Raw genomic sequence first — 71,366 nt, 5'->3', positions numbered from 1 at the left:
CTCTCTCTCTCTCTCTCTCTCTCTCTCTCTCTCTCTCTCTCTCTCTCTCTCTCTCTCTCTCTCTCTCTCTCTCGCCGCTTGTGTGACAGGAATGGATACAGGCAAGAGTAGCGCCATTGAGCAGCATTACGTAGCAGAATACGGCGGCTGGTGATGGGCTGCAGGAGGGACGCGGAGGCACATTGTTCTCCGCGCTGAAGACTGCACGACAAGACGAGAATAATGCTTCCTTACCATCACTGGGGAAATTACCTAACATGCGACACCATTCCCTCAGCCACCCTCACCGCGCGGGCCCTCTCTTTCTCTCTCTTTTTCTTTCTCTTTCTCTCTGATGATCTTTCACTCTCCATCTTCCTCGCACCGTCATTTCCACTTTCAAATTAGCACCGCTGGCTTTTGTCGGAGAGCTTTGCTGATGTTGGAGGAACAAAAAAAAAGAGAAAGAGGAGGAGGAGGAATAATTTGAGATTGATAAAATACGTTAGAATGAACACTTCGTTTTATAAATATTTGTAGAATTACGTATTACGGTTGTTGCTACTACTACTACTACTACTACTACTACTACTACTACTACTCCAACAACAACAATAGCAATAACGATAATGATACCAATAATAACAATTGCTGCCACTAACACTTTCCTTTAGATTTGCATAAAACACCACTTCCGCGCTGCTCATCACTGCGTCATCCCTTTCACCGTGCCCGTCTTTCCTTCCTCCCTCCCTCTCTCTCTCTCTCTCTCTCTCTCTCTCTCTCTCTCTCTCTCTCTCTCTCTGCCTCGTTAGCGCCTCTGAACAGTACCATTATCGTTATGCAAGTGCCAGAAACGTGCAATTATGAGTAATGAAAGAAGCATCGATTGCATGACTTACGTACTGAGTGTGATGAGAGGAATATGAGTGTCTCTCTCTCTCTCTCTCTCTCTCTCTCTCTCTCTCTCTCTCTCTCTCTCTCTCTCTCTCTCTCTCTCTCTCTCTCTCATACTTTCTACGCTACAATTATCATATGTTTCTTCATGAACATAAATGAAAATAATTTTTTTTTATTCAATTTGTCTTGGGATTTTATAATTGACAAGAAACTTTTCTTTTTCATTCGTATTTATAAACTGTGCAAGCTTTTATCCCTGTTTCTTTACTGTATAAAACATATTATTCATAGGTTAGCGTTTTTTTTGTTTTTCGTCAATTCTGTATATCCTTTACACGTTTACATCCATCCATGCATACATACACTACCTGAAAAAGTGTGTGTGTGTGTGTGTGTGTGTGTGTGTGTGTGTGTGTGAAATCTCACTTCAAGAATGTGTACCTGTTTTGGACTTGTTGTTCAGAGAGAGAGAGAGAGAGAGAGAGAGAGAGAGAGAGAGAGAGAGAGAGAGAGAGAGAGAGAGAGAGAGAGAGAGAGAGAGAGAGAAGGGGGGAGGGGGAAGAAAGTTGCTGCAGTTAGGACAGAGTGCTTCCAAGACTGGTTTGTTGAAAGGGAGGACCAAAAATACACGTCTATTCTCCTTGCGGCGCGCCAGTGTGTGTGTTACATGACTCAGGGGAAAGCTACCAGGAAGTCGACGGAGGATGAGAGGTGGATGGCGCTGACGGTGATGGTGATGGTGGTGGTGAATGTGCAACCTACTGACTGACTGACTGAGTGACTAATTTGTTTGACCGACTGACTGACTACATGGTTGAATTTACTTACTGGATGATTGCTTGGCTGACTGACTGACTGACTGAGTAACTGGCTGAGTGAGCGAGTGGCTGACTGACTGGGTGAATGACTAACTGACTGACTGGGTGAATTATTGACTGGCTGACTGAGTTGAGTGACTGATACATATTGACTGACTGGACTGACTGATACAGTTTGACTTAACTCATTTACGTAATGAGTGTGTGAGTGGTTGAATTGGTTTATTTCTGATAATACTGTATAGCTGAATGAACTAAATAATTGGCTGGTTGACTGGATAACTGATTAGATAACTGGGCTGACTTAATTTATTTAATGACTGACTGACTTGTTAACTGACTGATCGACTAACTGAACTGTATGTTAGACAGACAGACAGACAGACTGGTTAACTAAACCTCAGGTCGGAATGAATAATTAGATTGACTAAATAACCTTTATGAATTCAATAACTGACTTAATGACTGACTGATAACATTTAATGGCTAACTTTCCACGATGACTTGCGATGAAGCTAGAGTATCGTATTAATATAATGCTTCGTTCATGCATGACTCTTGTTTTCATTAATCTGCCGGTGCTTCGATTCGTTCAGCTGCATCTGGCGTGGAAGGGTCGCGGGAACGAGTATTTTGAGCAAGGTTTTGAGTCATTGGGTCTGTTCCTTAGTCCGACGCAATGGTTTTGACGCGCAGACAATGAAGCAAAACAGCCCCTAAAGCTTGCAACGTTTTCTACAAGGCACCAAGCGTTGTGCAGATGTGTCAGTATTTAGTGCTTTGAATAGAATCTAAGAAAAAAGAACGGTTTACGTTTGAGTGCCTGCAGATTCACTTTCTCAGATGAAGGAGCCGTCCTTGTGTTGTAAACGTAATGCGGCATCCACGTTAACGTAAGAATTATAATTGATAGCTTGTAAAATACTAATGTCTTCACTAAGTGTCACCATTGTGTGTGTGTGTGTGTGTGTGTGTGTGTGTGTGTGTGTGTTGCTAGATCACTCTGTAGAAAGTGTCGCCCTCTCGCTGCGTCCCCCCCAAATTGACCCAGGCCACAGACCCGTCCTGGAGTAGCTGGTCTGCTCTCACTCCGCCCCGCCGCCCCAGGGGGTAGGAGAGTGACCGGCTCTCCCCCCGACCGACGCGTGTTTGCCTTTCTCCTCTCTTTTTCTAGTCCGGTTGGCTGTTTTTGTTGCCCTCAAATTCCACAACCTTTCCCTGTCGTTCCCAGCTGGCCGACACCTTCCTCGCTCCTCCTTTCTCTCACCCATTTAACTCCCGTTCCAGTTTTTTTTTCTTTTTTTTTTGTCATTTCATTCATCTCTCTTATCTTCCTCTTTCCTCATTTGTCACTGATCCCTTTCTGTCGTCGCCCTACGTGTTTCTTAATCTTCGTCCGCCCCTTCCGTGTGTCTGGTCTCCTACATCTCCCTGCCACTGACGGTCCACACACGGTCTCCCCCGAAAGATCAGTCTCGCGAGGTGTTCGACGACTTATGCTGCGTGGAGGGAAAGTGCGGCGGACGGAGGCCAGAGGGAGAGGGGGGGGGAGTGAATAGCCAGATAAATGATGTGCGACAGGAGTGACTTGTAAGGAATGAAGAAAGGTTTCAGTGGGTAGACGAATGAGATGTAAAGGTTGTTAACGACTGACAGAAGGACGGGAAGAATGAATGAATGGGTTGATTAGTGACGGAAGGAAGAATGGGAGGAGGGAAGAAAGGGAGAAAGAAAGGAGGAAAGGAATAAGTAGATGAAATGGGAGGTAAATTCACGTAACAGGTGCAAAGATTGGCAACAAATGACAGAAGGGAGGAGGAAAAGAATAGAATAATAGAGAGAGAGAGAGAGAGAGAGAGAGAGAGAGAGAGAGAGAGAGAGAGAGAGAGAGAGAGAGAGAGAGAGAGAGAGAGAGAGAAAATGACGGGAGGAGTGAACATAATGAATAAGAAATTGAAAGTGTGTGTACAGACGTATGAGACAGAAAGACATACATATAGAAAGACAACATATGGCGTATAAGACCAACGTGGATGCAAGCACGCGCGCGCATACACACACACACACACACACACACACACACACACACACACACACACACACACACACACACACCCGCATCACACAAGCAGACGGATCCACATAGACAGACAGACAGGCACACAGACACACAGACAGATAGATCGATAAACAAGCAGAGATAAACAGGTAGGCAGGATGACCAACGAACAGACAGATGGATAGAAAGACAGACAAACAGACAGATGGATGGAGAGAGAGACAGACGGACAGATGGATAGAGACAGGCAGGCAAACCAACAAACAAACGAAAACTGACAACACACACACACACACACACACACACACGAAAAAAAGTTGTGTGGAGAAGTGAGTAGGAAGCGAGGGGGCCTTCTTATCATTAGCAGCAAGAGGGGAGCAGAATCCCCCTTTTGCTTTCATGCAGGAAGCACTTCTCCACCTCGCTCTCTCTTTGCATCCCAGCTCCGTTATCTCTGTCTGTGTTTATCTACCTGCGCTCGTGAATCTGTGTCAATCCACGTACCGGTCTGTTTATCTGCCCGTCTCTTCATCCGTCAGTGTTTTTAGTTATCTGTTCCTCTGTTTGCTTTTCTGTCTGTTGTCAATAATCCGTATAATTGTACCGGTCTATCTTTATCTACCAGTCTTTCCATTCGTCCATATGTTGCTTCTGTGTGCTTGCTTGCCTGTCTTTCTGTCTCCGTCTGTCATGCCATCGAGACACGTGATGCTTGTGATGGTTTTGTAATGGACAGTCGCCTTGGAAGAAATCGTGGCTAAATCAAACGCAGCCGTCAGATAGACACGCTAGACACGGCTATTCCAGATTATAGGTAGATTTTTATTAGTGATGAAACAAGCTAACAAACTGTTGATTCCCCACCATAACCGTTCACGGCCCGCACTTCCTCCTAAGCAGCGGAGATTTGCACGCAGCCTGAAGGAGTCATCCAAGCCTGCCATGCTGGTGACTCGGAACTACCGTAACAAGACCTCTGTTTTGAAAAGCTTTTGCCTCTCATTAGGTATGTTATTGAATACAACCGCATTTTCACGATGTCTGTTATTAGTGGTGCAGAATCAGTGTTAAAATTATCACAAAATTCATAGAAAGACCCTTAAAAACTCCCAATATCTCCCGCTATAATTTGTTGCAATTAGTGAAGATAAGAAGCCGAAACATTTGGGAATGGTGTCCTAAGAATACTCTGACCACGCGTAGGCAGGGTCAGGATGCGCTCACCGTCAGGAACGCCTTCATGGCCGGCGTGTGTCCGCGTCTGCCTGGCCCTCTGTGGGTGACACGCGCCTCACTCCCCGCCCTGTCACCAGCCTTCAGAATCGTAGCGTTACAGCCCCTCCTCGAACCACCGCCGCAAGACAACTACTGAGCTCTCGCGGCTCGCTCGCCTTCTTTATATAACCTTCGTTGGTCTGCGGCGTCTAGTGATGGTGCGGTTGCTGGTTAGCCGGTTAAGCTTTCCGCGTGCCGGTTTTGGTTTGCTTGTTCTTATATTGGTGTTGACACACTGATGCTGTGGGTTGATCCAAGGCTGCACCGGGGGCGAGGAGGGGCAGGGTACGGCAAGGCAAGGAACACTTGGAGCAGGGTGGGGATGGATGCCGCGTGGGGCGCGACGGTGTCCAGGCAGTCCATTGAGCGAAAGCGATCTCCTTTCTCTCTCTCTCTCTCTCTCTCTCTCTCTCTCTCTCTCTCTCTCTCTTTCTCTCTCTCTCTCTCTCTCTCGACACACACACACACACACACACACAGAGAGAGAGAGAGAGAGAGAGAGAGAGAGAGAGAGAGAGAGAGAGAGAGAGAGAGAGAGAGAGAGAGAGAGAGAGAGAGAGAGAGAGAGAGAGAGAATCATATTTATAGGACACACTGAGTTATGAATCATTAATTATTATCTCCAGTTGACCAGTCATAACACAAACGCACATGCGCGTGCACAATCAATAGTATTTCCCTCCTAGATTAGACTTACCTTTAGGATTAATGTTAAGTTTTTCCCCATCCCCTATGTACATTTTCAGTTTGTCAACTGCCTAAATAATAAACCGTTTATTATTATTATTATTATTATTATTATTATTATTACACACACACACACACACACACACACACACACACACACACACACACACAACCGTGACGACAGACAGACAAACAGACAGGGAGGCAAGCAGACAAGGAGATAGATAGATAGAATGATAAGATATCTTATCGACTACAACAACACATATATAAACTTAGTGAGAAAGTAGAAAGGCTTATAGACAGACAAACAACAAACAAACAGGCAGAGAGGCAAGCAAGCAGACAAAAAGAAAGATATGCAGACTGGCAGGCAAGCAAACAGACAGGTAAATAGATTTGAAGATGGATAAGCAAACAGACAAACAGACAAACATAAATAGATAGACAGACAAATAAGTTGAAAGGCAGATAAAATAGACAAATAGACAGACAGACAGACAAACAAACAGACAGACAGAGAGACAGATGGACGAACAAATAGGGAAACCGACGTACAAGCAGATAGACAACTAGGCAAAGAGACAGACAGGCAGAAAGACAGACAGACAGACAGATATACACGCAGGCAGACGGACAGACAAACAGATAGACAGATAGACATATATACCCAGACAGAAAGAGACAGACAGACATTTAGTAGGCAGCCAGGTAGTGAGACGCAGACACACAGACAGACAGATAGACAGACAGACAGACAGACAGACAGACATATAGACTTGCCAGCAGACAGATAGGCAGGTAGACAGACAGACAGGCAGGCAGACAGGCCGACTGAAGAGCAGACAGACAGACATGCAGGCAACCAGGTAGTGAGAGAGGCAGAACCAGGCAGACAGACAGACTGACAGATGGAGAGACAGACAGACAGACAGACAGACGGACAGACAAACACACATAGAGACACATAAACAGACAGCCAAACGGACTGACAGAGAAGCAGACGTGCAGCAAAAAACATAGGTTAATTAAATTCATCTTGTGAATCATTACATGGAGATAGTGGTGGAGGAAGATGAAGAAGAAGAGGAGGAGGAAACCGTAAGGAAGAGGATATGGAAATAGGAAAGATGAGGAAGAAGAGGAAGTGGAGATAAAGTAGGGAAAAACAAGGAAATGAGTAATGAGAGATGAATGGAGCAGCGGGAAATATTTGGAGAAAGTGGCGGCTTTGGCGAGGCGCGGAGGAGGAAGGATGAACATAGTGAAGAGGAGGTGAGCGATTATATTGACAAAACCATAAGTGTCTGTAATGAGAGGAACAATAATTATGACACTTCCACCACCACTACTGATACTTCTACTACTACTACTACTACTACTACTACTACTATTACTACTACTACTACTACTATGACTCTAGAACTACCAGTGATAATGCTGATAAAAAGAAGAAAAAGGAAAGATCTAGAAATTAGTTATAAAAGTTAATGAATTGAGGGGCAGGTGATAGAGAGAAAGTGAAAAGAGGAGGAGGAGGAGGAGGAGGAGGAGGAGGAGGAGGAGGAGGAAGTGCATATCTGCATTCCTTTTCTCGACCACTCCCGCTCAAAATGAGACAGCATGCTGCGGGAGGAGGAGGAGGAGGAGGAGGAGGAGGAGGAGGAGGAGGAGGAGGAGGAGGAGGAGGAGGAGGAGGAGGAGGAGGAGGAAGAAGAGGCAGAAGGAAGAAGAGGCAGAAGGAGGAAGAGGCCAGAGGCAGGAGGAGGAAGAGGCAGGAGGAGGAAGAGGCAGAAGGAGGAGGAGGAGGAGGAGGAGGAGGAGGAGGAGGAGGAGGAGGAGGAGGAGGAGAAGGAGAAGGAGAAGGAGAGAGAGAGAGAGAGAGAGAGAGAGAGAGAGAGAGAGAGAGAGAGAGAGAGAGAGAGAGAGAGAGAGAGAGAGAGAGAGAGAGAGAGAGAGAGAGAGATGCAGACAGACGTACAGACATACAGGGAAATATACGAAAATATTCATCATAAATATTCAAATACGATGCATAAGTACCAAGTTATGAGTAGTAGTAGTAATAGTAGAGTAGTAGTAGTAATGGAGACGATAGAAGTAGTTGATGTTCTTTTTCTTATTTTTCAATAATACATTTTCTTATTTTCAGTAATCCATTATAAGTTTCACATTTTTACAAGTGTGCGTGCGAGTGTGCGCGTGTGAACGCGCGCACTTGAACGTGTATGCTCTTGTGTATCACAAGCATTCCCTTCACACACCGTCCGCATGCTTCACACACACACACACACACACACACACACACACACACACACACCGTTACATCACCACCACCGCGACAAAACCACAAAGTTACAAGCAGGTATCAGGTGCGAGACTTGATTAGCAAGACACCGCCTCACCGTGACAGACTTCCACCCTGAGAACCACGCAGTGTTTGTCCGGGATGGTCGTGTCTGAACAGGTAAGAGGCTTTGAGGAAGTAACTTTTCAGAGTGGATATGATAGGGCAGACAACAGCAAGGATAAGGCAGGGAATGAAAGGATAGTGCTGGGGAAGAGGGGACAACGGTGGGTTACGAGTATAACAGGGAGGGACATGAGAAAGCATCTTAGGGCAGTTTGTGGTAAGGCCTGTCCACATCATGAAACATTGTTTGGAAAACAATGTTTGCAAACTGTTTAAAAACGATTGTTCACGTGTATTTCTTTCCCATCCAGAATGGGAAACATTCCTCTCTCTCTCTCTCTCTCTCTCTCTCTCTCTCTCTCTCTCTCTCTCTCTCTCTCTCTCTCTCTCTCTCTCTCTCTCTCTCTCTCTCTCTCTCTCTCTCTCTCTCTCTGTGTGTGTGTGTGTGTGTGTGTGTGTGTGTGTGTGTGTGTTCTCTCTCTCTCTCTCTCTCTCTCTCTCTCTCTCTCTCTCTCTCTCTCTCTCTCTCTCTCTCTCTCTCTCTCTCTCTCTCTCTCTCTCTCTCTCTCTCTCTCTCTCTCTCTCTGTGTGTGTGTGTGTGTGTGTGTGTGTGTGTGTGGATTGGTTGGTTGGCTGGGGTTGGAGAGATAGATGGATGGATTAATGGATAGATGGATGAATGGATGGATGAGTGGATATATATATATATATATATATATATATATATATATATATATATATATATATATATATATATATATATATATATATATATATATATATATATATATATAAGATAACAGGAAATTGAAGAAAAGTCTCAACCGAGTACTAAATATTACTATTATTATTATTATTATTATTATTTTCGGAAGCAGGGTGGAGTATGGCATAGTATGGCAGGGTATGGCAGGGCAAATCACATTCCTAACACACTGAATCACATCTCGTTTACTCCGCCGGAAGTTTTATCATCTCTCTTTTTCTCTGACTGAATGAATTATTTGGTTAATACTTTCCTTCCCATATTTTTTTCTCTCCGTCTGAGTGCACTGTTCATACACAGCATTCAATTTACATTTTTACTCTTAGGTGATTGTTCTGCTCTCCTTACTTACCTACGTGGTTATGAGAAAAGCAGGAAGGAATAATTTAGCAAGAGTCGTTTATGGTCTTCCTGTTTTCGTGAGGTCGGTGAATATAACTCTACACTGATCTTGTAATGCTTTTGTACATGCCATATTGTGCACATGAAACACGCTCCTCCTCTTGTTATTCAGAGGCGTTACCTTTGTCTTCCAGTATGTTAATTTTTCTTTCTTTTTTCTTTCTTCGTAGTCTGTATTCTTTTATTATATAGTAATACTTGTGTACGATCGTAAATATCGTTATTTGTTATTTATTATTTTAGCTGATTTTATAGGCTGTAAAGTTTGTGATCAGTAAAATTCTCTCTCTCTCTCTCTCTCTCTCTCTCTCTCTCTCTCTCTCTCTCTCTCTCTCTCTCTCTCTCTCTCTCTCTCTCTCTCTCTCTCTCTCCATGTATAGTTCATGTATAGGTATGCCTAGGGAAACGGGCATCTTTTTGTCTCAGGTGTTCTCAATAAGTCTTGGAGAGATGGCGGCTGCGAGTCACTGGTTGCAGTTTACCTGAGACCCCGAGGCGCGGCGTGGAAAGTGGCGGCGTGTTATAATATCATTAGTGTCACTGTTGATGAATGCTGCCGCCGATCAAGTGTCGCGGCGTTGAAATGAGAAGCGTACTGCGATGTATGACGGAAGCTTGTGGGGTCAGATTAACAGCAAGTAAACCTTTTCCCTTCCATTCACATCAATTCACAGTAAACCTTTTCCCTTCCATTCACATCAATTCACAATCAGCAAGGAACAATCATCCCTGAGTGCTCTACTCGACAAGGTTCTCAAGGGAATGGACTGATTTATAATATGGATCTTTTTAGGGAAGGGCAGACGTACTGAGGGCATCGTAAATCACCTTAGTTTTTTTTTTTATTAATTTTTGTTGTAGGCCATTGTCTCATAAAAATCTCAATACAGTCTTTCTTTCTTGTGACATTTCCATATTTCACGCGGGGTCGATGTGTTTGATAGCTCTCGTCCAGCTCAGTGGTACACATCTTCTTCCTCTGGCCGTCTTTTCTTTTCAAAATTTTCCATATTTACAGTCTTTCCACCTCCTGCTTTGATATTCTTCCTCTCCCAACCTGCCTTTCCATCTTTACCTGACAGTTCTTTTTCATCTTCTCCAGCACAGTCTTCATTTATTTTTTCTCCCTCAAATCTTATGTACAGCCCATCTATATTCTCCGGTATTTCCCTTCTTCTTCTTCTTCTTCTTCTTCTTCTTCCCTGCCTTTCCATCTCCATCCCTATCCTCCTCTTCTTCCTATCTGTGCCTCGTCTCCTCTCCACAGATGTCCCCACCGTAATCTTAAACCAGTATCTGCGTAGTTCCTCCTATTCCTTCATTTCTAATTTTGTCTATTTTTGTTACTCCTTACATCCATCTCATCATTTGCATCTTTGCCGCATCCAACTTTTCCTCCATTGTTTCCTTCACTGGCACCATAAAACCTTGCCAGTCTCACTCATAATAATGCAGGTACATGATAAAGGTGCCTCAGTGTCATTTGTGTCGACTTTATGAAGCAGACACAACTCTTCCCTCTTCTCCCATTGCATTTCGTCATCTGTCGGCCACTAGATGCGCAAGCAGGGGAAAGAGTTACAGGTGGAGTGGACGCTGTGAGTGATGGTGTTCTGCGCAGATCTGAATGTGAGAAAGAGTGAAAACTGCAGCAGAGGAATTAACTTTATAGCTGTGACGTGACAAGATTGTGCCTCCGTCCCCCCCACCCCCATTTTTCCCCTCAGAACATTTTCCTCCCCCGACTGATTTTCCCCAATAACATTTTCCTTTTATTAGAAATTCTTCTTTCGGGTTATTTTTCCCTTTTTTCTTATCTCTCCACTCAGAACATTTTCCCTTCTAAATATTCTCCTTTGCAGTTATTTTTCCCTCTGTCTTATCTGTCTTTCACTCTTTTCTCGATATTTCCTATCAATATACTGATATTTATCCTTCCTTCGTTATTTATTCAACCAAAAGGAAAGGAATTGGTAGGGACTCGTGCAGGGAGGAGCGGCGCGTTGTCACTTGCCTTTCCTCTCTACCTTCTTACATACAGTTTCTCTCTCTCTCTCTCTCTCTCTCTCTCTCTCTCTCTCTCTCTCTCTCTCTCTCTCTCTCTCTCTCTCTCTCTCTCTTTTCATGTATAGTTATTTGTCCATTTCCATTACTTTCACTCCTCTTTCTGCTCTTCCCTTCCTTTCCTTCATTCTCCTTCATCTACGATATTATAGATTTCCAAGGATCGTAATTCTGAAACATTTTGGTGTTATATCTCGACTAACAGATTCTAGTGGAATTTACTTGTGTTTTCGTGACTCTAGTGACAGTTTAAAAGGATTTGCGTCCTCATTGGAAAAACACATATGAAAACGCGACAAATTATTCATGTTGCGTTTGAAAATAGTCATGAAAATGGTCCTTATGAGATAAACTAGATAGTGTAGCAGTTGTAGCTTGTCGCAAACATCCAGATCTGAAATTGTTTGTTCTTGCTTTTGCATTCCTTTCTGTTACTTTGTGTTCTTAATTTTTTTGCTAATTTTTATCTTATAATTATCATCAACCATCAAGTGTGGCATAAACTCTGTTACTTTGTGTTCTTAATTTTTTTGCTAATTTTTATCTTATTATTATCATCAACCATCAAGTGTGGCATAAACTCTGTTACTTTGTGTTCTTAATTTTTTTGCTAATTTTTATCTTATTATTATCATCAACCATCAAGTGTGGCATAAACTCTGTCCTTCATTCTGAGGTGTATTGTAACCATAGTCTTTACAGCAACCAATCTTGTTTGCTTCAAGGCCGCGAGGAAACAGCTCTCGTAGGTATATTCAATTTTAAGTATCCTTTATTTTTATTTATTTACTTATTTTTCTTAATGCTACTCATATATTTTGTTTCCAACGAAGATTTCTCGAAAGTGCGGTATGCAGAATCTGAATTTTATTTATTTTATTTTATTTTATTGTTTAACGAACGTTACTCAAGTTTTTGCTTTCCCCCGAGGTCTCAGTGAAAGTAATAAACGTGGTGGTGGTCGTGACGGTAATTTCTTGGTATGAAACTTGATGGTTCGTTGATGGAATGTTAGAGGGTCGGCGAGGAGGACCAGGAGGTGGCGTGTATGGGTGTGCTCGGCCGGCTCAAGTGGTGAAGCGAGAGAAGGTGCTAAAATGGCTGGGTTTCTCTAAATAGTTGCCTGGAGTTAGGCTGCTGCGGGAGGATCTCTCTCTCTCTCTCTCTCTCTCTCTCTCTCTCTCTCTCTCTCTCTCTCTGTGTGTGTGTGTGTGTGTGTGTGTGTGTTGTGCTATTATGTACTATATTTTTTATTTATTTATTTACTTATTTGAGTGTATATACGTGCGTGCCTGTATAAACCAGTGGTTCTCGAACTTTGTTGCTTATTGGCGCACTGAAGGTACATCATGAACTTTGCCGGCGCACCAACCCTGTAGCCAGTGCGTTGTAGGCCTACTAAGGGACACAAATTTAAGAACAGATACCTATCTAGGAAAATTAGGCGGTGCGCTTTGGTAATAGTCACTGCACACAGTTTGCGAATCACTGGTGTAGAGGAAGAACGCAGACAGAAAGAAGGATGAGAGGGAAGAGGCGCCAGGCAGGAAATACAGAGATAGAATGAAGTGGACATACTTACGCCCTTACGAGGAATACAACGCGTCAGGACTCAATCACCTCACCCTGGGTCTTACTTTGAGAAATCACGAATATATACGAATCCCCGTGGATAAGGTGTGCTGTGGCCGTGACCTTGTCTACTGCTAAAAGTCTCTGGCACGGCGCAGGGTGAGACAGGGCGTGGGGATCAAAGTCAAGGTTTGGCAGTCGACCTTTCGCCGGGCCGGGGTCAAGGAGGGCCCTTCACCTGCAGCCCCGGCCACGCTAAACATTTCATTGCGCTCCCCCAAACACGCGCGGCGCGAAGAAAGGCGGAGGCTGAGTCATGTCGATGAGCGATTATCAGAAGCTTTATTAAGGGTTTATGAGGAACGTGAATGCCGCAGAGAGAGAGAGAGAGAGAGAGAGAGAGAGAGAGAGAGAGAGAGAGAGAGAATTTGCTTACTTTGATAAAACAATATTCAGTTTTAAGTACTCCATTTTATCTTAAGCCTTTAAAGTATTGAATTTTATCTTTGTAGAGATAGATAGATAGATAGATAGATAGATAGATAGATAGATAGATAGAGAGAGAGAGAGAGAGAGAGAGAGAGAGAGAGAGAGAGAGAGAGAGAGAGAGAGAGAGAGAGAGAGAGTACCCGCACCAGTGTCCACAACCTCTGGGCACGCAGCGGCCTTAATATGACCTCCCGCCGCTCCCATTCCTGCCCCGACTTTTTTTTTTCTTTTTGATTTTAGAGAACTGAGAAAAGCTCGTTATCAAGTGGTGGTGGTGGTGGTGTCTCTCTCTCTCTCTCTCTCTCTCTCTCTCTCTCTCTCTCTCTCTCTCTCTCTCTCTCTCTCTCTCTCTCTCTCTCTCTCTCTCTCTCTCTCTCTCTAACACACCTCTTAACACACCTGTATTTTCAAAACCTCACCCACTAATCTTTGACACGCAACTTACTTTCTCACGAACACTCAGGCAGAAATTTTGATGTTAGATATTTCTCTCTCTCTCTCTCTCTCTCTCTCTCTCTCTCTCTCTCTCTCTCTCTCTCTCTCTCTCTCTCTCTCTCTCTCATGCTTTATTCCTTTCCCTTGCATTATTTTTTCTCCGGTGTCAGTGTTTGTGTGGAAAAAAACAGAAAAGAGAAATCAAGGAAAAGTTCAGGAAAAATTATAAGACTTCGTAGCGGCTTAAAAAAAAAAAAGAAGGCTTTGTTTTTTTGTGTGAGTGAGTGAGGGAGGGAGGGAATGAATGAGTGGATCCCCGGTGAGTGAGTGAGTGAGTGAGTGAGTGAGAGAGTGAGTGAGTGTTTTCCTTCATGACATCACGTTGAGTTGCTCTGAATTGTGTTTTTTTTTTTGATGATTTGTCTTGCTTTCCGTTGTGTTGCGTTGAGTTGCATCCCTTTTGCTACGTTTGCTTAGAAAGGAAATATAAAAAAAATATTGCGTTAGATTCCTTTCGTGGTCTCCTATACTTCTAATATATATTCTCTCTCTCTCTCTCTCTCTCTCTCTCTCTCTCTCTCTCTCTCTCTCTCTCTCTCTCTCTCTCTCTCTCTCTCTCCGTATTTTTCCTCCTTCCATTCCATTCTCAATATATTCACGCTTCACCTACTTCTTGCTTATACACTTTCACTTCTCTCCCCTCTCTCTCTCTCTCTCTCTCTCTCTCTCTCTCTCTCTCTCTCTCTCTCTCTCTCTCTCTCTCTCTCTCTCTCTCTCTCTCTCTCTCTCTCCACTCCTTCTTTCTTCTCCTCTCTCTTTTATCTTCTTCCTCCCTCCTCCTCCTCCTCCTCCTCCTCCTCCTCCTCCTCCTCCTCCTCCTCCTTCTTCCCGGATGCTCCCTTGGCTCTATTCCAAATCTTCGCCACCTTCTTACCTAGATTTCCCACCCCTGCTTCCCCTTCCTCCTTCTGTGTAGTTGTGTGTGTGTGTGTGTGTGTGTGTGTGTGTGTGTGTGTGTGTGTGTGTGTGTGTGTATGGCTGTCTATCTTGCTGGCTGGCTAGTTCTCTGACTGGATGTTTGGATGGCTGGGTGGCTTGATGGATGTATGGATGGTTGGATGGGTGGGTGGCTGGCTGAATGAACATAGAACATAAGAAAATAAGAGAAGCTGCAAGAATCCATCAGGCCTATACGTGGCAGTCCCCTTATGAAACATGTCGTACCTGTTTTCATCTATCATCCACATTCATAAAAAAAAAAATAATGTATCTTATCTTCTTTTAAAACTGGCTTGTTGGCTGTCCATCTCTCTCTCTCTCTCTCTCTCTCTCTCTCTCTCTCTCTCTCTCTCTCTCTCTCTCTCTCTCTCTCTCTCTCTCTCTCTCGCTCTGTCTCTCTCTGTCTCTCTCTCTCTCTCTCTCTCTCTCTCTCTCTCTCTCTCTCTCTCTCTCTCTCTCTCTCTCTCTCTCTCTCTCTCTCTCTCTCTCTCTCTCTCTCTCTCTCTCTCTCTCTCTCTCTCTCTCTCTCTCTCTCTCTCTCTCTCTCTCTCTCTCTCTCTCTCTCTCTCTCTCTCTCTCTCTCTCTCTCGCTCTGTCTCTCTCTCTCTCTCTCTCTCTCTCTCTCTCTCTCTCTCTCTCTCTCTCTCTCTCTCTCTCTCTCTCTCTCTCTCTCTTGCATGCGGTAATCTGGGGCAGTGCTCTGTCCACCTCCACACACCTTGGTAGCGGCCACACACACACACACACACACACACACACACACACACACACACACCTGCACACAACACTGGCACGTGGCGAGGATGAAGATAAACACTCGGGCAAACACTGCGACAAGACAAACATGCGTAACAATACATCTGGTTAGGAAGTGTGTGTGTGGAACCTGAGAGAGAAAAAATAAATAAATAAAATAAAAATCTCTGTACATATATGGATTTAGAATTAAAGCTTTTATGGGTTAATACGCATCACAGAAAAAAAAAATTTGGGCTTGAACGTTTATGAAAAGGTATAGAAGGTTTATGTCTCAAGGTTCCACGTAAAATAAATAATGAGAGTGGATAGATCAAATTATTATATGAATAGCAAAAATAGATAAATAGATAAACAAATAAATAAATAAATAAATAAATAAAATAAGAAAAAAATAAAAAAGAATAGATAATTCTAAATTTCTCAACATTTTTACATTTTTTTTTTAATATGTTTTGATGTTTGCATTTATAATGTCTTCTCTTATTTTTCTTTATTTTTCCATGTTTTTTTATTTATTTTTTTTTTTTTGGGGGGGTACGAATTAAACATTTTATTTATAACATTAACAAACGTGATGGTGGTCGTGGTGGTGATGGTGGTGTAGCAGAAAAACACTGGCTGATCTCTTAAATTCACCAATAGCTACTGATGAATTTAAAAGATCAGCCATTTGAATTCTTCGATCAGAGTTGAAGAACTTTCAATTTCAGAGGTCAGAATATTTCAGAGTTTAGAGTCAGCCGGGTAAAAAGCATCTGGAAAGTTGAGAGGTAGAGCATCGAACAATTTTAAATGTCATGAGTTCAGAGCATCAAAGGTTCAGGAAACTCTCGCTGCATGATGAAAGTTAGGTAAAAACTTATGAAGAAGATGCAGAAGATGAGAAGCATAGCTGGGTGCGATAACGAAAAAATGATCAGGATAACCGATAAATCGATAATGATAACCTTATCGGGAATAACCGATAATCGATCGCCCGATAACCGACGACCGATAAATCGATAAATCCAAAATTCTGATACTAGCGATAATGATATTGATATTTTAAAACAGAAAAATCGATAAATCTAAATCATCAGTTTTATCTTTATCTTAGAAAACTTAGAAAAAATCTTAGAAAACTTCAAATTCAATATTTATCCTGTCTCTTCAATAATGAAAAGTACTGTTTTGAGTAAAATAACTACGTTTCATTTTGAAAGTTTAAAACTTTAACATGCTCATGTTCCAAAAAAAACTAAAATTGTTGATTATCGCTAGTTTGGAACCAAAAGAATCGGCGATACCGGTGAATCGATGACGCAGGAAAAAATAATTACCTGATAACCGACAACCTGATAACCTGGTAATTTATCGCGATGACGCCCACCCCTGATGAGAAGTATCACTAAATGAAACATTGAAAGAGCGCTAGTAACCCCACGATGCGGTGCACAATGTATAGATCAAAGTCAGATAAAAGAAACTTAGAGAGTTAAAAACACGAGCAGGTAGTTTCAAATGTGTGTGCAGCAAGCAGCAGCAGCGGTAGCTGAAGTCCTTTTCATTTATTAATTTGTGTATGTATTTATTCCTCCTGACGTAAGATTCGAAATATTATTGTATTTATTCCTCCTGACGTAAGATTCGAAATATCATAACTTCCTGAAATGAACAAGAAAGGGAATATAGAAAGTAAAACGAGAGAGAGAGAGAGAGAGAGAGAGAGAGAGAGAGAGAGAGAGAGAGAGAGAGAGAGAGAGAGAGAGAGAGAGAGAGAAACAAAGGAAAAGGAAAAGTCACGCCATGCTAAAAAAAAAAAAAAAGAAAAGTATCTACATATTATTTCCCTCCCTAGAAACGTCTTATATTACAACCTCCTGAAATTAAATTGTCTGAAAGTAAAGAAAGTGCAAGTGTAATGAAAGCTAAAAAAAAAAAAGTAGATAAGTGAAAAATAAAAAAAAACAATCATAATAACAAAAAAAAAGAAACCTATATTTTCTTTTTTTTTTTTTTTTTTTTTTCGTGTGGGTAGGAACACTTCAAAACAGGCGGTGTGAGAGGCAAGGGTGGCAGGGCTGGCTGTGCAAGAGAGGCAGGGCTGTAATACTTTCACTCCACCGTTATCTGCAAGGGGTGATATTCCAAAACAAAACAAATATAGTCGCTACTGTTGTTTATTTCTGTATCAGCTTGCTCTCTTGTACCATTTCATTCTCTCTCTCTCTCTCTCTCTCTCTCTCTCTCTCTCTCTCTCTCTCTCTCTCTCTCTCTCTCTCTCTCTCTCTCTCTCTCTCTCTCTCGTTTCTGTCTGTGCATGTGAAGGGGAAATATAAATGTGTTTTCCTATTCTTTCTTATATCTTTTTTTCTTCTTTTCTCGTTATTTTATTTTCTATTTCCTTTTTCTTCCACTTTTTTTTTTCTCTCTCTCTTTTCCACTTCTTTCTATTTACATACGTGTAAAAGTGAGTGTGAATGTTTCTTCTTATTTTGTTTTATGATGCCCTTCTTTCTTTGATTATTCTTAATTTTCTTTTTTTTACATTTGCCTCCATGCGGTTTTTCCTCTCTTTTTTTCCTCCCCCATTTCTATTACTTGTCTATTTTCATACTTTTTAAAGCGAATGTGAATGTGTTTGTTTTCCTCATCTCATTCTATTTTACCGTCTTCCTTCTTCCTTGTTCTGCTTGTTTTAAATTACTACTATTTCTTTTCTATACCCATTTCCTTATTCTTGGTCATTTCTTCTGTTTTTTTTTTTTCATTGTTATTACTATTGATTTTATTTACTATTGTTTTGTTTATTTATTTATCTATCTTTTCTTTGCTGTACGTGTCTCCCTTCTCACTTTTCTTCCTCCTTCGAATGTTGCTCCTCCTCCTACTGCACCTTTAAAAGCAAATCCTTCAAATAGAGCAGTAGATGAATGGGATAATTTCGGTAATCAGGTTAATGTCAAGTATTAGAGAGCCTTAAAAGAAGACTAAACGAATTTATGGATGGAGATGATAGGTGGAAATAGGTAAGTATGTTTTATACAGGAACTGCCACGTGTAGGTTTGATGATTTTCTTCACCTTCCATTTCTCTCTCTCTCTCTCTCTCTCTCTCTCTCTCTCTCTCTCTCTCTCTCTCTCTCTCTCTCTCTCTCTCTCTCTCTCTCTCTGGTGTGGGAAAGTGAAAAACAGTAAACGGCACAAACTTTGCTCTGCTCAAGTCACGGTGTTTCATTACCATGCTTCCTCTCACCTCCTCCTCTCACCTGAAAGTTTTCTGTCAGGGGTATTATTAAGGTGTGTGACTCAGGTGTGCCTCAGGTGCTCTATAAAGCCATGCTCCATTGCTCCTGGGGGTGAGAGGGTGAGTGGGTGGGTAAGTAGGTGAGTGAGTGACTTGACTTTACCTGGCGGCTGGATTGATAGAAAGGTGGTGGTCTGGAATAGATAGAAAGAGGTGTGTGTGTGTGTGTGTGTGTGTGTGTGTGTGTGTGTGTGTGTGTGTTTAGTTTTCTGTTCTTCTGTGTTCTTTGTATTTTGTTTCAAGCTTGAATTTTTGTTTTGTTTTGTGTTATCAGTAAACTGTCTAGCTATGTATTTATGTATGTGTTTATGTACGTATGTATATGCTTGTGTGTTTATTGAAGGTGGTGGTATAAAATTACGTTTATTTTTTATCGTCTCGCTTTCTCTCTCTCTCTCTCTCTCTCTCTCTCTCTCTCTCTCTCTCTCTCTCTCTCTCTCTCTCTCTCTCTCTCTCTCTCTCTCTCTCTCTCTCTCTCTCTCTCTCTCTCTCTCTCTCTCTCTCTCTCTCTCTCTCTCTCTCTCTCTCTCTCTCTCTCTCTCTCTCTCTCTCACGATCATTTAATTCTCACAGCATTTGATTATCATGTGAATGGATGTCGCTTTCATGTCTGTCATCATCTTATATATTCCGCCAATGACAATCGATATTACTTAAACTCATTACAATTTAGATGTATAATAATGTATACTTTTAAACCAACACTCATTTACTTTCTTTTTCAGGAACTCTAACTCGCTATAATAACTCGATAATTGTTAAGACAAGTGTTATCATTTTCTATATTTGTGGATAATTTTTCTTTCATTCTGTAGTGTACGTTGGTATTGGTATTGGTGTTTCTTTTTCTAACTAACCTTGTGTGTTCCCGAACCAGTCTTGTTCTTGCTTTCCTTTATATATTTCAACTGTCGGATGATATTAGTTCTTATCGAAGTTAGTTTTCCTTTTGTTTTTATGGCTCTTTTATGTTCCTTTTGTTTTTATGGCTCTTTTATGTATCTCCTCCATGTTTATTGCTTCGGCGGTTCCTTGTCCATGAAGCGTTGTTATAGTTGTGGGGCATGATATCACTCGCGGCATCCTAGGTTGCGCTGTTTTATATGCCCTGTAGTTGGCATGAGTCTCATTGGTACTGGTGGGTGTGTAAGGTGCTGACCAGTTAAGATGACGGCATCTTGATATTTCCCTCTTGAAATACTCATAATTGAAATTGTGTAAGTTGCATGAAGGTGGAAAAGCAAGACGAGACGGATAGATAGATCCAAAGCCTACCAGTGAAAGGAACAAAGGAGCGATGCTGGTACACTCTTGCATTAATGAGGTGGACAGAATAAGACTGACAGTAATTAAAGTCATTTACTGGGTGTGGCCACGGGAAGGGGGATGACGACACACATGCAATTAACAAGTTCAAAGGGGCAGTAACCATGGACGTAACGGTGGGAAAATAGATAAAATAAATAAATGGCTGGACAGAGATGGAAATTTGGAGTGAGTGTGGAAAGTAGTGTTGTGTAGTGCAGTGTGTAGCAAACTTCGAAGCACAGTAATCACGGGCATGACGGTGGAAGAATAGATAAAGTAAATAGATAACTGTGCGGAGATGGAAACTTGGAGTGAGTGTGGAAAGTAAAAGTTGGTGAGTGGATGGTGAGTGTGGATATTTGCTGCACACCACCAACACTCTCCTCCCTTCATAGCTCCAGACCCCTTTTTCTTCCGCCGGTGTGTTATTTTCATATTTCTGATGTTATTTTCATATTTCTGATCACGCTGCACACACACACACACACACACATTCTCTCTCTCTCTCTCTCTCTCTCTCTCTCTCTCTCTCTCTCTCTCTCTCTCTCTCTCTGTTCCTCACAACGATGCGCTGTTAATGAACTTGTGATGTAAACGGGTGCCTTTTTTTTTCTTGCATCTGATTTCGTTTTCTTCCGTTGCGTCACCTAACTCACGTAGCTGCGAGTGAAAGGCTCCGGGACGGCCGCCGCGGACCACGGGAGGAATGGCGAGTAGGAGAAAAAGAAGAGAGAAAGAGAAAAAAAGAAGATAAGGGGAAAGTGACACGGAACAGTGATTTTCTGAGCCAAACCATCTCTCCTGTATTGTACGCCGAGGGAGGAACAGAGGAAGGAGGGAGGGGGCGGTAGGAAGGAGGGAGTGTAGGAGTGGCTGGTGCGTGTAGGGAGAGATGAACGAGCTCGTGATGCGTGGAGAGAGACGAGCTGAAAGGTATAATTTCTATGGAGAAGTGTTTTATTATTTTTATCTTCTCTAATATCTCCTTTTTTACATTTACTGTATTTCGCGCAGTCACCCCTCGTGCGTCCATTTCTGCCAGGCTTTTTACGACTCTGTTACTCCCACGCAACACCTCACCTCACCTCATAAAATGGTAACACCGACAGGGCGGGTCGTCTCTCAGAGTAACTCAGCATTGCGCCACACTTTCATGACTTACTGCGTTCCCGGTTTCTGTTAGGAGTTTATTTATATTCGTCTGACGAGCCTCTCCACCGTAGACGCCTGCGTGTGAGGATCGTCGGGATGTAGCTCATTGCTTCGATCTCGTGTGTTTCCGTGGTATATGAGAGAGAGAGAGAGAGAGAGAGAGAGAGAGAGAGAGTAGAGAGAGAGAGAGAGAGAGAACTAACTGATGCGTATTGACGTTCTTTAGCTGAGCCTCGTCCTACCGCCGCCGTGCCGAGGCTGCGGCGTACACTAGCGTGACATGCCACCGAATGCCTCGCAACTGCCGAAGCACGTCGCAGGTGACACGTGCAGTGTTAACAAGGTGACGAAGCGACGCTTCCCGCTTCTCACAGTCACTGCACCGCCTCCCTCCCTCCTCCGCCCGCCGCAGGCTGGCGTGGCGAGGTGTGCGCGTCATGCCACACAGAAGAAAACGCACTTCCAGCCTTGTCGCCTCCACAAGTACAAAAGCCCCGGCCCGCGCCCCCTCCCCTCCCGTCTCTTCACCCAGGCTCTCGGAACGTAAGGCATTCAGCTAACTGTCTTGTTATTAATGGCTACGTCCCATTGTTAGATTGGACATCAGATAGTGGTAGATAGACTGACAGGGTAAGAATGAAAAGCTTTTGGTAGATGCGGGGCAGGGCGGGTCGGGGAAGAGAGGCGCTAAAGGCGTGAAAGCTCCTGTTTATAGCTAGTGTCATCACTTCTTAACGCACTGCAATGAAAGGGCATCGTTATTCTTGGCCGCTTCACCGTGTCCGACGACAACAGTGAAGGACGCTCTACGCGTTTCATCACAAGACACTCACAAACTTCACTGACGAATGAGTCCGCAGCGGCTGCTTGCGTGGCCTGCCTTGTCCATCGTGATGCTTTTTTTTTTCCATTTTTTTCTTGTGTGGCTGGCGCAATCAACTCCGCGGTTACATATTTACCAGCTTTCGCTGTTGTTTGCATTAATGACGTCATGAGCTGTAACTTGGGCCCCTCACGGCTCACTCCTCTGGCCCGGGAAGAAACTGTCCACCGCGAGGCGATGGCTGGGAGGAGTCTGTAAACGGGCAGCGGTAGAGAAAGGTGGTTGTTAGGATGAAGAGGAAGGAGAGAGAGAGAGGAGAGAGGAGGAGAGAGAGAGAGAGAGAGAGAGAGAGAGAGGAGAGAGAGAGAGAGAGAGAGAGAGAGGGAGGAGAGAGAGAGAGAGAGAGAGAGAGGAGAGAGAGATGAGGAGAGAGAGAGAGGAGAGGGAGAGAGGGGAGAGAGAGGAGGAGAGAGAGTCAGTGAGTCAGTGATGAATTGCTCGTCAACCCTCAAAAAGGCCAAGCAGGAAGAGGAGCTGAGGAGTCGCTGCAAAACAAACTGGTTGCAATTGTGACGCAACACAACCTGAATCATTAAAACGGGCTCATCTGTAATCCATCACACCCCTCATCACTTCCTCCTCGTCATTGTCTACACACACACACACACATACACACCTCCCGCGGCCTCTACCACCACAACAACCAACAACGATTTGTCACCGAAGCCTCGTTTTTTCCCATGTTCAGGCAACAATTCACGCAACAAACCCTTCCTAAGCGGCCGTGAAGAGCACCTCGACCCTGGGAACTCACGGTGTTTAGTCTTGCAGTACTGTAACGCTGAGTCGCCACCATAACCTTGTAGTTTTTAGTGGTAGTCAAGTGACGATTCGCGCGACGTCCCTTGCCCGAGTGACTGGAGACTTTTTGGGCTTTTCATTTCGAAGCTCTCGAGTTTTGCAATCCAGTACTCACCCAGAAGATTCAAGTCTCGGGATATTCGCCTCGAAGTCCTTGGGAACGACAGCCGAGCCTCCAGCGAAGAGTGAGAATTAGCGTCATGTCTGTGCTGTTTTTCCCACTCGTTACCATAAGCCTATGGGTAGTTTTTTTATGGAAAGAATTACAACACCTTATGTGACTCATTCTGGTTTAAATATATTCCTTCTATGCCCAAATTCGACTTGACTCACAGTAGAAGGAGAATCTATATCACCTGAGAGGAATTCGAAAACTCTAAGAAAGCGAATATGAACGTATGGCAAGCTTAGTTTGAGGCCTTTCATACACAAATCTTGGTCTTGGGAGAGGTGCAAAAAATAGTAATAATATTAATATGTAAATAAATAGATAAATAAATAAAAATAAAAATAAAGATAATAAAATGAAAAAATAAATATATTATAGTCGCCTGGATTTGGCCAGCGTGCTCCCGTCAAGCTTTGCACGCGGCACACGTGGGACGACTTTCCTTGATGACTGTGCAGGAGTGACGGGGAGGAGAGGAAGGCAAGGCGCTGCATCTTGAATAACACGAGACTCAGTAGGCGGTAAAAACTTGCATAGGAAAATGACAGGAAGTATCAAGGGAACATAATTAGGCGTGTACGAAAAAGTGCTTGCATTTCGCCGCAGGACCCGCCTGGACACGAGAGGGAGACACGTTTGGCCCAAGGCACTCGTTTCTCGTAACCTGTTCCTCGTAACCTGCAGGGTCGCCTTGCCGCCCAGGAGAGTGATACGATGGATGTTGTCGTCATGGGACCACCCACGATCCTCCTCCCCATGCCGAGTAACAGGAAGTCACCTGCCACTTTTCCATTTCACAGTAGCCCGCAGACACCTTCCCGCCGCAGACAAAGAGAAATAAATCTTCCCCAGAACTTGGTTTGCGCCGCTTGTTCTGAAGTTCTTCGTGAGGCGCAGATATTTGCTGTTACGTTGCTTTCTCCGGGAGACCTGTTCTTGGTTGACGTTAATGAATAGTAAACGTGTCCGGACTCACTTGGCGGGGCAGGACGCAGGTCGCCGCCCGCCGCCGAGTGCGAGTGCGTGCATGTGTGTCTTGCCTCAGCGTGTCCTTGCCGCCTGCGACACTTGCGGCGGTACTGACCCAAGACTTATTAAATCGTCAGGTCAGTGAGGCTTGACGCGTAATGGCTACCGAAGTGCGTTACGATGACTCCAAGCACAGCACCTCAGCACACCATCATGTCGTGTTTGCTGCGTGCTGAGACAATGCAGTGACTTTGTGTCTAATGATCTTTTATATTTTTTTTCGAGTAAGGTATTAGATATTTAAATAAGTTTTGACTTTGAAATAATAAATATTGTGTGTGTAACGTTGCACACTTGGGACAAATAATCAAATGAGATTAAAGCCTGCGATGGCTTCTACGGTAGTAATTTTGGTAATTGCCTTTGTATCTCTACTTTTCCGTCTTCGTCTCTTGCTGTTTTCTGCTTCTCTTTCTATTTCCTTCTTTCTTCTGTTGTTGCGCATTCTTGAATAGTATTTATCTTTTTTTCTTTATTTTATTTTTTTTATTTCGTGCATCATCCAGGTTCACCACACAAATGTCAGTTTTCATTAACTACAAGTATTGAACTCTTCTTTTCAATGTAGCATGTGTACTGGAACCATGGCAATTTGTTAAAGACAGCTGAGACCATTTTGAGGAAGCCCTGAGGCGGAGGGAGGGAGGTGGAGGGGATGAGGTGAGGAAGTGTTTAGCCAGAAGAGTGCCAGTCACGTCCCCCCCCCAACCCCACTCCCTCTGCTCACCCTCGCGGGACAGAGCAATAATGAGTTGCATCAGGTAATTGATAGCGAGTGCAGTGGTGCGAGGAGCGACCCAAGCACACGTGGCACGCTGAGGAGTTTATGATTATTATTATTATTATTATTATTATTATTATTATTATTATTATTATTATTATTATTATTATTATTATTCGTGGTAGTTGTAGTAGTAATAGTGGTAGTGGTGCTGGTGGTGGATAGTAATAATAGAAACAGTAGTGGTAGTTACAGTAGTAGTGGTAGTAGCATAGTAGTAGTAGCAGTAGTAGTAGTAGTAGTAGTAGTAGTAATAGTAATATGTAGATGTGGTAGCAGTAGTCAACGAAATAAGAAAACTTATTTACGATTTACGTGAAGGAAAGAAAAAAGAGAAAAAAAAAGGGTGGAAATAACGTAACTTTTCATCCATTGGCGACAAAAATTTAAAACACTGTGGACTTTCATTAAGACTGTATTTTGAAAAACCACATTTTAGCCACATTGTCATAAGTGCCTCCCGACTGGTAGTACAAAATCTTAGTTAAACCATTGCAAGACTCATGAAAAACCCTTGAAAACCACAGTAATGGATTTCAAAGGGCGTGTAACATCGTCACCATAGCAGAGAGAGAGAGAGAGAGAGAGAGAGAGAGAGAGAGAGAGAGAGAAGAGCTATACAATGCGTGCAGCGTGGACTGGCTCGATCGTGCAGAGGAAGCGGGGAAAAAACAGCATTTAAAGAAGAAAGTTGTTTAAGAGGCAAACTCATCGGCACTACTTTCCCACACCTTCACACGCGCTGCCTTCTTTCCGATGCCTGCAGTGTTTCCTTACGTGCGCTTAAAAATAGCCCAGAATGCGTGAAAAGCTGCAGGGGTGAAAGGATTGGAGCAGAAAGGAGAGAAAGGCTGGAGAATGAAAGGTAAATGAGAGAGAGAGAGAGAGAGAGAGAGAGAGAGAGAGAGAGAGAGAGAGAGAGAGAGAGAGAGAGAGAGAGAGAGAGAGAGAGAGAGAGAGAGAGAGAGAGAGAGAGAGAGAATAATAGCAATACAGGAAGAGAGATAAAAAGAGAGAGATACGTAAGTTTGGGAGAGTTAAGAGAGTTAAGTAGAGAGAGAGAGAGAGAGAGAGAGAGAGAGAGAGAGAGAGGAGAGAGAGAGAAGAGAGAGAGAGAGAGAGAGAGAGAGGGAGAGCTAGGAAGGGGGAGCTGGAAAGGGGAAGTTGGGAGAGAAAAACAGGGACAGCGAACATAAGAGAGAGAGTTGGAAAGAGAGACCTGGGAAGAGGAAGCTAAGGAAAAGGGTGCTTAAAAGAAAGAGTTGGGGGAAAGGAAAGGAGGAGAGAAGGAAAAGCTAGGGAGGGAGAGAAAGAGGAAGGGAACCTAGAGGAGGCGGCTTAGGAAGGGGAGTTGGGGAGGGGAGTGAGCCAGACAGGGAGGGAACAGTGCCTCGTAATGGTCAGTTGATTGGCTCTCTCTCTCTCTCTCTCTCTCTCTCTCTCTCTCTCTCTCTCTCTCTCTCTCTCTCCAGACGAATACATAATGCCTTCCACGTGCAGGAAATACATTTTTTCATTCGTTATAATTATTTTCAACGGCTCCTCCTGGTTCACTCGCAGATTCCGAAGCCTGCCCGATTGACCCGCCCGCCTGCCCGCCCAACAAACCGACAGCGCCCGCCACCATACCCGCCACTCACTTCTCTCTGTACTTTCACCCGACTGGCTCTCCTCCTCCTCCTCCTCCTCTTTCTCCTCCTCTTCCTCCTCCTCTTCCTCCTCCTCTTCCTCCTCCTCCTCCTCCTCCTTCCTTACTTGTTACTACTTCTAGTTTGTTTTTGGTGACGAAGAAAATCTATATTGTACAGACTCTTGTTCCTTTCCCGTTTCGTTTATCGTTTTATTATCTTTTTTCCTGTCTTTTGTTCTTTTCTTTTTCTTCGGGTCTATTTTTAGTCCAGGAAGATTAGAAGGTGGGAGTGAAGACACACACACACACACTACTACTACTACTACTACTACTACTACTACTACTACTACTACTACTACTACTACTACTACTACTGTTACTGCTACTATTACTACTATACTACTGAAAAGCATTACAGTATAACGTTATATCACGTCACTAAACAGCAACAACAGCAGCAGCAGCAACAGCAGTGGTAATTCGTGCATTCCAATCCCCAGTCTGTCTTATCACGTGCTTTCACTTTTTTTTTTCCCCCGTCTTGCTTTGCGCCGCATTACTGTTACATTCAGTTTACATAATGGAGCTGGAAGAGGCGGGGCGGCTCGTGAGTGGGCACGGCTGCGAGGGGCGGCTAGGGAGGGACTCAGGGATGGGAGGTGAGAAGTGCAAGGGCGCATGACACGTGGTAGGGCGAGAATAGGGACGCAGCGTGATAGAATAGGGAAGGGAGGGAAGGAACCATCTTATGGAAAAGAGGAAGGGGCAGGAGAGAACCGCAGTGGGAGATGGAAAAGAGGCGAGAGAGGGAAGAAAAGGAAGGATGGACAAGAAAAAGCCACAGGAAGAGGGAAGGGGTGGAAGGAGAGGGGATATCTGAAGGAAAGGAGGGATGGAAAGGAGAGGACGCAGTGGAAGTAAGAGGAAAGAAAAAGTAGGTGTTAGAAGGAAAGGAAAGAAGGAAAACAGAGAGGGACATGATGCTGTGACGAGAGAAAGAGAAAACAAAAAATGGTGAAACAGGAAGCCAAAAGAAAGGAAAGATAACATCAAGAAGCCGTGACGGAGAGGAGAGGAGGCTGCCTGGGAGGAGAAAAGGAGAGGGGCTGGAGGGGCGGGGCGTGATGGAAGGCTCTGCGGAAGGAAAGTGCTTCGTGGAGTGACCAGAGAGGAATACTGAACGCTGGAGAGCTGACTTCCCGAGGCACGCTAGAGCATTTCTGTAAGGGATCTTGGGGTCAAAAGAAGCGATGAGTCTGTGAACCATATTCTGAAGCACCTCAGCGTTTCACCTCCACTACTTTCAAAAGGCTGTAATTGAAGTGACACTGGTTTTTTAAGTGTGTTTTTATAATTGTAATGACAGATTAACAAGATTTATACTTATTAAAAGGAGAAATACTCTTAGGAATCCGGGTTAATAATCTCTGTGGCCTTTGAAAACAGTCGTGGTGAGAGAGCGAAGCACTTCAGAATATACAGGCTTATGTGTCGCGACCGCATCGTAAAAACTTTTTTTGTATCGTCTTTTTACAACGAGTTGTGTTTTGTACTTCTCCTCCTTGCTGGTAGAAAGTAAAGAAGTAGAATGCCTTATCCGGGTGATTATACAGTAAGCTATTGAATTCTTCTTATGGACCTTTTGAATTGTTATCGTGATGATGGATACCCCTCCTGCGCCACACACACACACACACACACACACACACACACACACACACACACACACACACACACACACACACACACACACACACACACCAAAAAAAAAAAAGGTAGAAAAATAACACAAATCTGCCTTCTTGTAATTATTTTCCTATTGATTTTTCTTTAAATGTGCCTTGTCTAGTCTGGTTTTTCGTTTCCTTGTCCAACAAAAATATAGGAATTGCCTTGCACCAAATAGCCAATAAATTTTCCGTGTAGCTTGCAATCCTCAATACTTTTACTTCAGAAAGGTTAAAAATAGAAATGTCCACGTGAAGAATGTAAGTCAAGAGAAGAAATGTTTGTGTACGAAGAGGAAATGCTTCGGAGAGTAAAAATGTGCATGTGGAATAAATGAAGAGAGAAAATGTGCGGGAAGATGAAAGGAACAGGAGAGAAGATAAATAACCAGGAAGGATAAGTCAAGGGAAGAATGGCAAGGGAAGAAAAATCAAGGTAGAGAATGGCAAGGGAGAACAAAGTATGAAGTGTCTAAAAGGAAAAATTACGTAGAAAGAAATAAAAATAAAAAATCTAAGGGGAGTAAGTTATTGGATGAAAATTTTGGGAGTGAAAAAGATTTATAAGAAAAAAAAAAGAAAAAAAAATGTTCAGATGGGAAAAAGTGTCCATGAGAGAAAATGTTCGGGGGAGTATTAATTCAGTAGTGGGAAAATGTCCTGGAGGGGAAAAAGAAAAGAAAAAAGTTAACGGAGAGACATGTCCTTTTGGTGGAAACGTTCTTCATTCTGGAAAAATACCCTTATTATAGTGTGTGTGTGTGTGTGTGTGTGTGTGAACCCGGGGCCCCTGTGTAGTAGGTCTGGGAGCCCAGGTGAGAGCCGCCCACGCCATCTGTCCACGCGGTATCAGGATGGCCAGGTGACTGTTGCCGCCAGCATATAGTGACGTGAACTGCTAACTGGTGTGATGACTGGTGACTGTTTGGGTGTGGTGTGGTAACTGTACTAGTGTTGTATAGGGGGAATATAACACATACACACACACACACACACACACACACACACACACACACACACACACACACACACACACACACACACACACACACACACACACACACACACACACACACACACACTATGACCTTTGAAAACCATCGTAGATCACTAGCCACACATTTCCCGTCTCTCTCTCTCTCTCTCTCTCTCTCTCTCTCTCTCTCTCTCTCTCTCTCTCTCTCTCTCTCTCTCTCTCTCTCAGCCAGTGAAAGTTGTCCCTCCCTCTTTCTCTCCCTCCCTCTCACTCTCCCTCCCACCCTTCCTCCCTCCTTCCTCCCTCCCCCCTTACGCCCACCCTGCAGCCACACACCGGCCACGCCCACTTCCTTGCCTTTCCTTGACGCTCCTTGATGCGCGCACGTCGCCTTGCAACATTATTATTATTATTATTATTATTATTATTGTAATAATAGTAATAATAATACTCCTCCTCCTGCTGCTGCTGCTGCTGCTGCTGCTGCTGAGGATCCTAATGATGATGATGATCCTGATGATGATCATTTAACTGTTGCTGCTGCTGCTGCTGCTTCTGTCGTCTTCATCATCACGTCCTCTTATTTTTTCTTCTTCCTCTTCCTTTTTTCTTTGTGTTTTTTTCTTTTTTTCTTTTTAAGGTGTGTATTATTATTATTATTATTATTATTAGTAGTAGTAGTAGTAGTAGTAGTAGTAGTAGTAGTAATAGTAGTAATAGTAGCAGCAGCAGCAACAGCAAAAATAGCAGCTGGAGTGCTGAGTCCATACACACACAAGCAAAGTAAAAATTGCACTAGCACTATCATCAGTAGCAGCAGCAGTAGTAGTAGTAGTAGTAGTAGTAGTAGTAGTAGCAGTAGCAGTAGTAGCAGTAGCAGTAGTAACACGAGGAGGAGAAGGAAGAAGAATAAGAGTAGCAGCAGTAGCAGCAGCAGGAGCGACACACAGCTAGAGGAGTAGAAGTAGGAGCAAGAATAACAATTAACACAGGCAATAGAGTGACGTAACCACCACCACCACCACCACCACTACCACCACCACTGGTACTGGGGTGTTAGTAGCCGCCGACACCACCACGACCAACACCACCACCATCACCGCCACCGCCGCTGCCATCCGACCCTCCACATCCGCCTTCCTGAACTAATTTCTCCACGTTTTCACTGGCCGACTACAGCGTCAAGTCGAGTTTTTGTGGAGCGCGTTGTAGTGGTGATGGTAGTGGTGGTGGTGGTGGTGGCTGCCTTCCGTGTGTGTGTGTGTGTGTGTGTGTGTGTCTGTAGTACGTTGCATGAGTGTAGAGGAAGAAGAGTTATTGAAGGGTTTTTAATTGAAGTAGGGCAAGAAAAGTGAGGAAAATGAGCGTGAAGACCGGAAATGCAGAAGGCAGAAGATTTAGGGATGAAGGTTTAGTGAGGCAAAAGAAGGGGAGAGAAAAGCATGGGCTGTGAAAAGAAGGAGGGGGAGAAGATTAAGAAAAAAATAAATAAAGGCAAATCAGTTGTAAAATAGAACAAGGCAGAAGGAAGAATGGAAAACAAGGGAGATGAAGGTAAAGTGGAGTGAAGGAAGGGAGACAGAAGAAAAGATGTGGATGAATGAGAAAGGAGGAAGACAGTGGCAGCAGCTCTGACTTCTCAAATTTAACTATCAAGCCTAAACCCGACAGGACAAGAAATAACCGGTTCAAGCTTCATAAAGTTTGATTAAAAAAAGAAAAAAAAAGAAAAATATTGGTTCTCACTTAAAACAGCAGATGAATGGAATGGACTCGATAATCAGGCTATGTCGAGTAATTGAGAATTTTTAAAAGGAGATTTGTAGATGGGAATGATAGATGGAAATAGATTGGAATACTTCATACAGGGATCGCCACGTGTAGGTCTGACGGCTCCTTACAGCTTCCTTTTATTTTTTGTTCTTACTCAGGCATACATGGAGCTTAAAATCCTTCATAAGTGACACACCAAAAGAACATTCATGCATTGTGTGTGCAGCGGTGGTCTGTCCAAAGATGTCAAGGGTCGCAAATATTACCTCTTTACTTTTCTTTTTATCTGTCTGCCTGTCTGCCTGTCTGTCTGTCTGTCTGTCCACCTGCCTCACAGAAAGACTTGAGAATTTCTTTTCTTTCTTTATTTCTTTTCTTTTTCTCTCTCTTTTTTTCGAGTCCTTGTGTCCTAAATTCACTTTGTGTTATTCATGAGCTATACGCAGAGGTTTCAAGAAAATACAAACTTTCAAACGGTCATTTATCATCATTTTCACTAAACTCTCTCCCTCCCTGTCCCTTTCCTTTCTTCCCTTGTTTCTTCCTTCTTTCTTTCACTCCTTCCTTTACTCCTTTCTATACTCCTACACTCCTTCCTCCTCCTTCCCTCCCTCTCGTCCCACTCTCCCTCCAATAATTCAAGCGCCGCTCTCGCACATTGACCGACCTTTCTTTCTCCCGTAAAAAAAAAAAAAAAAAAAAAAAACTGTCAAACAAAAAACGGAGAGAAAAGAAACGAGTAGAACATGAAGAGGAACCAGTAAGGGAAGATGAGAGAGAGAGAGAGAGAGAGAGAGAGAGAGAGAGAGAGAGAGAGAGAGAGAGAGAGAGAGAGAGAGAGAGAGAGAGAGAGAGAGAGAAAGGGATGAGCTACGGATGGACAGAAGGAAACAAAGACAGAAAGGAGGACGGGAGGAAGGAAGTGCAAGAGGGAAGAATGAACATAAGAGAGAGGAAGGTAGCACTATATCAAAGGTGGGGAAAAAAAAGCGTAGGAAACAAAAAAAGAAAAGAAAAGAAAAAAAGCAGGAAGGAAGGAAAGATTATAGAAGGTAGTGACGAATGAATGAAAGTTGTAAAGAAACCAGGAAGTGGAAGGGCAGAGGTGTGGCGCCGGGAAAGGGATGAGGGTCAAGGAACGAGGGTGAGGGGAGGCTTGGGATAAACACTAGTATTCAGGAACGCTTAGCTTTCTTACCACGTCAGTTTTCAGAGAGCATAGAGGTGATTAGCCGTGTTCTCCAGTGTATATCCTGTTCATAATGTAAATATTTTCTTAATCTGTCACTAGAACCGTAAAAAAAAACTCTTAAAACTGTGTAACTTCAACTAGAGCCTACTGAAAGTAGTCGAGGTGCAGGTTGTGGTGTTTCAGAATATGGTCCAAAGATTGATGGAGCCTGGGTGGGGGCACAGTGACGCTTGTACGGGAGGGGCAGGGGTGATCAGCGGCTGTGGGGGAAAGTGAGAGCTGAGGTGGAGCTGGAATCTGGGTTTGGAGAAGCTGGAGGTCATTGTAGGGATGGACTGGGATGGATGTAGAGGAGTAAGGAGATAATAGACACACGGTGGAGGAGTGGAGGATTATAATGACATGGGCTGGAATGTCAAAGCGCTTAGGCTCAAATTCTTAGAGACTTTTGGGGTCTCATCAATAGATTTTCAAAGGCCACAGAGTCGATCAGTTGGGTTTTCATGGATGTTTATCTTATCAATGATGTTAAATCGTTGTTAATTTATCACTCCAAGTCATGATGTAATTTTCAACAACTTCCACCACAGTCTCTTAAAAAGTACGGCAAGTAAGATGCCGAAACGTTTGAAAATATGGGCTTTACCACTTAGGGAGTTTGCACGAAGGTGGATGACAGGTCTCTGGGCATTCACGAAGCGGTCAAATGGCGGGAGGAGGTAGTGGGTGTGCATGTTTAAAGATAACTTAACGAGGCTCGGAACTAGTAGGAAAGGCAGGTAGTAGGAAAGGCAGGTAGCAGCCGGGTAGCAAAAATTTAGGTACTAGGAATTCAAATAGCAAAGTTACTAAGTGCGTTTTTCATACTGGTCTTACATCCCTCTGAACGGAGCCTCTGACGCGGTGCTCTGGTCATGCGCATTCAAGTCATCGAATGTTGTGGAAGGTCATGAATAAATAGGCTCGATGCTTTTCGGGCGTGTCTGCTTCTCGTGTGTTACATACTTAGCATTGTACAGCAGTGGTCAATAACCGAATAACAAACCGTACACTTCCAATGTGTTTTCAATTTTGCCTCAGTCTCAAGTTCTCGGATCTGTCGAGTGTCTATCAATAAGTAGATTTTATAAGGAGTCTGTCGGCTTATCAGGAAACTCAGGATTGGGTAAAAGGTTCAACACAGGGGAGGTGAGTGCAGGTTACTCGCCGTGGGACCAGGAGTGTACCTTAATGAGGGGAGTGAAAACTTCGTCCGGGAGTGGACGGTATCAGGAGCCGCGCCGGGTTCAGTATCATTCCCTCCAAACGGCAACTTTCTCAAACCTGTATCGTGTTTCTCCCACCGACTTGTTTGGCCTCAGCCGTGAAGGACAGCCCACTGCTCCGCCACCGCCCTGCCCCGCCGCCGCCCTGCCTTCCCCTCCACCACCCTCCTCTCTGCTACACCACCGCCGCGCCGCCCCACTGTTGCACTTAACCCTTGTTGCATAGAGGCGCCATATGCGAGGTGAGGCACGAACACTTGAAGCTGCGCGCGATAAGATCAGAGTCACGGGTGTTACGAAAACCTCAGCGCCTCTCCGTCACGGCGTCCCCCGCACCAAAAAGGAAACTTGATCGCTTCCCAAGACAAAGGCCCGTATTCCGAAACGCTCTGCTTTCTTACTACGGCTATTTTCTAAAGCTACAGAAATGATTAACCGGTTTCTCAAGAGTTTTCTTCTATTAATAATATAGAAATATTATAAATCTTTCACTAGAATTATATATATATATATATATATATATATATATATATATATATATATATATATATATATATATATATATATATATATATATATATATATATATATATATATATATATATATATATATATATATATATATATATATAAACACCCTGAAGTACCATGCAGTTTCAACTAGAACCTTTTGAAGGCAGTGGAGGTGCGGGCAGAAGTGTTTCAGAATACGATCCAAATAACACGCCGTGACTAGGGCAGCGCTGTCACGGAAATCCTCGTCTTCATCCGCCTTCCTTCCACGTCACTTCAGCCTTCCCATCCTTCTCACATCTCTCCACTTCTCCACTCTCTTCCTACCCACACTCTCGGTTCTTTTCCTTCCCTCCGCCACGCACCATCGCGCCCCTTCCCCCGCAGCCTCTCCCAGCCCACGTCTCCATCATTGTAACAACTTTCGCTACTTTATGGTCTTTTGAAATGCGATCATAAATTTAAAACATCAGTACCTTCACCTCTAGGGCTGTTATTATTACCATTGTTATTGATGCTGTTGTTGAAGTAGTAGTGGAGGTGGTGGTAGTGGTGGTTGTAGTAAAAGTAGTAGTAGTAGTAGTAGTAGTAGTAGTAGCAGTAATAAGGAACACATAGATATATCTCATCATAACACCACGTTTTTGTAGTAAATTATCTATTCTACACCCCCGAAGAAAAAAAAAAGAAAAAAAAGAAAATACGTAGCAAAAACACAAACCAAAAAATGATACCAACCTAAAAAAAAAGAGAGAGAAAAAGGAAAAGTAATGATGGAATTGTACTATATTATCTTTGTTTGTTTGTTTTTTGTTATTTTTTTAAGGAATCGTTCTTTAACTTTACTTTAGGCAGGTCGAAAGAGAAAACCTCCCTTTGATGATGGGATGATGGTGTTGTGTTTTTTTTTTATTTATTTATTTATCTTGAATGTAAGTAACATGTACGCTGCAGTGACTCCCCGTGCTTGGGAAATAAAGAAGAGCAAGAGTTAGAGAAGATAATTCACTCACCAGTTCTAATTTCGTGTCTTTATTTGGAAAATCAACTCTTCATATGCCAAATTACCCGCCCCCCCCGCTCTCTCTCTCTCTCTCTCTCTCTCTCTCTCTCTCTCTCTCTGCCGCAAAACTAAGGTAAAAATCTCAGAGAAAACACCGCACAGGAAAGAAAACAAGTGATAAAAAGACGTCACCGTACTTGTTTGTTGTCCAGTTATTCTTTTCTATTTTTTTTCCATAGTGTAAAAAAAAAAAAATCATGTCATGTTCACGTCAATTCTCAAGAGTTGGTGTGGCTGTGAGGGTCATCATACGAATCAAACCATCACGAAAACACGACGGAGACATGATGCAGGTTACGGGTGGGGGGGGAAGTGGGAGGAGGTGGAGGACGAGGAGGAGGAGGAAGAAGAGGAGTAGAGGAGAAGAAGAAGAAGAAGGACAAATGAAGAAGAAATGAAAAAGGAGGAGGAAGAGGAGGAGGAGGGGAAGGAGGGGAAGGAGGAGAAGAAGAAATGAAGAAGAAGAAGAAGGAGGAGGAGAGGAGACGAAGTAGATAAAGAAGAAAAAATTAAGGAGAAGGAGGAGAGAAGGGGGAGGAAGAAGAAGAGAAGAAGAAAAAGAGAAGGAGGAGGAGGAGGGTGGGGCGTGGGGCGTGGAGGCACCTTAAAGGGAGAGGGAACGAAAGAAAGAAAAAACAAATGCGGAAGGGGCCACGGGAAACCTTTTTGGGGACGTTGCCCTCGGTACACACGCCCTCGCCGCGCCCCGCCCTTACCGTCCGTGACTGAAGGCTTGCCAGGAGCTTTCTACTTCCATGTCACGACGTCTTGCTTACTTCAGGACAGATCCAAAAGCTGGCGGCGAGGCGTGCGTCAGCGGAAAATAGTTAGGTTCCCACGGGTGTTTTTTTTTTTTTTTTTCGTTGATGATGCAGAATCCTTGTTAAACTATCGGTAGTCATGAGAGATGTCCTGAAAAGCTTGATAGTTTCACTAGAGCCTTTTGTAAGTAGCTGAGTTAAAACGGCGACATGTTTAAAAAATTCAGGCCCAGGAGTTGCAAATGAGAAAACCGTTTACGTTAGTTTTCGGAGCGACATTCTCTTTTGCTTTACTTTTAACCCGTCCAGAGATGACATGCGTATTTGCTTTAATCTATGTAAAGGTAAACAGCGTTCTTATTGTCAGCTTTTTTTTTTTCTGACCTAGAACGTGGATGCTAATAAGGAAGACAAGAGAAGCTGCTTTCCTGCCGACATCCGATTTGATTGAGCGAAGAGCGGGATTACGAGCCGACGTATCTACGCGCGAGTGACTCCAGACTCATTAGGCGATTAGGCGTGAGGAAGTTTTCTCTGTGTGTTTTAGATACGTCCACCCTGATAATAGACTGTGATGGGTGGAGGAACAGCAGCAGGAGGAGGAAAAGGAAGAGGAAGAAGAGGAGGACCTACATATCCGCCGCTGGCCACAACTGACATTTCGCATCGCATTCTTGGCTCTACTGTTTTCACTAGCCGAGGGTCCGCGCACCGGTCCGCCCGACCCTCCCTCCCTCCCTGCTGCTTTCCCTTTCTGGCCCTGCTTGCCGCGCTGCCTCCACCTGCTCTAATGGCACGGTCTGGGGCGCTTATCAACTCTCGCCATCGTGTTGGAAGAAAATCCAGTTATTCCTCTTCCAGGTGAGCGACTGGTTCACTCTCTCTCGAATGTTGATGCCTCGCTTCAACCACAATGTCGGGTCTTCACTCCATGCCCGTGTTTTAAAACGCTTCGGAATCTCAAAAGCTCTTGTTTTCAAAGCTCACAGACATGATTACTCGGGTAGTCGTGCGTGTTTTTTTTTCAATGATGATAGAGTCCTTGTTAAACTATCGTTATAATCATGAAGACATTCTTAAAAACTCCACTGACTTCTTAAAGGCAGTTTAGATAAGACGCCGAAATGTTGAGAATGTGGTCCTTAGAATACTTAGACGCAAGTAGCCCAGGAATACTTTTACGCACGTAGTACTTTGAAAAAAAATAAATAAATAAATTAAAAAAAAAATAAAATATATATATATATATATATATATATATATATATATATATATATATATATATATATATATATATATATATATATATATATATTGCAGTGACATTTAGAGTGGTCATTTGCCCATAACTCTTATTCTCAGTACAGAATATATTGAAATTTTGTCGCCGGAAGTAGGTGAGACATTATACCTCGTAATTATATCAAGTGTAATTTGTGACATGACAAATAAACTGAGTAACGTAAGTGGAATGCATTACAACATAAGCGTGTATTTCTATAGCTGCCAGGTGAAGGGTTAATTGAAATTTGAAATCATGGCTATGCGTGTTTATGTGAAATAAGCATCTGACTGTTCATCTATAGAAGAAGAAGAGAGTGAGCATGAGTGTACAGAGTGTACGTGTGTATAGTGAGGGGGTGTGTGGCCGCCCCGCCCCTCGCCACCATCACTCACGCCTCGCTGGTCCACTGAAAAAAGTGTTTACGTCACATGACACTCCACAGGCTATGGGAGAGAGAGTATTCTTTTGTTGCGCCTTTTATATGCACATGGAGCCTCGTCTCGCCTCAGAGCCTCTCTAGAGCCTCTCTCCCTTTATGAGTTCTTAAGTAACACTGTTTAATTTCATAACATGGCCAGGTTGCGCTCTCTCTCTCTCTCTCTCTCTCTCTCTCTCTCTCTCTCTCTCTCTCTCTCTCTCTCTCTCTCTCTCTCTCATCCGTCACGCACGATCTGGTCAGAAACATGCATGGCGTTTTGTACCATACATTCTGTTCTTAGTCTTTCCGGGGCGGGCCGCCGGTTCCGTTGGTTCCGCTGGTTCCACTGCGAGCCGCGCCTCCCTCGCGCCTGGGGATGCGTGGCTCGGGGCTTGTATGTACTTGTGGTCGCTGCATGTCGCTTGCGGTGGCGAGCCGGCCCTTTTTTTGGCACTGATCTCTCCTCTTCCGGTCATGAATTTTCTTGTTTTTGTGGGTCGTCTTTTCCTCACATTGTGTGTCTGTTTGTCTCTGAATTTATGTCTTTTTTTTTATGTCTTTCCGCTTGTGTGTGTGTGTGTGTGTGTGTGTGTGTGTGTGTGTTTGTTTGGGCTCGCTCGAGCACGTGCTTGCGTGTGTGTTTTTGTGTGTGTGTGTGTGTGTGTGTGTGTGTGTGTGTGTGTGTGTGTGTGTGTGTGTGGGCCGATGCTCCCCTTCCGCTTCCCCCCCTCCTCTCTCTCTCTCTCTCTCTCTCTCTCTCTCTCTCTCTCTCTCTCTCTCTCTCTCTCTCTCTCTCTCTCTCTCTCTCTCTCTCTCTCTCTCTCTCTCTCTCTCTCTCTCTCTCACACACACACACACACACACACAAAGTTGTCCTCTTGATCTACCTTTCAAGTTTGTGGATTGTCACCTGCTGGGGCATCGAGGTCGTGGCGTGTGTCAGCCGCTGCAGGGGTCCAGCAACGCTCACTATGGTTGTAAACTGTGTGCTTTTTGCAGGCAGCTGAAGAAACTGGACTTCGTGACCTTGTCTGACACTTTTTATTACCTGTAGAGGACTAGAATTGTATGTGATTGTACTCTGGATGAAGCCAGTTTGTGGGAAATGTGTATTATTCTTAATCAAACACAAGTACAAAACGCCTCCTTGACGGTGAACCGGACTGGCTTTCACTGCAATATTAGGATTTTGTCTTTCAACCGTCGTAAAAAGGCGGGAAGTGCAGTTTCAGGCAATCACCATTCTCACATGTCCCCTGGAGGAGGCTCACTGACCCTCCCTCTCTCTGTGAACATCCTGGGCACGACCTTGTGCTGATTTTCCCTGAGCAGAAAGTGCGCCTCTGCTTGGTGTTTGTCGCGATGAGCAGTTTCATGCACGCACTACTTCCCCTGCACACCCTCCAGCCATCGCCACGCTCCTGTGCTCAACATAATATGTAAAATAAGAAAGAAGAAAGTGAATCAAGAAATACAATGTAGAAAATTAAACTAACAATAAAAAAATTAATTTGAAAATGTACAAAAAAAGTGGACGCTAGACGACGAGGAGCAGTAATAGATGGGAGTGAATACAAAGTTGAATCCCTCAACTTTAACTGTGGTGGGTCCGTATTTGGGACGCCGTGGACTTTGATAAGGACAATTTTCAAAGACGACAAAGATTCATTCAGTTGTTGCTAAATCCCATAATAACTTCCAAAACAGCCTATAAGTAGTAAGGATAAACGTCGCTTAAATTTTTGATATACTTCATTGCCCAACATCAACATCAACATCAGCATCGGCGAGCAGACAAACACTGCTTGATCACACGAACATGAGAACACAGGAAAATAACGGAAGCTGCATGAACCCATCAGAGCTACAAATCATGTAAAAGACACTCCCACCTATTTACACCTATTATCCTCTTTCGTGACTTACTTTAATTTTCTTTTAAAGTTCCCTGTTGACTCAACATTAACAATCTTATTACTGAGACTATTTCACTCATTTTACCATTCTATTTGAGAGCCACTTTTTTCTTATCTATTTTTTTTTTTTTTAATCCAACTCTGTCAACCTGCAACCCGTTATTTCTTGTCCTATTCTGATTACTGACCCTGACGATTTAATTTGTCACCCTTGTTCTATTCCTTATTCCACTTCAAGACTTCAGATTGCATAGTCCACAGAAACAAGAAACGCGCAGACTAACAAAGCAAGTTTCCGGCAGTGGCGTGCAATGGAGACATCACGCATTCCTGGACGTTAGCTGGAGTCCCCAAGGCAGCAAATAAATTGACCCAGGAACCTGTCTCCCTCACGCCGCGGGACGCCACTCGCTGTTTGTCAAGGAACACCTACTTGTAAATTACTCTCCTTTGTATGGCCGTCGGGGGAAGATGATGAAGCCACGAGGAATATTTACATATATACCGTCACCCCTGCGTCCTAGTTCCTGTTCTTTGTATTTAGTTATTGCTGTTGTTCTGTTTTAATTTAATTCTCATTTCTCTTTTCCTTAGCCTTCTTTGTCTCTTTGCATGTATACTCTCATTCGTGTGTTCTTGTCCCATTTTCTCTTGTCTCGTGTCTTTAATTCTTGCCGTTTTCTGTATTCTGGTTTACTTATCATTTCTCTTCCCCTTAGCCTACTTTGCCTTGCCTGCTGGGGAAGGATGATTAAGCTCCAAGGAATATTTGCATGTATACTGTCTTTCTTGCGTCTTAGTTCCCGTTCTCTTGTGACTATATTTGTATTTATTTCTTGTTCTGTATTCTGATATCATTTTTGTTTTTCTTCCTTTCTTTTCCTTTCTTTATTATCTATTTCTCCTCCTCTCTGGTATTCCTTTTCTCTCGTATATGTATATGTATTCAGTTCTTGTTGTTCTTCTGTATTCTGATTCATTCTCATTTCCCTTCCTTTCTTTTTTCTATTATCTCTTTCTCCCCCTCTCTAGTCTTTACTGTTCTCAACTTAACCTTCCTTTTCCCTTCGTTCTTCATCGGTATTTACGTCTTATTCTACTTCTGCATTCCAAACTCTACCTCCTTCCTCTCCTCTCTTTCTATTCCTCTTCCCTGTTGCTCCTCCACATTCCAAACCCCACCTCCCTTTTTTTCAATTTCCCTCGTCTCTTCCCTGCTGGTCATCTACATTCCAAACTCTTACTTATTTTTTTTTTACATAATTTTCTCACACTTTCATGCACCTCACCCCGCCGACCCACCCGCGACCTCAAATAATACACTCTCGGGAAAGGAAATAGATAATAATAATAATAAAAAAAAGTACACTTGCCTTAAGGTGCGAGCGTCAAGGTGCGGGCGTCAAAAATGGGCATATCTTTTTTAAATCCGTGGGTGAAGATGGACACGATGGATACAACCAAGGCCATTCACGCAGCGTCAAGGAGCGGCCAGAGTCAACACGGATCCTGGAGAAAGTGCGGATCGAGAACTGAGTGACGGGAGGTGGGAGTTGCTATATAATATTCTCCGACTTTATAGTGAATTCACCTCAGTGCTCACATCATCCCTGTCCTGAAGCGGCGGCGGCAGCATAGACGCGTATTCCGAAACACTTCTGCGCCGCACCCCCCCTATTTTCATGAGCGTCTACTTCAAGTTACACGAGCTTTTAAGAATGTTTTTTTTACGGTTCTCGTGACAAATTAAAAGGATTTCTACATTATTAAAAGAAAAGAAAATATTCTTGAGAACCCGGCTAGTCATCTCTGTGGCCTTTGAAAATAGCCTTAGTGAGAGCAGGGCCATAGACGAGCATTCTAGGAGCTTGGCTAAAAGTAACGTCCAGTCTGCGTGTCCATAACTTTCCCTGTAATAAGACAAATGGTGAGAACTGGCGAGCTTCCATCAAATTGTTAGTTGCCGCCTCGTGAGCAGCGGCTATTGGGAAGCTACTGAAGGAGAGAGAGAGACGGACGTTGAATTAGATTGGTGATGCAGTCGTGAACCACAAAACTAAATCAACACTAAGTAGCCGACTCTTATGAAGTAACACATAAGTAACTGACCACAAAATCCAATCACTCACTCATTCACTCACTCGCTCACGCACGAACTAGCTGATAGCTAACTAGCTAAACTCTACCAACAATTTAACTACTGTCTATCTGACAATCTATTTATCTATCTATCTATCTATCTATCTATCTATCTATCTATCTATCTATCAATCTAACTATCTATCCATTTAACTATCTATCTATCTGAATGACTGATTAAACAACCAAACACGAAATCATCTAACTAACGAACGCAAGACCCATTAAACTTTTTGAAGGAGAGAGACAACTAAACAAAACACGTGCACTCCACACAAACATACGCAGACATACTAGACAACTTATTTTCTGAAGGAGGGACGCAAATTGACTGAAGAAGAGAGAAGGACAAAAGCACATTCAAATAAGACACCTGACTCAAGCCACCACACTGACACAACATCACCGGCCACGAGTAACTAATGAGGGATGTCTGTGTCACTAGCGAGACTTCTAAGCTGTCCATTCCTAGCGTGTCCCTCCTTCTGTCCCTCCTTAAGCACCAGCGCACGCATTGTACACCTACTGACAGGGACAAGAGCCGTATATATGAGTGAGGGAGAGGTGCTGACGGGGACAAAAGCCATGTGTATGAGTGCGTGTGTTTGTGCTGGGGAGGGAAGAGTGAGATAGCTTCTTTCTTTCTCTCTACCTGCACGACGCAACACCACCACCACCACCACCACCATGATCACTAAAATCATGCAAAAGTGACACTGTGTAACCCGCTGATCCTTTCGTTTCTATTTCGTTTCTATGCTCTTTATTATTATTATTATTATTATTATTATTATTATTATTATCATTATTATTATTATTATTATTATTATTATTATTATTATCATCACTCTCTCTCTCTCTCTCTCTCTCTCTCTCTCTCTCTCTCTCTCTCTCTCTCTCTCTCTCTCTCTCTCTCTCTCTCATCCTTATCATTTTCCTCTCCTCCGTCTTCATTTTCTTCCTCTTGTTTTTTTTTTTTCTTTTAGTTTTCTTTCTTTAATTTTCTCTTGATTTCTTTCATCCTTTCTTCTTATCTTTATTTCTTTTTCATTTCCACTTTCCTCCTCCTCCTCCGTCTTCATTATTTTTTCATCTTTTCATTCAGGTTTCTCCTTCTTCAATTTTGTCTTTATCTCTTTAACCATTTCTTCTTATCTTTTCTTCTTTCTCTCCATTTTCGTACTCCTCCTCTTATTGTTGTTGCTGCTGCCACTGCTCTCCCTCTGTCTTAAAGTACCACTCAATCAAAGCAATTCCCGACTCCAATAATATCAGTGTCTGTTCTTTAAATTCACGGAGTCTGCGCAACAAATTTGAAGACTCGAGGCGTTTGCAGTCAGGCGTCTCTTATCACCTAACTGGAATTGGTTACATGGTTTGACACAACAGAGAGAGAGAGAGAGAGAGAGAGAGAGAGAGAGAGAGAGAGAGAGAGAGAGAGAGAGAGAGAGAGAGAGAGAGAGAGAGAGAGAGAGAGAGAGAGAGAGAGAGAGAGAGAGAGAGATTAATTGATTGACTGATTGACTTCACTGTCGAATATAACTTACCAGGATACACAATATTTAGTTGTGAAAGGGAAAACAGAATCATCGGTCGCGTCACTCTTTATATTCTCAACTCGGTGCATCCAGTTTCCGTAAAGCAAAATAATAAAAGTAATAAATAAACAATAAATAAACAACAATAATAATAATAATAATAACAAACTACTAATGTGAACAATGTTTAAATCGAAAGTGAAAAACAAAGTCATGTTAAGTAATGTGAGGGCCCATCAGCAGACCATCGGGACAGCCTGTACACACTGGCCATAACATATCTGAACTACACTTTAAAACATATTGTCATTGCGAGAGAATCGTAATGGCAGACTTAAAGATACCGCACCTAGATGAGATGGTCTACACAACTCTTACAGGGCGTGACTTTTACCTAAATTTATTAGAGAGCGGTTTGTATTAATACGTTAAAGGACCAACGCATATCAGTAATAGACTCGACTTTATCCTTTCGACAATAGAAGACCTTGTCACTGAAGTAAATGGTTTGGTATTTGGCCCTGTTCCATTTCTAACTTATATAGTGACATCGACGATGGCTTCGCGTGAAAAATGCCAGAATTTACTAATGAGACGAAAATTGCCACTGAAGTAATTACAACGCAAGAAACCTTAGAGAAATTAAGATCAATTAATTTATTGTGCCATCAAATTGCATATGAAATTTAATGTCGGTAAGTGTTAAGTACTTCACACTGGAAGTAATAATCACAGCTTTCAATATCCAGTGAATGACAGACAGTGAATACTCTACAGTGAGTATGGAATAAGATCTCGGAATCCTGATATCAAGTGATCTAAAACCCAGTCAATATTACTTAGAGGTCTTTACAACTGCCAGCAAATTAATTGTCTTTATCGGACATACCTTCAAAAACAAATCAGAAAGGATCATAGAAAATTTTGAAAATTCATAACCCGACCCCATCGTACAGTATAGAAATATTCCATATGAAGAAAGGATTAGAGAACTTAATTTCTTAAGTCGTTCAAAACGAAGATTGCGAGACACTCTAACAGAAGTATTTCAAATACCAAAGGATTTGATAACATTAATGTGGACGATTACTTTACAGTTGATCAATCGAATACAACAAAAAAACGAAGAAAAAAAATTAATATAGATGGTAAAAGATCCAGATGAAACGAAGGTAAACACTTCTTGTTCATTTGGATCATTAACCCTTGGAACTTTTAACCTCCTAATGTCGTCGACAGTACAACAATTACAGTATGTAAAAAATAGACTGGACACGCTTCTTTCTTTCTTTTTCTTTTTCTTTTTCTTTTTTTTGCTCCAATCCACAAGTGAAGTACCATCTGTTGTCATTGCAATTAAAATCCATTCGGATTTATGTGTGAAATGTTAGTTTACTGAAGAGCTGTTAGTTGTTGAGCACTAGATATAAATAGCAATAGTGATAGTTCTCATCCCTTTCCAATGGAATTTCCAGACACTTTCTCCACACTGCGCGGTATGCCACTCGTGGCCGTAGGGAGCAGCGGGTGAGGAGGGGCCTTTATCTTTGCTATCGTTTTTTTTTTCTTACAGTTTGCTAGATAGTTCAGTCCCAACAAACAGTCCCAGAAGAGCCAAGAAGTGCATTGCTGTTCGTTCTTCCTTTGTGTTCCTCCTTTTCCTCCTCCTCCTCCTCCTCCTCCTCCTCTTCCTGTTCCTCCTCATCTTGCAAAATAAGATAATTGTCTTCTCTACTTGCAGAGTGCTACAGTTACATAATTCCCCCGTAACCTGGCTACTATGTATATTTAATAACTTCGTGCATAACAACACACATCAGCTGCTAATTCACACATAATTTCATGCATAATTTCAGTGCATAATTTCAGCATTCCTTCCCGCTACCGTATTTAACTCGCTCCTTCGCTGTCATTAACCCAAATTCTGAGGTGCTGCTTAACTACCGGCGTGCTTTTCTGCGTGATTTGGTGGCGTTTTTGTGATCCTTGTGGTGCGTGGGCATGTAGTTAAGTGTAATGACGCTCTGTGTGTGTGTGTGTGTTACATCCCGCCGCTCACCTCCTCGAGCCGGAAGGTGTTCACGTATCTGGGTGTCGCGTGTTCAGCTCGGAAGGGTTGACTCACCTGGCGGTTCCGGTATACAGTTTCTCCTGTTTATTATCTGCACTGGTCAGGCCACACTATTACTGCATGCCACCAGTGCTTCGTTCCCCCAGAGCCTGATCTTCCCACTGCACGCCGTACCCAGTGACGCCCCCACCTGTGTTTCCTTGCACCACGAGACTGCCTTGGGTAATTAACTCTTTTTTCTTCTTCTTTTTCTTCTTTTCCAGGAGGGAGAGCGACTCTTGGACTTCAAAATTGCTATGCAGGTCTTCAAGTGAAAGCTGCCACACTTCTAACTTGCGCACGTCTTCAAGAGAAATGTGTCTAGTGACGGCGGTGTATTTCAAGACGGGAAGTACATTTGCCAAGTGGGAAGGTGAGGTGAAGTAGTAATTTAGAGATGTAGTGAAACCTTTTGTTAATGTGGGAATTTGAGGGAACTGAAGGAAGTGTGTTGCTAATAAACATGGAGTATTTATGTTTAATAGTTAGAGGGAACTTATCATATGAGCAGTCTTCCAAAGTAACGATATCATAGTTTGCAAAATTTTTCAGACAAAAAAAAAAAAGAAAAAAGAAAGCAAAAACAACAACAAAAAATCGAAAGAAAAAAAAAATGATCTATCGCATTCTCACTTTTTTTTTTTTTTTATCTTTACGGAGTTATTAATCTAAGGCAATCAATTTGTTATTTATTAATTTCTCTCCGGCATAAAATTCAGCGTACTTTGTGATATCACCACTTTGGGCAACTGTGCATAAACAATGAGGGTGCAACGTGTGGCACAGACCGTTTATTGTCGTCCACTGCACACACACACACACACACACACACACACCACCTGTCAGGAAGGTCACGACTCCTGGACGTGCGTCGTCTCTTTTTCAGTATTACAGTGTTTCTTAACCAGCACTTCCTGCACTTGGCTACGGTGAAGTCCAGCGTTTCCCAGGCTTTCCTCTTCTTGAAAAAAAAAAAAAAAAAACTTTCCTCGGGTCTTATCTTACCACTATTTTTTGTTAAAAGCTTTCAGTATAATGCTATGGGTCATTTATTACAGTTGATGTTCCTAAAGTCAAAACTCCTCCTTGTCCCTCCAAAAAAGTCCACGGCCGCAAGTGTGCCAACCCCGTGTGGACAAGTTCTGGAATGCTTTGATTGATTATCATTATTATTATTATTATTTTTTTTTTCATATATAACTCGCAGAGATTATTAGTTAGGTTTAGGTTCCCTTGGATGGTCTTTCCCACACTTTGGTGATGCACAGTCCGTGTAAGATATTACTAGAATCATGAAAACACCCTTGAAAGCACCATGAACTTCCAAAAGTAGTCGGAATAAGACGGTGAAGTGTTTAAAGAATGCAGTTTCAGCACTGTTGCAAACAGACGTAAGTTGGCCACCACTTTTGTGCTTTAGCCAATCATGCTAGGCGACAGTAACTGCCGAACTGCACTTGTATTATAAGAGACTGTTTGACGCTTTACTAATTCTGCCTAGATGCCGTGTTGTCGAAGAAGACCAAAGAATTAAAGAAATTGGATATCCATTTGTCTGCCCATCCATCTATCTACTTGCCAGCGTGTTTGTCCATCAATCATAATCTATCTAATAATGTGCTGGTCATAACACAGGTGGCAGCTGAGCGTACGTGTCTTCACTTTCTCATTGAGTGCACGATGGTTTCAGTCTGCACACGCGGCCTGGGTCTGTGCGTGTATGCAGGGAAAGTAAAGGAAGTGGAATTGACCACAGACAGATTTAGTGGAAATGACGTGATGGAAGCTTGCATTATGTTATGTGATGCGTGCGGCTCTCCTATCTTCATATCTTTCTTAATGCATATCATCTCCCCGAACACCTCCAGTGAAATAGCCAGGTGTCCAGTGTGTTGTGACCCATCTGTAATGCATTGCAGCTGGATGGCTGATTGACTTCATGCACTCTGATGGAGAGGCCACCGTATTTATTTATTTATTATTCTTTTTGATAACCAGAGAAAAGGATATTCAGAAACAATGGCTATGTAGTCTCTACTGTAAATGAGTTTAGGAGTGTTTGGGTATGATGGTCACAATTCGTGGTGGACATGGGCCTCTTACAAACGTTCAGCTTCATTCGCGCTATTAGTGAGTGAACGGTATACTCGTGGACTCAGAAAGAGAGAGAGAGAGAGAGAGAGAGAGAGAGAGAGAGAGAGAGAGAGAGAGAGAGAGAGAGAGAGAGAGAGCATCAATTAAGTTTGCCGTAATTAAATTTTGGGTAAGTCCCATTTGTTGGAGCAGAGTGTTATGGAAGACATAATTGGCTTGTCTGGGACACTCTGGGTCAGATTATTTCTAAGGCCTGTATTGGACAGTGAAGAAACAATCGGCACTCTGCTCATGGTGGAATGGGATATGGTAACCGTGGTGTGGTGATAACTGGTCTGAGGGCGAGGTGTCTTAACCCATCAAGCCATTGAACACCAGTTAATGAAATAACCACAGCATAAATCCGTTATTTAGGTTTGCTGTAATCACAGTAGCTGCAGAAATCCAGGAGATGATAATTTATTTACTTATTCTTTTTACGTATACGTCAATTCTGACAGTCTGAGACTGCTATTGTATACTGAAATATCTTAGTATTATAAGCAGCATTATGTAAGAGGTTTCTCAGCCCCGAAAAAAAAAAAAAACGTCCGTGTCTTGTGCAGTTAGAACATAAGAACATAAAAAATAAGGGAAGCTGCAAGAAGCCATCAGGCCTACATGTGGCAGTCCCTGTATGAAATATACCTACCTATTTCCACCTATCATCCTCGTCAATAAATTTGTCTAATCTTTTCTTAAAGCTCCCTAATAACTCAGTAATAACAACTTGATTACTGAATTCGTTCCATTCATCAACCATTCTATTTGAGAACCAATTCCTTCCTATCTCTTTTTTAAACCTAAATTTTACAAGCTTGAATCCGTTATTTATTGTTCTATCCTGGTTACTGATCCTAAGAATTTTGCTTACGTCCCCCTTGTTATAACCCTTATACCACTTAAAACTTCTATTAGGTCCCCTCTTAACTTACGTCTCTCTAAAGAATGTAACTTTAATAACTTCAATCTCGCTTCGTAAGGAATACTCATCATCCCCTGTATCCTTTTAGTCATTCTCCTTTGCACTGATTTTAATAAACATTTATCCTTGTGCACCCATATGTCAAAGAAAATAGTACCGCGCTTTCACATCTGAGGTTTGTACTGTGTCAAAAACTTTAATTTTCATAGGCAGGATGGTTATGCATAATCCCCACAAAGAACTACTAATATAACCTGACGTAATCACCTTAGCCAGGAGGCTGCACCTTTACTCAGTAGTTTTCGAACGTTTTACGAAAATATACGGAGAAAAAAGAAGCATTTCCAACAGAAATGCAAAATACAGGTATTAGTTTGGAATTGGCGTCCAATTAAGAAACACTGGTGTGAATCCGTGAATCCGACTTGAGGCAGTGGCGTGCGCGAACCTGCGCCACCACAACAACACTGCTGGTTTCCTTCAAGATACTCAAGCACACCAGTCTTCCTCCAGGAAACTGGACAGCTTACCGGAATCTAACCAGATAGCCTGCCTGCTACCCGGATCTTTGGGACACTAGAGACTGTGGCACCACAGCCTGCAAGGCTCCCAAATCCTAAACAAGAACAAACTGCTGGGTGCTGGACTGCTGCTGGTAGTCAGGTGGTGTGACACGGCATGTCACGCGGCGGCAGGACCAAGACCAGGGTCAGGCGAGAGGACCCCAAGCCCTCCAGAAGGTGAGGCGGGATGAGGAGTGAATAACGTGAAGGGTGGGAGAGGCAGTGGCTGCTAGAATTGTTTTATCTCCCGGTTGTGTGACACCAGTTCCTTGTTTTCTTCCACTTTGTATGGCGCTAGAATAGCTGCTCCCGGCCGATCTGGATATATATATATATATATATATATATATATATATATATATATATATATATATATATATATATATATATATATATATAATGTGTGTGTGTGTGTGTATGCGAATTGGATACATACCCTATTTAACAACCGTGGCGATTTCAGTGGGCGATCGGCTTTTGAATAGGTTAGGTTAGGATAGATAAGCTGGTGATTTTAGTTTTCTTCTGGGTCGTTTTTACATAATTCACACGAAATTGAGGCTGAATTCCGTTGGAAATACATAATTTTCTTTTATCTTACCCCTTCGACCCACAGGCAGGGAGGATTGGAAAACAAAGAATTTTTAATTGAAGAATGAGGCCTAAATTGAATGAATCAAAAAGAAGTAAAAATCCCCAAGAAAATGTTTAACCTAACCAAATCTAATCTAACCTAGATCAGGACTGATTAATACTTACTGGGAATAAGGCTAAAAACAGAATTACTTTATACTACATTCAGAAGATGGTAGTCTTAATGTTGGCCATGCCAAGGAGGATTCCTACATATCACTTCTCTCTCTGGTTGCTTACCAGGAGGTGGGACTACCTGCCTCACTATCCTAAGGAACCTGGAGGTCCTGTTCGCACTTATCTGATTGGTAGCGGTGGGATGTGGATGAGTAAGCTGCTTGCATAGACACAGCCAACAGCATTCTTCTCAGGCAGGTCCGGGATCTAGGGTGGGTGGCTGGTGCCTGGCCACCTGGTCTCACCAGTGGTGGTGGTGAGGATGCTTAGAGTCTCCACCAGATTCTGGGCATCCCTTGGCATCCCTTCAGGTCCCTTGACAACACCCTGTCTGCTTGGGGGAATCATACCAGCAGGTGGCCTGGACAGGAAATTGAAAGTCTGCCTGTTTGAGTGTCGTGGTCAGGAAAAAACAAGGGAGGCTCCGTGGGTCCTGGGGTTGACCTCAATATTGTTCCGAGCGAGCCTGGTAGATGGTGATTGGTCAAGGTTCTCATCAGCATTAATAACACACTATCCATGCTGTTGTCTTCTACCTCCTATACCTAGCTGATATTCTCTTCTGTCTGGTTTTGGCATGATTATCGCAAAATACTCACACTTTAGTGAGTTACAGTCCCACAAAACGGGTTCAGCGTACATGTTTCAAACTTCCAAGAGGTGACTGGGGTGTTGAATGATTTTCAGCGCCCTCTCAAGTATAAAAAAAACATGATACATAATACTTCACAGGCTTCCCCTCTGGATCCAAGACTGTTTTTATGTGATAATGATGGGACTATTTCCAGGCAGGAGACCCTCAAGGCCACTTCAGAATGTGTTCAAGCAGCTCACCGGCGTGCCCAGGAGTACTTCCTCAGTATGATAGAAGGCCCCGTGGAACCCCAGGTGTTTGTGGCCAAAGTAAGTTTGCTTTCTCATGCTTGTAAATAGAGACGAATACTTCTGCAACCTGCAGATTGTGGAATTACAGAAATGTGATTTTGTTTGCAATTTGTATTTGTGATGAAGTTTAAGATATGCTTGCCTGCAGATGTAGCCTTGGCTTTGTAATTGAAATATTACTTGAACATCAGAGAACATTGGAAGAAAGTTGGCAATGTATGTAAAGTAGTTACTTTTCCTTCCCTGTTCCTCTGCAGGCAAAGTACATCAACCCACAGGTGTATAGTGATGTGGTGGTGGAACGTGCTGTGGCAGGGCTGTGTGGTTATCCAATGTGCTCCAATACCTTCACTGACACCTATGGCTCCAGGAGCTATGTCATCCGTAACAACATACTCTATGACATCACTGAACGCAGGGTGAGTAGCACTGTCAATCTTTGAGGCCTTGTCCTTCTCTGAGGATGGCTGCAGCAGGAAAGTCTTCATCTTTCTGTTCTGGCCTTTCTTCATTGCATACCGAAAACTTAACATGTCATTTCTGTTCATTCAGTACTCATCTGCTATCTATTTTCCATTATTCTGGTTACCTCCCTCCTACGTTTAGTTACTCAGTTTAATGAGAGAGAGAGTTTGGGTGAGGATTGGCAGTGGATCACCACCTCACCCACACCTTCCTTGTCATCAAAATGAATCCAAACTAAAACCATTTTGCCTGCTTTCTGCTAGCCAATTTCAGGTTTTGAAGCACAGGATATGCCCTGCCTTCACCCTCCTGCAGGGAGGGCTTCCCTTCACCAGTTTACATGAGACATAGTATAGTACTTTTTTGGATTAGAATGGTTATATTTCTTGATGCAACTATTTCACTCTGTAATGTTTTCTGCAGAAAATTTTTCTTTTCCCCAGTAGGTTTCTATGTGCAGAGTGAGGCTTATATTAAAGTTGATTAATATTGTAATGGGATAGTGTTGTTGAGATGGAGGGTGCTTCAGTTTATACTTTTCCCATATAGTTCTCCCAAGTGGTGGTGGTTTTTGTTTGGGAACAACCAGTGTCACTGTCATCATGGCTTGTTTGAGATTAAGTTCATGATTTCATGCAGAGGAAGAGTGATGCACCAACAGTTTGCCTCACCAGCCTAACTGGGAAATGCAGAACTTCCACACTGGGAATTGAAATATTCGGCTAGATTCCTTTACTATCTTGTGGCCAACATATAGCAGTTAATGTGACTTTGAAGACATCCCGGGGATTGAAGCTCCCTGTAGGTCTTGAGTAGTATGTATTTGCTTTCCCCACTTTGAAAGTACAGTTTCCCATCAGTTTCCCAAGCCTATTAAGGCAGGGAAGATGTGTGGTACCCTTTTAAAGAATTCTCATTTACTTAAAGTAGAAATATTACAGAATCTCAAAAAAATTTTCAGAATTTCTGCAGTAATGTATGCTATGAGGCATCAGAGTTGGTGTATGAGCAAGTGTTGACACTGCCGCTGTACTTGAGGGACACAGAGGATGCTGACATCAAAGACATCTGCCTGCCCAACCTGGCCAAGCTGAAGGGATGTCATGGCAAAGTTATGGACATAACAGGTGTGTTGTCTAATCTGGGCCTCTATTAGGGACTTCTAATAGATGAGCTTTTTTCATTGTCTTTGGTGTTGTTGCATTATATAGTTTACAGTACTGTATCTAGTATTACAGCCAGTATAATGTTGGGGGGGAAGAGGTTCTGCCAACACCCTATGTTAAATGTTATTTGTATTAATTTTAATGAAAGTAATGGCAGAAAATGACTGGTCTAGTGAAAGTAATGGCAAAAAATTACATTGGTTCTGACCTGGCTGAGACAAGTCCCCTCAAAATTAGGATAAAATATCTCCCATACTACCTACTTGCTGATACACTCACCTTGGATTACTGGTAGAGTACAGTAACAATCACTAAAAATCCACACCAAGCCATTGTTTACACACACTACTGATAAACACACACTGTTGATATCACTTCATATCACCGATGTATATTTTATATCCATGACTAAATCACTTCTTTGTTAACTTAAGATACTTGTGGACACCAGTAAATGCTATTAATAACCTTGGATTACCAGTGCAGTACAGAAATATTCATTAAAACTATGCTGAACCATTGTTTATGTACATAGCTGAAGACATTCACTGTTTGTATCACCTCATATCTTCCCAAATTGATGTTCATACAATGACTATATTATTTGGGTGCAAAGTTATGGCCTTCATCACTAAATGCAAATGATATACAATAGTTGTCTAATGGTGTAAGCAGGAGTGACCTCACCGTTTCAGGTTGCGTGTTGCCAAGCACATAGGCTCGGGTCAATCACTAAATTGGTATAATTGTGAGTGACGAGGGTTGTGGGGCTGGTGGTGGTCCACTCCTTTCCCCTGCAATATGCATTTATCTGCAGCTTGCTCCAGCCCATTTCTGCGTTAAGAGTTTTGAGGCCCTGCATTGCAGTATGACATGCAGGCAAACTGAATCTCCATGTTAGATGGGAATTACTTTAGTATATTGAGCATCAGCAGCAACCTGATAGTCTAATGCTTGATGCTTTTCTTGTGTCATTTTGCATAATTGTTAGTTATGAAAGGTTTCTAAACTCATGCTTTGGTTTTAGAATTTGCTGGAGTCATTGGCTCACCTTGATAAACTGTGTGTCTGGAAAGTAGAAGGAATATGTGACAGTGATTCTCAAGTCTGTAGCACTAGAGAGGAGGTGTAGCAAGTGGGTGTGCTGGCTGCCATAATGCTGTTAGATAGTGTATGTAATTTAGTACATCCATTGTAGTTTTCTCTGTCAGCCTGATTCAACTCTCTTACTTTGCAGGAGGTATAGGCAATATTAAGATTGATAAAGATGAGAAGCCCAAGAGAAGGACAGCCTTTATGAGTGTTGATGAAATTGCCCGAGAGTCCCTGGTTAACTGGTCTGAAAGTGATGCAGAGAAAAATGCTCATGACAAAAACAGCCACAAGTCAGACTGTGATGTGAAGGAGAAAGAAACCAGCAAGTGTGAATCAAAGGAGAACACAAAGGAGGAGGCTGCAGCAAATCAACTTGCTGATGTTCTAAATGTATGTATTTTTATTTTTATGCCTTTAACCTTCTTTCTTGCTATTGCAGTGAAAAAGATTACTTATACAGCATGTGCACAAAGTTTTGTTGTCACCTGGAAAAAACGTTGTTTATGTTTGGCAAGGAGAAATGTTATAAATACACATGCATCATCAAAATTATCGGTATTTACTGGCATTACCCTTCCTCTTTATAATCTCCTTAGGCATTTTAGGGACACTTGATGCAAGGTTTTGAGGGTGTTAGTGAAAAGCTGGGCCAGAGCTGCTTGACTGCTGCCTAAAGTTTAGGCACAGATGACGTGTCCATACTTCGCAGATGTCTCTTTATTTCCAACCAGAAGTTTTCAGTCAGATTGATATCTGGCCTGTCCCCAAGCCAGTCACAAAAAAAAATGGGAACCTACAATCTATCAACCACTGTGTAACAGACTTTGCAGTATGTGTAGAAACCGAATCCTGCATGAACATTTCTGCTTGTTTCTTCAAAAGAATCACATTACTCAAAAGTTCCAAGTAATTTTTCCTTCACTTTTTAATTTTGCAGGAAGAATCATCATTTCACCAACTCCATGATAAGTAAAGCAGCCCCAAACCATAAGTGAAGCTGGGTGCTTAACAAACTTAGAGTTGTACTTAAGATCCAAGGGGTCACTGTCTGGCCTGCAGTACACTAATGATGAAGGACTCCCAGTGACAGTAAAAGTTACCTCATCACTCCATACCACAGTTTTCCACTGCTCCTCATTCCATGCTAGGTATTTCTTGGAAAATTTGGTTCTCTTGTCCTTCTGTAGTGCATTTAGCAGTGGCTTTTTGCAGGTATGGTAATTCTTGTATCCCAAGTCATCATGGAGCATCTGTTGGACACTCCTCAGTGACACATCTTCCTGTAATTGTGAGGTGTTTACCTTTAATTTCCATGCTCTCAGCCTTGGATACTTTAAAACTTGGCAGGAAGTAAATGCTTCGATCAAGGTCGTCTTATGAGGCCTCCCAGACTTGGGAAATGAGGCAAGTGCAGCTGCCTCCTCAGCATCCTTGAACCTTCTCATCAAGCACTGGACTGTCCTCAGCTGTACTCCAATCTGATGTGCTATAAATGGGAGAGCTTTGTGTAAACTTACCACCTCCTTTCGTTTTTCCTTACTAGTCACCATTTTGGGCAAGTTGACAGGCTGGTAGGAACTGAAATAAAGTCACTTTGGCTCTGCCTGGATGCATCAGGCAAGTACATATTCTCCCTGTCACAGGCAAGTCCGATTACCACTGGCTAACTGCGGGTGGTAGAGGTTGCCAGTTACTGGTGTAAGTGCATTAGACAAATGCTCTCCTAGGAATGAAGTTATGAGCCTCCTCCACCTAATGCAAAAAGAAATGTTGTTGGCCCTTTGGCGATAAAACTTTCCATGCATACTGTATATTGGGTCAAGATCTCCGCAGGCTCACATGTGCAGTCACACTCAGAGTCACTCCATTAATATTCCCTTAATTTCTAATCACTAATGCCTGTAGTAAAGAGGGGACTGATCTGCCAGAGCCTTGGGAATATTCATGAAGAAAGAAAGAAGCCAGAGGGATTGATAGCCATCTGAGAAACGAGTTGTTTTATTAAAAGTTACATATCCCACTCATTTAATTTTCTATGATCTCCTGCAGTTAAATATGAACTTCATTTACTAATAGATGACATCATTACTTTTTTATCTTCCTGAAATTTAAACCAATGAATTCTATATTCTTCTTTTCCATTGTCAACCATTTTGGTAAACTATTTTTTTTTCCTTAATTTTAATGCTTTGTGTAAAAATAGTTTGATAAGTACCACATTTCTCAACTATCTCATCATTGAATATTTCCATTTCTTTCCATGCTCTGTCTCTTTTCAACATTTCCTGCTTCTGTCTCATTCTGATTCTCTAAGCGTTTGTTGCTTGCTAACCTGGAGTGTACTGCGGCAGGTGGAGAGTGCAATGAGACAGTGGGTGTCCTTTGATAGCCTGCGGGTGATTCTGGGAGACCAGTATGTGAGGGGCATGCTGGAACACTGTGGACGCTCCTGGGACAATTATGACACCACTTCAGGTTAGTCTATACAAGTACTGCTGTTCATTACTGTTTTCACACCATCAGGATGTTTAATTTCATTTGTTACTTGAAGTCATTGTTTTCCTCATCAGCACTAGTTTTGCACAGCCATCTGCTTATGTCTGATGTTTGTCTAAAAACTACTCCAAGAGGATAGCTTTAATCTCTAAAAACTACTCCAAGAGCATAGCTTTCACTGAAGAGTTATCATTTTACTTGTGCTTCTGTGTAAAATAAAGTTTGCTAAGTTTGCTGTTGGTCATAAGCTAGCAGGGGGGATGAGTTTGTGTTTAGCTAATGAACATATTGCCTGTAGGTCTAAGGCTGAGTGTGGAGGCAAAGGCTAAATATATTGCTGTTTGCCGCAAGCTGGAGCAAGATGAGAGATGGGAAGAGGAAGGAGAGGACATCCTTGATAGACATTCAGGGAAGCAAATTGAGGCTCAGAAGCCTTTGCCAAACTATGCTCAGTTGCAGCGTGATGTCAAGAAACAGCAACTAAAGGTGAGGAAGTGCATGATGAACAGAAACTAAAGATTTGTCCTTTGATTTTACAACAGTACATGCAGTACTTTTTCATCTTAGGAAGTGACTTTACAGGACTATGCACAACTGTGATTGACCCAGAAGTTTCTTTAGTACAGTAGGTCATGCGAACAGATTGTGATCCTGTGTTAGTCACAGCTCAGTATTTTATATACATAACTTTGAATCCTCTCGGTGCTACAGCTGATCCCAGTGTATCAAGTTGCTTGAACTTCTCAGATGTAGTCCCAATATTAGGATCAGTTGTTTTCATATACATTGTTCATTTTCTTGTGGGAAACCACTTAATGTTTGCAGGTGGTGTCTTTCTTGGGAGGAAATGATCAGTATGAAGAGGAAAGAGATGAGCTGGACACCATACCTGAGGAAAAAGAAGGGGAATCTCAGCCAAATACTAAGAGAAAAGTAAAGTTTAAGAAGCAATCTAATGATTCTGATGCAGGAGAGCCAACTCTGCCTCTTGTTGACTCTTATTCTCAAGATGCTTGGCGACAGAACATAGTGATTGAGAAAGTCACTACATAGTAAGTACTTTTATTTAATCCAGTACAAATGTGCTGTGAGCTGTCCTGTGCGAGATTGCTGGTTGGTACACAGATACGATAGATAGACAAATGCAATTTACATGTTAACAGTATCTAGTGAGTTTGATCCTGGTGACACATATACTGAGGAAGTTGGACAGCTCTGATACAGTGTTTGCATGTTTATGCTGCAACTGAAAAGTTGAGTTCATTCTTAGTTCATGAGTTTCGTGTTGAGAGGGGTAATGCTCTCTCATAACCTTAGCAAAACTGTATGGTCTTAGCTATGTACATAGCAGGGGAGATTAATTTGTCACCTTTTAAACATTTAGTCATCTTGTGGTAAAAATGGAGCAAGGTTTGCAAGAGAGAAAAATTAAGGTGGTAGTTGGAGAAGTGACTACAGTGGCAGCTGAAGTATTTGTGAAAGCATGGGGGTCTACCAGTGACCATTGAAGAAGAGAGAAAAAAAGGTCTTTTGGAATGATGTTGAGTGTTTGTGGAGGTTTTGACCAAATGTAGATGTATACTGCTGGGGGATGTAAACACATGCTACGGGGTTGTGAATGTAATAGTTTAAAGTGTGGTTGATTGGTGTGCTTGGAAGAAAAAATGGAGAAAAGATGACAGGAGCAGGAATTGGGGAATTTTCAGTTTAAAGGAGGATATATTTGTAAAAAGAGAAAAATGTAGATGGAAGGGTTATTAATAAGGCAGTGATTGAGGATAGTTGTGTCCAGGAATATGAGATAAATAAATGTGACAAACAACTTTGTAAAAAGCAAAGGTGGATCTGACCATTACCTGGTGTAAGCCAAATTGGAAGTTGGCTTGAGGACATGGTAACAAGATGAGCTAGGTGTGACAAGAGTTTTAAACTACTTACTGAATTCCTTATCACTCTTGCATTTTCCTCATATGTTTTACTTGCATTAATGCTCTCTCTACACCATCCATTTCATGGCCTTACACTTTTCTCTCATATTCCCCCTATCATGACCAACTCATCTTGTTACCACTGTACTCAAACATAATTTCAATTTCCCTTACACCAGATGGTGGTCAAATCTCCCCACCTTTGCCCCTCAAAACTGTCGCATCTAATAATCTTCCTATCATATTGCTGGACACAACCACCCTCAGTCAGATTTGTGGATCTTTCACCAGGATCAAACAAAAAGAGGGGACAAGTGCTTATAGTGAAATAATGTGTAAAGGAGTAGTAGCAGCACATGGGTCTTGCAGTGATAGATAAAGAGGTTGTGTAATTAGTGCTCTGTTTAATTCAGCCTCATACATATTTACATGAGCTTTGTGTCCAGCAAGTTTGATGACAGATTCACAGACCTAACAGAGGGGTTGGTGCAGTTCTTGAATGCTCAACCTGCAGCTCCAAACTGTAGCAAAAAGTACTCTTCTCACCAATAACCAACAAACTGCTGTAAACCAGGACCTAACTAACTTCCAGCATTTCAGCTACAGGCTGATTGTTCAAGGACTGCACCACAGAGCTAGGTACCCAGCACCATCATTTAACAGATTTGTGTATCTCACCAGGGACAAATTTTCTGGACACTGTTCTAGAACAAAGCTTGAGTACATTTGTGGCATGATGAATATAAATACTGCGAATTACTATTTACACACATGTTCAACATAATTCCAGATTTCTCTGTAATTGCTACATGCTACTATTGTTTTGAATGTTATTAAATACATCCCCATCAGCACTCATTAGGAGCCCCTCCTAATTCCTTAATCTCTTCTTTAAAGCCCTCTTCTCCATTGTGCTTGTTCATATGCCCTGTCTTTACCTATTCCATTCTGTTCCTCCTCTTCCATTTTGAATCTCCCAGCTTTTAATTCCATTCTTGTATATCTTTCTTGTTGTTGCACTCATTCTTCATTTCATGTATCCAAAATTATTTGAGTTCTACACCTCACCATCCACACAGCAATATTCCTTCTTCATTCTCCCTTCTTGATGTAATACATTCTGCATGTATATTTTCATCACTTAAATTTCATTACTTACACAAGTGCCTGTGTTGTGAGCAGAACAATTGTGCACACCCCAGCACCTCTCAAACAACTTATCCACTGCTTGAATCTTGTATTCCTAATTTTGTGCTGTTACGTATGTTGCTAGTTTCAATTTAGCTTTAATGAAAAGCCTATTTTTCTTTATTCATTTTATGCTTTAATGATTCTATTATTGTCCTTCGTTACTGAGCTATCTAGCTCCCAGTGAAACGAAGAGACAGCATGGTCACCTGGAACAAATGGATGAGAAATGAGCAAGGAAAGGAATTCTAATAAGAAGATATGTAGATGCTGTAGATAATGAAATTAACTTCTTAACATTTAACAGAACATATTAACATAGTATACCAGAAGAAGCATACCATATTAGAAAAAGTGAACTTCTGGTATACTAACTAAACCAATAAATAAAAGTGCCAGTGTGTACATATATCCATTTGAAGCACTGGAGATCACAGCCTTTAGCAATACTGAATGAATAATTGTTGCTTGCTAGGTTTGTTGCTTTGCAATGGTCATTTCTTAAAATTTACATACTATAACATTTGAAATTTAGTATCCTGTTCTTCAGTACTGTTAACACTGAATTTGTCATCTAAGGTAATGGTCTGTCATGAATTTTGAGGATACTGTGGACCTGACATCTTCATTGGAATCATGGTGGTGTTTTCATAGATGTCAACTTAAGCTATTCTCTAAGAAGATGAGGAATACAAGGAAAATACTAATGTCTCATTTTTTAGGTGGTGTCCTAGTTTATGAGTGCTTCATTAGGTTAGTAAGTAGTAATTCTCCATTTACACCACTTAGACAGCATAGGCAATCTGATGACCTTCCATACCATGGAACTGACACCATTTCATTTCACTACAAAAATGAAGACTGCCGCATACGTGATAACAGATTCACTGTTACACTTCATGAGTTGCCATACTTGTTAAACCAGATAACAGTCAGGGAGTATTTTGAACTCATTTAACCCTTTCACAGCTATTTGCACATCTCTAATTACTAACCACTCTGAGATGTCTTTTCTTGTTCTGCAGCCACTTTCAAACATTGTACTGCTTACAAATTGCAAAGTGTAATTTTTCATCCTTTCCCTTGTACTTGCACAAAGATTCCGTACATTGCCTTTAGTGTTGTGAGCTGTTGCATATCACAGTGAAAGGGTTAAATGTATATTGAATATTATTTGACAGGCATGTTTAGTTTGCAGCAAATGCTGGAGATGACGACGTTGAGCATGCAAGAGATTCAGAAGCTGCTGAGACCCATGGTGGCCACCTTCCACTTGTCTGCGAATAACATCTCCTTCCAGCCTAAGCAATGGCGGATTGTCAGTCTTATTCTTCTCAAGTTGTAAGTGTGGTTGCTGGTAGTGGTGGATTTTTAGATGCTATATAAAAGTAATTATTAATTGTATGGCAATATAATAGAAAGCATATGGTTTAGCAGTATTACTGAAATAATTTTTTGCTAATTATGAAATATTATTTTCTAAACGAAGGTTAAGCGTGAGATACCAAATCATTCAAGATGCACTGAGGACTGAGGAAGGCCTTAGCATGCAGACGTCCATACTCTCCACTTACTCCCTCGATCTTGGCTACAGTGACAGGGTCATAAGCTATCTGACAGAAATCCAGCATGTCTTAAGCAAGGATTTCAATGATGAAAAGGCTGAGGATGCAGAGAGTAGGAATACTCTTCAGAATGCTGATATCCCTCTGCAAACATGTCCAGGAGGAGATGCTGGGGTTAACAGTGTAAGGGAAAGTATAAATAGTTTAAAGACACAAGTACTTACTCATGACATGGTACAAGTAAAAACAAGTAATAATTTTGTAGATTAAAAGAGAAGATATGTAGATGTGTAACTTTTGTGATATTTCATAGTTGTAATGTGAACATTTTTACATATTTAAATAAATATGGATAACATATTACAAGTTTTTTCATAGAGCTGGAAAATTTCCTACAGAATTTCCATATCCACACATTTAAGGTGACTGTGTGACAATGCCATAGACATTCAGACTTCTGGCCACCTGAACTGAAATGGAAACCAGGAACACGATGGTGGCAGGTCCTGATCGTGCCACTGACTCTGCCCACTTCTGATCATATGATCACTCCATACTCAGTGAGATTCGCTTATGATTTCAGTGGTCATAATGTCATCTATGGAGCCCTTTAGAGCTAGGGAGTCTTACCAGAGAAGTGGGTACTGCTGGGGATCAAAGCCAGAACCTTCAATTTGCCAAGCTGCTATGCTACCCATTACACTTTGTACCTTCTGGTGACAACACTCACACACAGGACACTTCCACTTACTGAGCAGCTCTGCCATCCATTAAACATGGTATCCTCTGGTGATAACTCAGAAAGCAAGAGTGGGAGGGACTTGCAATTATCCCTAGTGTTTAGGTTCTGAAGGACATGTGCCAAAAAGGAAGATGAGGGTCCACAGATGCTGCTGCATCATGGAGCTCCTTTACTTCACCCCCATCTCTTTCCCCTTTGTTGTAAAAATGTGCATCAACAAATGTTTCAAATTACATCAAATTTTTTTTTCTCTCTCTCTCTCTCTCTCTCTCTCTCTCTCTCTCAGATAAAAAGGACCCATGAAAAACAGGTATCAGTAAAAAAGTGAAGTGTATCACATTAAAAAAAATACAGTACTGAGTTCCGAATTACATACATCATTATCAGTTTGGGTATACATATGAATCCAGCTTTACATAATAATGCTTACTCAAATTTAGTTGACATGGTTGATGTGACGGTGAAAATGCTTGTGAGGATTCTTTGTAAGATTTAGATTGACAAAGTAACTGGAAATTAAAACTTGCCACAAGAACCCTCTTCACACACCACAAAAGTAAGTATTCTGGCCAGAACTGCTTGGAACAACTGTACGTTCTCAAACACTGTGGCATCTTAACTACTGATAACTTCTAGTGAGTTACTAAGGTTTTCAAACATATTTTCAAAATTCTAATGATAATTTAACAAGGACTCTACATTATCAAAGGGGAAATCACTCATGAGAATTTGATTCATCATCCATGGCCTTTAAACATACTAGTCCCAGTGAGAAAACAGAAGGTTTCAGAATACCATCCACAGTTCCCACAAGACTGCCAGCAAGATCACCTTACATGTATGGCAGGCCACACATGCATTGCATTTGATATCTGGAAGGGCAATATCTTGCACTGAACAAAATGCCTCAAAAGACATACACATATACAATTATATGAAGATCAGTCACCTGTCCTGGACTAATACCTTCACTTGTCTCCACAACCCTCTTTGCAAGTTTTCTTCCTTCTTTTATTAATATATTTTTTAAGTATAAAAGCCATTCTCTCTCTCTCTCTCTCTCTCTCTCTCTCTCTCTCTCTCTCTCTCTCTGTGCTTACATTAATAAGCAAAAAAAATTCATTCCCGTTACACCAGAAATCTTTGCGGCAGTGAAGCACAACATGGGACAAGGAAGGTACAGTAACTACCAATACAGGGAAAACCATTAAGCACCAAACAATTCCCCAATCCACCACTTCAGCCATTAATCTACACAATCTCTTACTCGGTATTGACGTAACGCAGCTACAAACAAGCCAGATAAGCTCCAGTGTACCGTGGCCGAGTGAATGTGCTGATTCTACAGCCGGTTCTTAAAACACTTCAGGGCTTAATCTCGATTGTTTTTATCAGTCCGTAAGTGATAGTTGGGTTGGGTTTTCAAGGATGTTTTCATGATTTAAGTGATATTTACGTCTTCAAGATGTTTTCGTGACTCAAGTGATAGCAAGTATTGTTATCACAAGGATAGTTTCACGGGATTCTACATCATCAGTGGGCAAAACAACATGAACACAACTAGCCATCTTTACGGCCTCTGAATATGGGTCTGACGGCAGAACAACGTACACAGCCCAACAAGACATCCTAAGCGGTACCATAACTAAGCTATACTCCTGCCACAGCCATCACCAACAGCAACACGACCTCACCTGCTACCCTGGACTTCCTCACTGACACAGGGATGCAATGTTCATGTCTGGCAGGGAGCTGCAGCACTAATTCAAAAGGACAACTCTTGCACAGCCTACCTAGGCCGACCGCCATGCAAAGAGTGGCCGGTTGCCGATTCATGAAGCCGAAAATGAACCTTGTTTCGGTAGACCGATGTTTCGACCCGTGTTTCATACTCGGGGTTTCCTAGTGTAATGGCTGTATGCTTATTTTGGTAATTGTTTATCTACATTTGTCAATCTATTCATCCATCTACATATTTATCTATCTTTACATTGCTTCATCCATCCAAAACTACCCATCTATACCTACTTCCATTCATTTTACCTATCAGTTCATCCTTTTTATCTAGTTACCTATTTATCTGTCAGTTCCCTCATCCACCAACACATTCATCAATATAATCTGGTATAATATGTGCATTATACCTATTCATCAATTATCATTATATTATTCAATCATCTAATTATCGATCTTAATGTTTGTTTTGTTCAGACATAACAGTTCCTCTACTTTGCGGCAGCATTCTCGACGACCATTGACACTCTTGTTGCAATATCCTTCTCCTCTTCCTCCATTTGACATAACACTTTATTACATAATAGTACAGTGAAAACGTCGTGTTGCGTATTGAATCATAATGACGCTGCTTTATGCGTGCGGCGGTGTTGGTCTGCCTGGTATTGCACCGCAATGACTGGCGCGAGCACACACACACAGGCACACACACACAACCAATAACAGCATCCCGTCAAAGCCAAAGCCTCTCAGTTTTCTGGAACACTGGAATACACGTAATTCATCGAGTTGAGCAGTAATCAAACCTGACTGCACAGCAAGAATGTCAAGTAGTCACAGGCGGCCCCCCTGGATAGGAGTGCGCGAGGGAGGTGAGAAGGAGGGCTGTCATCGAGTTGTCACACCTGCACGGCTGCTCCTCCTCCTCCCTCAGCACTCTTTGGTATCCTTACTTCCGAACCCTGAAGAAAGACAGAGACAACATCAACATCAACATTGCACATCCCGAGTCTTCGTGACCATTACTGGCTATGAACATTAACAATCTTGCTAAATGCAATATTTTCTCTGTTAACTTTTCACTGCTATGGTCGTCTTTTATTATCATTGAGATCACAGTAATAATTTTTTTGATGAACGATGGACATAAAAAAATGCTTGATTTAGTCTTTATCAAGCTACAGAAGTACGTATTGAAGAGACTGCAGTACGAAAAATAAGGTGATTAGGGGAAAAATTAAGTAATGAAAGGGTTAAGCCAACATTTGTGCTCTATCTCGGCTTCCCATCCATAACTCGCGGAATTAAGCCCTAAATTCTGGAATCCTCAGGTTTTATGATTTTCGGAGCTTTTCTATGTGCGTTGTGACAATATTAATGCGAACTCAAACACCAGAGGAAGTATTGAATCTGGAGTACCTGAGGAAAGTAATACTTGCGTACACTGCTGCATATAGTGCCGCTGTCTCAGCCAAGACGACCTGCAGCAGGTTGGCGTACATTACCTGAGGTGGTAGTAAAAGTGCTGAAAGAAGTAGGTGATGTCGAAGATAAGAGTGACGACGCCCAGACCAAACTTGCTGAAGTTGGTGAAGATGGAGAGATAGTCATCTGCAGCACAACAAAAGGCTGTCAGCGCGTGAAATGGAGCGCGGGCGCATATATACATATATATATATATATATATATATATATATATATATATATATATATATATATATATATATATATATATATATATATATATATATATATATATATATATATATATATTCAGTGACACACTGAATCAGGACAGCACGTTACATATCATTTAATATTTCATCTTAGAAAGTATTGTTCGCCTGAAGAAAGAAAAATATGTAATAAAGAAAAAAAAGTAAGTGAAGAAGAAAATAGAACAAAGCCAGGGGAGAAGGATACCAGCAAATAACAACATTTACGTTCATTTAATAAGAAAAGAAACACTAAAAGGCGGCGACAAACAAGAAACAAAACGAGAGAGAGAGAAAAAAAAGGAGGAGCGTTTAGTCAGAGCGAGAGGGAAAACAGACAAATGAGATGTAAGAAAAGAAAAAAAAACATAAAAAGAAAACAGAAGAAGAGAAACGAGGCATAGATGGCAAAATACGTGATCAACAAGCAACAAAACAGACAGGGAAGGCAAAGCGAAGCAGAAGAGGGAGAGTGAGGAGAGGAGAAAAAAGAGACGAGACAGGACTGAGGCTGTGTCAGTTCTAGGAAAGGAGAGGCAGGCATGAAACAGAGTAAGACAAAGAAGGGAGAGTGAGGGAGAAGAAAATATGAAACAGGATAAAGCTAAGAAAAAGCAAAGAAAGGTATGGACGAAGACGTGGCAAGGATAAAACTGAGTAGGACAAAACAGTAAGGCAAAAGAAAGTAGAGAAAGATGAGGAAAGGAATGAAATATATTAGGGCAAAGAAAGAAAAGTGAGGAGAGAAGGAAAACAGAAGCAGGAATAAAAGAGTCGAGGCAGGGATGAAGCAGGGCAAGGCAAAGAAAGAAGGAGAGTGAGGGAAGGAGGAAGACAGATAAGGAGGATAAGAGAAAGAGGAATTGAGAAAAATAGATAGGGATAGAGTAGAGTAAGGCACAGAAAGAAGGAAAATGTGATAGGAGGAAAGGAGAGAGAGGGAAGGAGGGAGACAGAGGTGAAGCATGGCAGGGAGGATCAGGGATGCAGCAGGGCAGGGAGGGTCGGGGAGGCGGCAGGACTCACTGCTGTTGGCAGAGAGCAGGAACATTTGCGCCAGGGACAGCACGCCGCCGCTGAAGTCCATGACGGCGCCCAAGATGCTGAAGCCTTTGGTGCTCTTCACCTTGTAGATCACGTACACCTGAGGGAACAACGCCAGGAAAGATGAACACACACACACACACACACACACACACACACACACACACACACGGTAGTAGTAAGTTTATTGACCACAACTTTATAAGGATAGAGTACATTACATCACGTTTTCAACAAAGAAACATACATATCTGAAACAGACTAAAGAAGATAAAACAGATGATAGAGACTAGGAGCGTACATCGTATATATGGAAAACCGCATAGATATACGAACAAATACAGTCATGTGTAGTTCAGGCTGTGTGTACTGCCCTTCTACACGCACACACACACCTGAGGAATATACTTGAGCGGCGTGATGATCAGCTTCATATAGGACATCAGGTAGAAGACATCGAGCCACCACACCACCCCGAAGGCCACCAGTACGCAGTCCACGGCCACGGCCAGCACGGAAGCAGCCACTAGCCCGATGCACGGCCACGACACACTCAGCCCCGTGTTCCTGCCGTACAAGAAGCACTGAACGGCGAGCACGATCTGGATGAAGAACGCGTAGGTGGCGAAGAACACGTCATTGGTTTCCACGTGGTTGACTGTTCTTGGGTATCGTTCCTTGAATTGATCCTGCGGGGAGGGGAAGAGAAGGGAGGTGATGGTGAAAGATGGTGAGAACAGAAACAGGAACGAAGAGGAGTACTAAAGAATAGAACTTTTTGTTCCCATGGCCGGTATGTAGTACGAGTATATGTATATGTACTATGTGTGTGTGTGTGTGTGTGTGTGTGTGGATGGGTGGGTGGGTGAGTATATACTTATATTCATAATATGTGTACATATTATAGTGCTGGCTATAATGATGATGACTATATTGATTGTAGTAATGATGGTAATAACAATCATGGTGATGGTAATTAGGTAATGTTCAGGTATGTAGGTAAAATTCATTTGTGTACAGAAAAAAAGCGTATTGTACTATAAGCCTCGTCAATATGTACTGTAATGTTATCTGTTTATTAAATTAAATGATATGACCAATAATTACTTTTTGTTGCAGTGGGTCCGTAAAAGAGCTTCGTTTCAATGGACCCGGCCAACAAATACTTTATCAAACTGATATTCATATTGTGCTGTATTACGTCCAAATAAAACAAAAATCAAATTTCCTACACAAAGGCAGTAAAGCCGCGGCCTCACCTTTATGAGAGGCACCCAGTAGAAGGCCACATTGAAGAGCGCGTAGTAGAGGTATGCGATCACATTCAGCGCCACGTTGTCGAAACTGTAACCCTCCACGCTGAGAGAGAGAGAGAGAGAGAGAGAGAGAGAGAGAGAGAGAGAGAGAGAGAGAGAGAGAGAGAGAGAGAGAGAGAGAGAGAGAGAGAATAATGTGCACTGCAAGAAGCCATCAGGCCTACACGTGGCATTCCCTGCAAAAAAACATACCTATCTATTCCCATCTATAATCTTCACCAATACATTTGTCTAATCTTCCTTTAAAGCTCTCTAATGACTCAATACCAACAACCTGAATACTGAGAGAGTTATCAGCACTAACACAATACTCCACATATCACTCCATTCACGTATCATTTCGCCTTTATCAGTCGTCATGCAAGGAAAACAAATACGTGAAACATTATTAACTTCGCATGCTCATGGTTGCTTTCACACTTTTCTTTATTTGTATTTCCTATCATTCTTTTTCCATCCTTCTCTCTTGGTACGTTACATTAATTCAGGTTAAGTTAGGTATAGCCACCACCATCTAATCTCTCATATCTTACTTTCCTTCTCATCTTAATCTTTCTCCCTCGAGTTTTCCATCTTTTCTTCCTACTTATTTAAATTTTCCTTTTCCCCTTCCTTATTCTTCTAATTCTCCTCCTTTTTCTCACATGGTCCTCCTCTTCCTTCCTTTCATCCTAGTTCTCCTCCTCCTTCTTCTTACCCTAATCCTCTTATTTCTTCTCATCTCAGTCCTCTTCTTTCTCATGTTAATCGTTCTTTTCTCACCCTAGCCCTTCTCTTTCTCATCCTAGCCCTCCTCCTTCTCATTCTAGTCCTCCTCCTTTTTCTCACCTAGTCCTCCTCCTCCTCCTCCTCCTCCTCCTCCTCCTTACAATCCTTCACCTCCACCTTCTCGTCCTCGTCCTCCCACTTACTTTTTCCTGCGCCAGTTGAGGATCACCTGCGGGAGGAAGGAGACGTCCCAGATCACCGTGTAGGCCCATCCCATCACGGCACTTGCCACGTCCAGCGCCCGCGTATGGATCACCGAGACCTCCACAAAGGTATCTACCACTCTGAAGTAAAGAACCGCGTTTCCGTAACACTAATGCAGGAGTTAAACAGGATTTTCAGTCATTCATCCCACTTTCTGGTAAACTCTGGAACTCCCTGCCTGTCTCTGTATAATCTCCTTCCTATGACTTGAACTCTTTCACAACGGAGGTTTCAAGACACTTATCCTCCAGTTTTGTATGACACTTTTGATCTTTCTCTTGGGACTGGCATCTCAGAAAGTCTTTTTCTTTTTTTTTCTCCTTTTGTTGCCTTTGGCCAGTGTCTCTCTTACATAAAAAAAAAAAAAAGTGGCAGTGGAGGTGATAATTTACTTGACTTTTGCCCAGGGCTCGTATTCTGAAATGCTCTGCTTTCTCACCACGACTATTTTCCAAGGCCACAGAGATGATTAGCCGGGTTCACAAGAGTGTTTCTCCTGTTCATAAAATAGAAACCTTCTTAATCTGTCTTTAGAAGCATAAAACCATCCTTAAAATCTCGTGCAACTTCAACTATATAGAGCCTTTTGAATGTAGTGGAGGCGCGGCGCAGAAGTGTTTCAGAATATGGTCCATTGTATGACTACACCACCACCACTACCACCAGCACCACCACCTTCACTAAAAGCACTCACCCCACACTGGAAGAGTTGGTCGCCACACTCAGAGTAGTTTTGCCAACCCAGCGACTCACAATATCCAAGGTCACGTTGGCTATTACTTCACCACTCTCTGAGGACTCCTGACCGCCTCCCAGTCTATAAGCCCAGGCCTGAAGAAGCTGCATGAAGGAACTGGGGTGTGAGTGAGGGGCGGATGAGGGCAGCAAGGACAAATCTCCCCCATTTTCCCTCGTTTCCTCCGCATGGTCAGTCTCGCAGCCTCTACAGCCCTTGGAAGGACGGGGAGATGAGGGGGTAGGTGGTGTCGGCAGCTGGTCAGGGCAGAGGAGAAGGTCACTGAGAGGAACGATGCTTGGGCTGGCGGGCTTGTAGGTGAAGTTGACGGTGAAACACTCCTGGGTCGTCCCTCTGCAGGCGGCGAAATGATACTGTGGTCAGTGGCTGAGTGTGTGTGTAGACTGTGTGTTGCTTTGATGCTGTGGTGTCAGTGCAGTGTAAAGCTGTTGTCATATGAACTGTTTTGATAAGTAACATGACTTTTAATGATAGACTGACTGACTGACTGACTGACTGACTGACTGACTGACTGACTCTCTCTCTCTCTCTCTCTCTCTCTCTCTCTCTCTCTCTCTCTCTCTCTCTCTCTCTCTCTCTCTCTCTCTACATACACACACACACACACACACACACACACACACACACACACACACACACACACACACACCTGAGCAGAAGAAAGACGGTGGCGTTCTCATGATCCTTCGCCACCAGTTCAAGCTCCTCTGTGGAGAAGGAAAGCCACGCTGTCTCCTTGTCGCCAGCCGCCGCTGCGCATCCTGTCCCATACAGATAGATTAGAACCATAACCACTGCGCAACATAAATGCACAAATACGTAGAAGAGTTGCGTCGCACCAGAGGGATGCTTATATACAGTACAAACAAACATTGCTATCTGAGCCTTAACGTTTTGCTTTAAGACACCAAAGGGAATGAGGAGTGACAAGGCACTGTAGGGTGGCGCCAGTAAACTTTCAACTGAAAGTCTACGAGAGGTGCTACTGCAGGGCATACACGGGTCGCTATCACCGTTACCTTCTGTGTTTGGCCGTATTTTGAAGCGCTTTAAGCCAACTATTTGAAGAAGGAAGGAAGGAAGGAAGGAAGGACAGGAAAGGAAAAAGGGAGGAAACGATTGGGAAAGGAGACAAGGTAAGGAAAGAAGGAAGGAAAGACGGAAGGGTAGAAGGAAGGAAAGAAGGATGAAAGGAAAGAAGGAAAGATAAAAAAGAGGAAGGGAGGAAGGTAAGAAAGGAAGAGGCAAGGAAACAATGCAAGGAAGGAAAAAAAAAAGAGGGAAAGGGACGGAAGAGAAAAAGAAAAGAAACAAAGGCAGATGAAAGAAAACGGAAGATGAAAGAGGAAAAAAAAAAGCACAAACAACAAACAAAACCCACAGAAGATCTAAAAACAATAGAAACAATTGCTCCAAAGATAGAAAAAAAAAAAACAGGCCAGGATAAAGTAGTACAAAGCAAACTGATGACAATGGAGGCGCGACCCACAAAGGCAGCAGGTGTGTTATCGCTGCAACCATCCCACATCTGAAAACCAAATCAGCAGCGACCACTGAAACTAACCCCGGCTGAAGAGCAGAGGGAGGAGCAGCAGCTGAAGGAGGAGGATGTCGAGGCTGGTGTGACGCTCCATGTCTGCCTGGAGGTGGACTGGGAGGTGCTGAGCTGGAGGAGGAGAAGTCAGGCGAGTCACGAGGGAGCCAAAAGCTGCGTTGCGTGCGTGAGTGACAAGAGGAAAGATGCAAGAAGTTAATGCTATGTAGATTTAGTGGAGGATAAACTGATAGACAGACAGATACAGCAATCTGCCCACACACACACACACACACACACACACACACACACACACAGCATGGGCCAAATGGGCGATGTGGATTGCTGAACAGAAGAGTGAACAACAGAAGACTTACCTTCCGCGCCGCTCGCTCGCTGCAAGCACACTCGCCCGCTGAGCAGCACGCCGCGTCCAGGCAGGCGCTATCAAGTCCGCGGTTAACCATAGCGATCACAATGGCGGCGGTGAGGTAATGGGATGACGCACCTGAGGGACGAACCATGGGGTGATCACCACTGTGCTGCAAGCCCCCTTCACTCCTGCCTCCTCCCGTCCCTTCCCCTCCCTGGCGGGGAAGTCCCTAATGAAATAGCCTGGCTGCTGTGAGTCACCACCCTTCCTGGTTACTGGGCAGGCAGTCCCCAAGCCAGACGTAATGGCATCTGCAGTCACTCCAGATAACTTAAGGACGTCTACCATTTTATTTGAGAACCAACTTCCTCCTATCTCTCTCTTTTTTTTTTTTTTTTTTCCTAATCTAACTCTATCAAGCTTGAACCGGTTATTTTTTTGTCCTATCCTAATTTTGACCGTGAGGATGTTGGTTATGTTATGTTATATACCCTATACAATTCAAAGACCTCTATCAGATTCTTTCTTAATCAACATCTCTCTAAGGAATGCAAATCTAAAAGTTCCAGTCTTCTTTCATAAGGAATACTTCTCATTCCACATACATTTTTAGTCATTCTCCTCTGTGT

At 42.5% G+C, this 71,366-nt stretch overlaps 3 protein-coding genes across 9 annotated transcripts in view; 1 reads left to right on the top strand and 2 right to left on the bottom strand.

The window, feature by feature from the left end:
- LOC135103503 (uncharacterized) overlaps positions 1-5,128 on the bottom strand; it is a 19,537-nt gene extending 14,409 nt beyond the window's left edge. The window contains exon 1 of the mRNA XM_064009894.1: positions 4,981-5,128. Within this exon, the coding sequence (XP_063865964.1) occupies positions 4,981-4,998 (18 nt within the window). The 5' untranslated portion in view covers positions 4,999-5,128. The remainder of the gene's footprint in view (positions 1-4,980) is intronic.
- Positions 5,129-45,566: 40,438 nt separating this feature from the next.
- LOC135103504 (putative RNA polymerase II subunit B1 CTD phosphatase rpap2) lies at positions 45,567-60,910 on the top strand. 3 transcript variants are annotated; one of them, XM_064009896.1, is made up of 10 exons: positions 45,567-45,704; positions 50,551-50,665; positions 50,905-51,066; positions 52,074-52,239; positions 53,516-53,763; positions 55,725-55,848; positions 56,168-56,355; positions 56,695-56,921; positions 60,177-60,326; positions 60,475-60,910. In XM_064009896.1, the coding sequence occupies exons 2-10, from the start codon at positions 50,624-50,626 to the stop codon at positions 60,818-60,820; spliced, it is 1,653 nt and encodes a 550-aa protein (XP_063865966.1). In that variant the 5' UTR covers positions 45,567-45,704; positions 50,551-50,623; the 3' UTR covers positions 60,821-60,910. The 3 variants fall into 3 exon arrangements, with proteins under 3 accessions (XP_063865966.1, XP_063865965.1, XP_063865967.1); XM_064009895.1 differs by lacking the exon at positions 45,567-45,704 and adding an exon at positions 48,814-49,129; XM_064009897.1 differs by lacking the exons at positions 45,567-45,704; positions 60,475-60,910 and adding an exon at positions 48,814-49,129 and having other exon boundaries at positions 60,167-60,312.
- Positions 56,701-70,872, bottom strand: LOC135103505 (cystinosin-like). 5 transcript variants are annotated; one of them, XR_010270082.1, is made up of 11 exons: positions 70,742-70,872; positions 70,395-70,538; positions 69,480-69,591; positions 68,768-69,163; positions 68,013-68,153; positions 67,045-67,144; positions 66,181-66,474; positions 65,768-65,885; positions 64,532-64,637; positions 62,987-63,988; positions 56,701-56,758 (listed from the first exon to the last, which is right to left on the bottom strand). XR_010270082.1 is itself a non-coding variant. In XM_064009898.1 (10 exons), exons 2-10 carry the CDS (start codon positions 70,462-70,464, stop codon positions 63,976-63,978), a joined length of 1,350 nt encoding a protein of 449 aa, XP_063865968.1. In that variant the 5' UTR covers positions 70,465-70,538; positions 70,742-70,872; the 3' UTR covers positions 61,606-63,975. The 5 variants fall into 5 exon arrangements, 2 of the variants coding, with proteins under 2 accessions (XP_063865968.1, XP_063865970.1); XR_010270081.1 differs by lacking the exon at positions 56,701-56,758 and adding an exon at positions 56,919-59,194; XR_010270083.1 differs by lacking the exon at positions 56,701-56,758 and adding an exon at positions 58,667-58,917.
- Positions 70,873-71,366: the final 494 nt, after the last annotated feature.

The sequence above is a fragment of the Scylla paramamosain genome, chromosome 9 (genome assembly GCF_035594125.1).
Source record: "Scylla paramamosain isolate STU-SP2022 chromosome 9, ASM3559412v1, whole genome shotgun sequence".
NCBI classification, from domain to species: Eukaryota; Metazoa; Arthropoda; class Malacostraca; order Decapoda; family Portunidae; genus Scylla; species Scylla paramamosain.
Note: the sequence above shows the minus strand (reverse complement) of the source record. Positions and strands in the feature narration are given on the sequence as shown.

Coding starts and splice junctions, on each gene's coding strand:
- LOC135103505 (XM_064009898.1), bottom strand. CDS start 70,464: ATGGAGCGTCACACCAGCCTCGACATCCTCCTCCTTCAGCTGCTGCTC. Junction 69,592..70,394: donor CCCTCTGCTCTTCAGCCGGG/GTTAGTTTCAGT, acceptor TGTATGGGACAG/GATGCGCAGCGGCGGCTGGC. Junction 69,164..69,479: donor ACCGTCTTTCTTCTGCTCAG/GTGTGTGTGTGT, acceptor CGCCGCCTGCAG/AGGGACGACCCAGGAGTGTT.
- LOC135103504 (XM_064009895.1), top strand. CDS start 49,068: ATGTCACGCGGCGGCAGGACCAAGACCAGGGTCAGGCGAGAGGACCCC. Junction 56,356..56,694: donor TCAAGAAACAGCAACTAAAG/GTGAGGAAGTGC, acceptor TAATGTTTGCAG/GTGGTGTCTTTCTTGGGAGG. Junction 56,922..60,176: donor ATTGAGAAAGTCACTACATA/GTAAGTACTTTT, acceptor AGGCATGTTTAG/TTTGCAGCAAATGCTGGAGA.